Genomic DNA, 66948 nt, shown 5'->3' with positions numbered 1-66948 from the left:
TGAATCTAGTAATCGAACTCCAAGATTAGCTAGATGATGGATCTCATGGGCTATCTCACTCTTCTCTGGCTGTAAATATGATAGGCTACCCATAGATCTACGGTTAAGGGCGTCGGCTACTACATTCGCCTTCCCTGGATGGTATAAAATATCAACATCATAGTCTTTCAGTAGCTCCAACCATCGCCTCTGATGTAAATTCAATTCATTTTGCTTGAAGACATACTGAAGGCTCTAATGATCCGTATAGATATCAACATGAATACCATACAAATAGTGCCTCCACATCTTTAGTGCATGAATCACCGCGGTTAACTCTAAATCGCGGGTCAGATAATTCTTCTCGTGCTTTCTTCGCTGTCTAGAAGCATAAGCTACAACCTTACCATATTGCATCAGTACACAACCCAATCCAATGCCCGAAGTGTCACAATAGATAGCATAACTATTGGTCCCCTCTGGGAGTGTCAGAACCGGTGCTGAAGTCAATCTATCCTACAATGCCTGGAAACTCTGCTCAGTAGCATCATTCCATTGAAACTTAGTTGCATTTTGAGTCAACTTTGTCAACGGTGCTGAAAGAGAAGAAAAGCCTCTACAAATCTCCTATAATAACCTGCCAAACCCAAGAAGCTACGAACCTCCGTCGGTGTCATGGGTCTAGGCCAAGTCTACATTGCCTCAATCTTCTGTGTGTCAACACGGATACCCTCATTTGAAATAATATGTCCAAGGAAATCTACAGAATTCAACCAGAATTCACATTTAGAGAATTTTACGTACAACCGCCTTTCTTGTAGAACTCTGAGCACAGTACGCAAATGATCTGCATGCTCAGCCTCTGAACGAGAATAAACCAAAATATTATCTATAAATACAATCATGAACAGATCTAGAAAGGGTCTGAACACACGGTTCATCAAGTCCATGAATACCGCTGGGGCATTGGTCAAAGCGAATGACATAACACAATACTCAAAGTGCCTGTATCGAGTCTTGAATGCTGTCTTCGGAATATCCTTCTCTCTAACCCTTACCTGATGGTACCCCAACCTCAAGTCTATTTTCGAGAAATACCTAGAACCCTGCAACTGATCAAATAAATTATCAATCCTCAGGAACGGGTACTTATTCTTGATCATCACCTTATTCAACTGTATGTAATCAATATACAACCGCAAGGAACCATCTTTCTTTCTCATAAATAACACAGTGCTCCCTACGGTGATGTACTGGGTCTGATAAAGCCTTTTTTAAGAAAATCCCTAAGTTGTTCTTTTGACTCTCTCAGCTCTGCAGGTGCCATTCTATAAGGAGGAATAGATATCGACTGAGTATCTGGTAATGTGTCAATAGCAAACTCAATCTCCCACTCTGGCAGAAAGCCTGAAAGCTCATCGGTAAAAACATCGGGAAACTCATTAACCATCGGGATAGATTGAAGGGTCGGTGACTCTGCTTTCACATCCGGTACCCGAACTAAGTGATAAATATAGCCCTTTCTTATTATCTTTCTTGCCTTGAGATAGGAAATAAACCTACCTCTGGATGATGCAGTATTACCTTTCCACTCTAGAACTAGCTCCCCTGGAAATTGGAACCGAACCATCTTTGATCTACAATCAACGTTAGCATAACAAGAAGCCAACCAATCCATACCCATTATAACATCAAATTCTACCATATCTAGCTCAATCAGGTCTGCTACTGTAGAACGACTAAGAACTACTACTATACAATCTCTATATACCCTTCTAGCTATCACTGGATCCCCAATAGGTGTAGATACCTCAAAAGGTTTAATCAACTCAGGTTCTATCCCAAACATGCTAGCAACTAACGGAGTGACATACGATAAAGTGGAACCTGGATTAATCAATGCATATACATCATATAAGGAGACTGATAATATACCTGTAACAACATCAGGTGATAATTCCTGACCCTGTCGACCCGCTAATGCATAAACGCGGTTCTGAGGACCGCTCGAGCTAGATGCTCCACTTCTACATCTACCACAACTGGCTGGTGCCTGTTAACCTTGCCCGGGGGGCGTACTGATGATGACAAACTAGCTACAGATCCCGCTGGCTGAACTATACCTGCACCACCTCTCGTCGGATAATCTCTCATAACGTGGCCTGGATAACCACAAGTATAACAAACACCCAACCCCACGAGGCACTGCCCGACATGCTACTTACCACACTGAGCACACCATGGCAAAGATGGCCTCATCTGACTTGACTTACCCCTATACTGAGAACTAGAGGCCCTGGAACTCTGACTGGGCTCTAGATAGGTGGAACAATCAAATCTCCTACCGGCAAATTGAGGGGGTGCACTAGCCGATGGCTGGGCTGGATACCTTGGGTACTGCTGTCTCTGACCACCTCGAAACTCACCAGAAGGACCTGAAGATCTCGCTCTTTTACTTTGGCCCCTATCATGCTCACGATTGGCCCTATGCTTCTGCTTACGCTTCTCTACACCCTGAGCATATGCCTGAATAGGAGAAATTTCAATGCCTGGATGAAGTGAGACCGACATACTGTCATTAAGCAGGTGCGGCTCCAACCCCATCACGAACCGGTGAACCCTATCCTCTATCTTAGCTACAATAGTGGGAGCATACCTAGCCAAAGAATCAAACTAAAGGTTGTACTCCCGAACGCTCATATTACCTTGCCGAAGGGTCAAGAACCTATCAACTCCGGCCTGTCTATGCTCTGGTGGCATATAATGATGAAGAAAAGCCTCTGTAAACTCCTGCCATACTGCTGGAAGGGAATCGTCGGCTCTGTACAACTCCCAAGACTCGTACCAATTAATTGCAACATCCCGAAGTCTATAGGAAGCTTGCTCAACTGACTCAGTCGCAGTGGCCTTCATTACCCTCAAAGTCCTCTGCATCCTATCGATAAATACCTGAGGGTCCTCGTTTGGATTTGCTCCAGTGAATATCGGAGGGTCCAACTTAATGAAATTACGAACCCTCGCACTAATGGCCCTATCTGCATGACCAATACCTACCTCCTGGCACCGAGCCTGTGCAGCCATTAATCGAGTCAATAGCTGAATAGCATCTCTCATCTCCTGACCTGGTGCATCCGGCTGAGGAGCTGGGGGTACTGGAGCGGGTGCTGGAGCTAGTGCCCCTCGGATCTCCTCTGGAGAGGACATGGTATGTGAAGTCTGAGATGGAGTCTATGCGACTCTCCCCGAGCCCCGGTAACTCGTGGTGCTCGACTTGTAGTCTCATCAGCCACGGACTTGCCCTTCTAAGCGGCTGTAGACTTCTTGGGCATCGCTGAAAACATAACATATCATTAGGAAAATGAATCCTCATATCACACGATCTAAGATAAGAAGGGAGGATAACATCCTATATGTCCTGCAGCCTCCTGTTTATAAGTGTGGTGCACAACACACTCATAAACAAGACTCTACTAGACACGGTCTGTAGACAACACTAGCATAGAACTGCTCTGATACCATTTTTGTCACGACCCAAATCGATGGGTCGTGACGAGTGCCCGAGTTCTACCTATCGAACACCCCTAAGCATTCGTCTAAGATATAAACATGAAATAAGTGTAGGTCATACATAACGTCTGAAAATAAACTACTGATTCATATGAACAACATACGTGGGAAAACATGCCCAAAAGACACACACACACACACACATACACACATACACACACACACACACACACATATATATATATATATATATATATATATATATACACGGAATATGGTAGGGTGAGGTGACAAGACCACATACTATCCAACTATACATGACTGTCTACAGACTGCTAACAGAGTGTACAACTATATAAAGGATGGGACTGGGGCCCGTCATACCCATATTTATACAAAATTATCGTACCAAAACTCAATAGCAGCTCCGGATCAAATGGAGCACACCAACTCTCACTGAGCAGGGATCCTAAGATGGGGGACCGTCAGCCTGTCTACTTGCACCTGCGGGCATGAAACGCAGGCCCCCAGGCAATAGGGGCATCAGTACGAATAATGTACCGAGTATGTAAGGCATAAAAATTAATATATAACAGACAAGAAAGAAACATGGAGTAAAGGACTCAACCTGTAAGTCTGAATAGCTCTGTGAATCATGAAACATTTATAATGTCGTGCATATGCATAAAAATGTCATATCATGCATATGTATATGCGTACATAACATCATCAAGCCTCTGAGGGAATCCCATCATATCATCTCAGCCTCTGTGGGCAAAGTCATAAACGTATACTAGGTGATCAGGTGGTGGTGCGTATATAACGCCATAACCTTTCCCCATAACCCATGTACATATACTATACGCGTATATAACTCCATCTGGTCATGTGTCAATATACATGTATAAATGGATGCAATGCATAATGAAGTAAGTCAATAAGATCTCTCAGAATGTCATGAGACCCATGAACAGACAATATCATAGTAGGACATATGGGGAATCCAGAACCTAGGCAACCCTAGTACTTATAAGAATAGAATCATTTATGAAAGTTGTGTGCTTACTCGTTTTGTTGTATTATATGGATCATGCCAAAAGGAAAGAAAGGATAGACTTAACATACCTCAAGTCGTCAATGCAACTCAACAACAAGTTTATGATAACTAGCGTACCAACCCTATAACAAAGAAATACATGTATGACTTAGATGGTGCTAGTATATTACGTATCTCAAACGATAACTCGATTATAAAATAAAACGGGCAGCATTTCCCCTGATTTTACTGCTCCCTCAAGCCTACTATAGGCGAGATATAAACACAATACAATCAGCAACTAAAAAAGCAACCTAATTACAATTCAAAACCTTCAATACAACAAAAACCCCAAATATATCATAACACACCCAATCAACAAGTTATCAATTAGCCTGAAACTGCAACGACGAGCGACCAACCTACTACCCTACCACATGTGGCATTTATCCACGCCCTTTTATCCTTCCAAACTCCATAAATCAGCTGCCCAGTAGGCCAACCCGAGTGGACTACAAAACAGTCCACTAAAAATGAAAAAAATTCAAACTCACGGCTTCCGATCACCGTCCCGTGAGTTCTAACTATTAGAAAACTAATTTATCAAGCTTCCTTGATATTTAAACACTTAAATACAGAAATTAGGCATTTCTTAACTATGAATTACCTTACAAAACTCGAACTACAAAGAAAAAAGAGAGGCGGTATAATGATACTTACGTCGTAGGGATCATTCTGATGTTATCGCTTCTCAATTTCGTACCCGGGATGTTAGTATTCTTTGAAACCTTATTAGAGAGCTCAAGGATAGATTTTATGGTGTTCTCTGGTCGGGTTCTATGTAAAAATGAAGAGAGAGACGAGTTAAGACCTATATATCAACTTTTGAAAAGTCAAAGAGGTGCTAGCTTGGCACCCTCGCATTAGCCCATCTTCCGACGCTTATATCTGTTTATCCGGATGTCGTATGAATGAACGGTTAAGTGCGTTAGAAACTATAGAAGACCTTAAATTTGGAATATAATATGTCCCAAAAATACCTCATATAGAACACGAAATTTATTTCTCAAAAAGCTTCATTACAAGGCAAATCCTTAGTCGGTTTTTCCGCAACTTAAATCCTATTTTTTCCAAACTTTATATTTTTTATCCAAAAATCATATATAGTCATATTATGACTTTAAACTCATTTAAATCATGATTAACAAGTCTCATATTCACTATACATCACTTTGGGATGCACAGGGTGTAACAATCTCCCCCCTTTAGAAACATTCGTCCTCGAATGTTAAACTCCCATAGATTTATAAAAATTTTGGCAGAGTCCCCTCTGTAATGGTACCACTACCAACCTGTCAGACAGAAAACCCAACAATACAAAGCCACACAGGGCCACAATCATCAATAACATTAATGGCCTCACACGACCAATGACAATAACTAACACAAGAATCAAGTACCATATATGTACCTAAGGTTGTGATGTCTCAGTCCGACCCTCCTCCGAAAGCAGAAACAAGTGAGGATACCTAGACTTCATGTCTTCTTCAGCTTCCCAAGTCATCTCCTCCACATTATTGTTCCTCTAAAGTACTTTAACCAAAGATACGTCTTTAGTTCTCAATCTCCGAACTTGTCTATCTAGTATAGCAATGGGAGCAGAGGACCATTTGAAATATTTGCAAGAAACCTTCAATATATTGAAGAAATACAACATGAAGCTAAACCCGGATAAATGCGCATTCTGGTCCGGGAAATTCCTCGGATTCATGGTGTCCAACCGGGGAATCAAGATTAATCCCGATAAAATCAAGGCCATCGAGGACATCACCGCTGTGGATAATATCAAGGTCGTTCAAAGGTTAAACGGGAACATAGCCGCATTGGGTCGATTCATCTCGAGGTCCTTCGACAAGAGCCATCACTTTTTCTCACTATTCAAGAAGAAGAATAACTTCTCATGAACCCCGCAGTGCCAACAAGCCTTGGAGGGACTCAAGTGGTACCCCTCGAGCCCACCTTTGCTTTATACTCTAAAGGAAGACGAACAGTTGTACATGTACTTAGCGGTATCCGAGGTAACGGTACGTGGAGTCCTGGTCTGGGAAGAGGAAGGTATGCAATTTCCTATCTATTATGTTAGCAGAACTCTAGGCGAGGCTGAAACTAGGTATCCTCACCTAGAAAAATTGGCGCTCGCTTTGCTAAGCACCTCTAGGAAGCTAAAATCATATTTTCAACGCCATCCCATATGTGTTGTGACTAATTACCCATTAAGAAACATAATGCATAAACCCAAACTCTAAGGACGATTGGCCAAATGGGCCGTGGAGATTAGCGGGTACAATATCGAATATAGACCCCGAACCACCATCAAATCTCAAATTTTGGCAGACTTCATGGCGGACTTCACCCCGACCCTAATTCCTGAGGTCGAGAAGGAGTTGTTGTTGAACTCGGGGACCTCTTCCGAAATCTGGACCCTCTTTACGGAAGGCGCCTCGAACTAAAAGGGGTCTGGGCTTGGCATCGTGTTCAAGACACCAACGGGTAATGTAGTTAGGCAATCTATTAGAATTGTAAAATTGACTAACAATGAGGCCGAGTATGAGGCCATGATTGCAGGTCTTGAACTGGCTAAAAGCCTGGGGGCTGAGGTGATCGAAGCTATGTGCAATTCCCTCCTCGTAGTGAACCAAGTCAATGGGACGTTCAAAGTCAAAGAGGAACATATGCGAAGATACCTGGATAAGCTACAGGTGGCGTTACATCGGTTCAGGGAATGGACTTTACAACATGTGCATCGGGATCAAAACAGCGAGGCCGATGCTCTTGCTAACTTGGGATCGTCAGTCGACGATGATGAATTCAACTCAGAGACGGTCGCACAACTCATGAAGTCGGTAGTGGAGGAAGGTCATACCAAGATAAACTCGACAAGCTTAACCTGGGACTGGAGAAACAAATACATAGATTACCTGAAGACCAGAAAAATTCCCTCGGATCCTAAAGAATCGAGAGATCTGCATATGAAGGAGGCCCGGTTCAGCTTGTCCAAAGACGGCACCCTACTTAGAAGAGCATTCGATGGCCCACTCACCATATGTCTTGGACAAGGGGACACCGAGTATGTTTTGAGGGAAGTCCATGAGGGCACTTGCAGTAATCATTCGGGCGTCGAGTCGTTGGTTCAGAAGATAATCAGAGTCGGCTACTACTGGATCGACATGGAAAAAGATACCAAGGAGTTCGTGCGAAAATGTGACGAATGTTAGAGGCATGTTCCGATGATCCATCAGCCTGGGGAACTGCTGCATTTGTTCTTGTCACCCTGGCCGTTCATAAAATGGGGAATGGACATCGTTGGTCCCCTGCCCTAGGCGCCCGGTAAGGCTCAATTTATCTTATTTAAGACTGATCATTTTTCCAAGTGGGTGGAAGCCCAGGAATTTGAGAAAGAAAGGGAGAAGGAAGTTATTGATTTCATAAAGGATCACATAATATACTGAATCGGAATGTCGGCTGAGATCGTGTGCGACAATGGGAAGCAGTTCATCGGCAACAAAGTGAGCAAGTTTTTCGAGGACCATAAGATCAAAAGGATCCTATCAATGCCCTATCACCCTAGTGGAAATGGGCAAGCAGAGTCCACGAACAAAACCATACTCCAAAACCTCAAAAAGAGGTTGACCGGCACCAAAGGGAAATGGAAGGAAATCTTGCCCGAAGTCCTATGGGCATATCGTACGACCTCAAAATCCTGTATCGGGCCCACCCTGTTCTCGTTAGTCTATGGTGACAAAGCTCATATACCAGTCAAAGTATGAGAACCGAGTCACAGGTTTCGATATGTGACCAAAGAGTCAAAAGACGAGGCCATGAGTATGAACCTGGAACTGTTAGACGAAAGGCGTGAGGCAGCCCTCGTCCGATTGGCCGCCCAAAAGCAACGAATCGAAAGATATTACAATCGGAGAGCCAACCTTTGACACTTCAATGTCGGGACTTGGTGTTAAGAAAGGTGACACTTAGCACCTGGAACCCGAATGAAGGGAAGATAGGACCGAATTGGGAAGGTCCATATCGAATTATCGAGATCACCGACAAAGGATCGTACAAACTCGAAATGGTGAACGATGAGCGGCTACAGAACAACTGGAATATAACCCACTTAAAATGATACTATTGCTAAGGTACGGCCCCATTCATTACTTTTTATTAAATATATTATGAATTGGACTAACGCTTACAGGTAACGGCCAAGGAATGATGCAACTATTAGGCCTAAAAGCACGCGTTGCACTCTTTTTCCCTTGAATTGATTTTGTCCCAAATGGATTTTCTAGCAAGGTTTTTAATGAGGCAACAGTGGATTGTGCTAACTTAGAATAGAAGACTGGCTATAAACTAGAGTCAAGGTTCACATCAACAGTATCTGAGCCCTCACTAAGATCGCCCTCGAATACTGGGGGTCGTCACCCTCGGGTAATCATTTTGGCAAGGAAGGAAACTTCGTACTCAAACGAGTCTGGACTTGGTGGATAGGATTTGCTGTAAGGGCCAAATGGTCAAATGAATCGTGCCCACATAGACCACCTAAACCATAACATGAAGCTTGTACACATTTTCAATCTTGTATGTTGCACAGAAATAAAAGAAAGTAGAAACCTTGGAGATGCATATTTTGTCTCTTAAAAAATTACTGTATTTTGTTCCTTAAAGACATCGGGCCCAAGGGCCATGTAGCACCCCAAATAATTTCAAAGTACTTAAGCACTATTAAGAAAGTTGATGTATGCTAATTATATTATTTTGTGCGTAGACGAGAACTATTAATAGGATGGATATCAATTGGATATGATAATAAGTGTACGAGGCATATTATAGGTGATGTGGGGTCTAAGGAGAGCCCTAAGTCTAAGTCAAGTTGGAAATTTCGTGATAGACTAAAGTTCCAAATGAGTACGCACAAGACCAAATTTTGGACGAGCATATCTACATATATATAAGGATTTATGTGATGTAAAAACCTATCAAATGAAAGATCTTGGTGTCTAGTTTCTAACTCTTCAAATCGTTCGTCATTTGGACACTCCTACCAGAAGTTATGACCAAATTACCAAAGGCTAGAAGAATGTGATTCTGCGGCCAATTCTGCGACTGCAGAATCATTCTGCGGAGCACAAAAGTGGTCTGTGGACCGCAGAATGGTCGCAGACCTGACTAGTGCAGCCCAGTTCTGGGCATCAGTTTTGCAGTCCATTTTGCGGACCGTATACCTATTCTGCGGTCAGTTCTGTGACCGCAGACTTGAGTTCGGAGGGTCCATTTTCCTATTTTTATAACCCTACCCCATTTTGATAAATAGCCTTTAGGGCTCATTTTAAAGGCAAAAAACTGATATTTTTAGAGAGAAGTGAGAGTGTTCTAGAGAGAGGAAGTAACTCAAGTGCTTTGTTCATTAATATCTTGTCCAAACTTTGAAATCCAACAAGGAAATCTTACAAGATCTTCACTCAAGAGGTAAGGATCTAACCCTAGTCTTCAATTTCGAGTTTGAGGTAAAAGATGAGTGATTGGGAGTATGATTCTTGGGTGTAAGAGTATTATTTATACATGCATGTACCAATAAGGTTTGTGGGAAAATTGTTGAGCTCAAATAAGCAAATATTGGGTTGTGGAATGAAGGAAATCTTGTAGAAGAAACTTGTAGTCAAATTTGCACACTTAGTGTTTGATAAAATGCTCAAATGAGCTGAAACCATGATTATCTTCACGAATAACAACTCAACTCATTCCATGATTTCCATATAACCATAAAGTGTAACATAACTCGTATCTAGAAATTCCTTTACTCGAGTCATCATCGCTCTCTACTTCTGCTAGTCATATCTGATTCACAAGTATGCCTCAAATCGAAACCAGTACAACACATAACCACGCAATTAAATTGGTGATAGCAGACTCCCCCACTTGGCTCAATGCCATAGAATAGAAAATTTGATACCTCGCCATACCCATACTCTATTATTGCCATAATACTGCAGGGAGATTCAACGAAATCATTTTGTTATGTCTCAAAATAAATTGGGATTGCTAGGATTTTCGAAACATTGTAGTAATTTAAGGAAAGCTCAAAGCGAGGTATGTTGGCTAAACTACTCTTTTATAATTGAATTCAAAGTCCCCGTAAGTTGCAAGCTTGGTTGGCTCAAGTTCCTAATTCCTATGTTCCGGGTTATCCCTTATGAACTTGACTATTCCGAATGAGCCTTATGTCGAAATATATATGTTCAAAGTGTTGATGGCGTATTAAAATGTTTTGGCTTTGAGTCGTGTTTCAAATAAAAGCTAATATGCCAAATTGTGTGAGAAAAACTCGATATGCCTAAGACTCTTAATTGCTCATATGGGTACTTAAAGTCTTGATTGGAAATGTCTTATTGTTGATAATCTATAAATATGCTTGAAAATGAAATAAGTGAATTGGGGATATAGAGTATGGCTATTGATGCTAATGAAATAAGATGATGTGAGAAAGATTATGAAATGAGCTTTGATTCAACTGTTCCAAAATTATTTCAAAAATAGAATTGCCTAAAAGCTTATGTACTCAAGTCATGCCCATATGTGGCTGTTTTAACTAATGCTATTCTTTGTGAGTATTTTCAATGTGTTTTGTGTTCTTACATATTCTTGAGTGGAAAATGTATATTTCCCTTTTTGCGGAAAAAGTATTTCAAGAATAAATGGCGTGCTACTTGTTTATGATTTTAACTTGTGCTTCGATTGCCAATCATTTTACTCAATTTCTTGGAAAGAAATCTATTGTGTTTAAAGCCTCGGTTTCTAATGAACTTAAAGTTGTGATTTTCGGAATATTATAATTGTTGATATTTGTGTTGATGATCCATGGGAGGAAAGATATGAAAGTGTGAAACTGAAATATGGCCATCGTGCCTTGAATAAAGAATCTTGTGAATGGCCAAAAGAGCCAAGGAAATATTATTGTTATAATTGGTTGAAAATACTAGTGAAGATTTATACAATGTGAAAGATGATGACGTAAATACATTTGTACCTATATTACCTTTATGTACAAAAACAAAAATAATATTTTTGGGAAGTATCATTAGCAAACCGAGGAAGGGTGGGTTGTAACAACCCACACCCAAAACTACACGTGCCGGTGTAGGAGTGGATTGTGATTTTTCCCTTATTTGGGATGAGATTGATGGGTTGATATTATTCCCCTTAATTGGGATGAAACTGGTAATAATTGTGGATTGAAAAATTCAACCCATACGGCATATGTGGGGAGGCGGCCTAGTTGATAGGGTGGAGATCGGATGCCATGTTGCGCACATGGTGGTACTACTTTTGGTAACACTTTTCTTTCGCATCACATGTCGAACCACTTTGTTCGTGGGGAGATGGCCTAGCCGATCGGGCGTGATCGGACTCCGTGCTACAAACATGGTGGTATATCGGTGCTAATGATCTCCCAACCAATAATATATATTAATTTTGTATTTTGAAAATTGTTTTGTTTTAACTGGACATTTGGATATTTGTTGATTGTGACTTGTTGTTTATATGGTTTTCCCTTTCTTATATTGGCATTCTATTTTGAAAGAGGACATTTAGCTTTACATACTAGTACTATTCCATATGTACTAACGTCCCTTTTGCCGGGGGCGCTGCATCTTCAATAGATGCAGGTGGTTCATCAGCGGGCAACTTTGGTCCTCGTTAGCAGTTACCCCCTATTCAGCAGGTTTTGGTGAGCCCTACTCTATTCTGGGCCTAATATCATTTGATGTTGTACTTTGTATTTTGAGGTATAGCCGGAACCTTGGTGCCAGCATTTCCATATTACTCTTCTGTTGTACTTAAAGGCTCCGTAGACAGGTTGTAGGTGGTGTTTGATGTGGGGTATTAAACTAGAAATGTTGGTATTTGGCAAACATGTTTTTCATTATACCTATAAACTTGTAATATTTTGGAAATTATGAATGAAGCTACTAATGGAAATGAAATGGTAGTTGTTAATGAAATCTTTTCAGTGTTTGATTAATGGAGTACATCTCCTCTTTATTCATGGATGAGTTTAGATAGAAGGAAATCTAACAGGCTTGCTCGGCCGGGTTCACTCGGTTGAGCGTCGATCATGCTCCCCGGGTTTGGGGCGTGACAGGCAACCCTTGTACGAATGCAATAGATCACCCCCGCTCGGGGACTGCCGTCATGGACAAGCCCGGATGTCTCGGGCTACGAAGCCTAGGAGCACAAAACCTATTAGGCAGTGCCCGAACTTCAAAGGCTACGGCCATCTCCATTTGGGGACTGTTGTCCCGGGCAAGCCCGGATGACTTGGGGTAATAAGCCCATTGGGCAACACCCGAATTTAAGAGGCTACGGCTATCCTAGAATGGCTCGGAGACATCTGATATACGTAACTAAAACATAAGGCCTTCAAAATTTCTAAACCGGTTCAAAGGCTATCCTCGACAAAATTATAATCTAAAAAATTATAAGTAAACACTTCAGGGAAAGCTTCCGGTCATACCGAGCCCCCACGAGTCTTAAGCAAAATAATATCATGAACGAGCATTGTTCGAACCCCCGAACAAGATCTAATTATTACGTGTTAAGGAATTCAAAATATTTGCGATCATAAAGAAAGAAGCAAAAAGAAACAAGCTTGAAATTTGTGGAAGGGAAAAAGCCTTGTATATACGCATAAATGTTTACAAAAGCCTGACGGCCTCAACAAAATACAAAAGTAAAAAAGAAGAGGAAAATCAACAAGGCATCTAAGAAGCCCGATCTTCGCCGGAGACCGCCTCATCACCGGAACCGTCGGGGTCTTTCCCGTCCTCGGAGCCGCCCGAACCCTCGAAATCTTCTTCTTCCTTAGGGTACGCCAACTTCTTGGCCTCAGCCTCGAGCCTCTTAACATTTTCAATCTCGGCCGATAAATTGAACCCACGGGCATGAACTTCCTCGAGAATCTCCCTCCGGGACTGCCACCTCACATATTTGACGATGGTCTTCAAGCGTTCCTGAGCTGCCTCAGCATCAGCTTTATACTGGGTCACCATCTCTTCAGCATCGGCCCTGGTTATTTCCGTCACTGACTTGGCTGATTCAAGCTTCTTGGCAAGGGTATCCCATGCGGCAACGGTCGAGCCCAGCTAAGACTGGAGGTCTTCGATTTTTTGGGACTGGGTTTCAGCTTTCTCCTTTATCGATCGAAGTTGGGCCTCCGCCGAGGCCGGCTGCTCCCAAGCGGTCTCTTTTTTTGAAGCCAATCGGTCCATCTTGCCCTTCCACTTCTCGGCCATGGCCTTGGCTTCATCCATCTCGGCCTGGAGATGGTCGACCCGATCAACCTTCTGCTGGACCTATGGATTCTAACCGTTAGACACCGTATCTAGCTCATCGTTACTAACTTCAAAGATATTTACCTGTTCCAACAGCTCGGCATGTTCCTTCTGAGCCGCGTCCAACTTGGCTCGCAGGCTCTTGACTTCTCCTTCATGTTGCTCACTGAGAAGCTTATACATGCCTTTTTTCTCAGCAAGCTCTTTGACTTCAGCCTCGAGTTGGCTCAGCTCATCCCCGTACCGGAGGAAGGTCTCGTGGTGGAGCACTGAGGCCTGCAAATACGAGAAACAACATTAGAATTATCAAAAAATTAGTTCAAATATTAGAAGACATATTATAATCATCGAGAATTATCAAGAATTACTCGGTTCAGAGCCTGTTGTGCTTTGTTGAACAGGCATGGCGCGTCTACCTCGTTCATTCTGGCCCGGTCTTCTTCGATTACCTGACACCGGAGGTAACTGGCTATCCCTACAGGGGCGAAAAGGATCCTTGCTCGGAGCGGGGAACCGATTGGTTAATTTCGGGCTCGAGCCCGACTCGCCTGCCCCCGAAGGTGGACTTTTCTTCGGCACCTCTAAGTCACCCAACCCGGTAAACTCCTCCGGGGCGGATGAGTATATACCGTCAAAAAAGCCTCGAAGGGGATCATCCGCTCCATGGACCTCCTCATAGGACCGCTCATTCGTCGTCCGGGCTTCATCGAACATTGATTCTTTGAACGAAGGCGATCCCGAAATATCTGTAACGCCGGGCGGGGCAGGACTGGCATCTCACGAGTCCTTGTCCCTTACCTCGGCATCAGCCTCGCGAACTTAAGAAGGATTAGCTTCAGTCATTTCCCCCTCGGCTGCCACCCATTCCTCGGGGACAGATGGCTCATGGGCCATGAAGATGTCATCCTCCTCGGGCTCGTCTCTGAGCCGGAGGAGTAATTTCGAGCCAAGCACTCGGGAGTTGGAGGTTTCCTTTCGCTTACGAACCAGGCTCCTTCTCGTTTTCTCTTTCTCCGAGCTCGTTAAACTCGGGGCCCTTTTTCTTTTCTTCTCCCATGTTATGGTTCCGGGCTGTCCCGAAGCGAAAGAACCTGCCCGAGGGCCTAAGCTCGACGGTCTTAGGCAAACCTACAAAAGGGAAATAAAGGAAAAATAATAAGAACGTAATGTTGAGAGGAGAAGCCTAACACAACCTGTTCGGGAAAAAGAATCTTACCATGGGAACGGGCCTCCCAACGGCCCTTCGAGAGTTTGCGCCATGAGCGCTTGGAGTAGGACATCTGTGAGACAATACCTTTGACCCACTCCTTGAGTCGAAGGACATCATTTTGGACTCGAACGACAGCTACACCATTACGAATACCAATGAGAAAATAAGAGATGAACACGAAATGAACATTCAAGGGAAAGTTTTACTTACGTGATGAGGTCCTCTTCGGTGATAGAGCAAATGTATCTCGAGGCATCCTCACACCGACCTTGTACCGAAGAAGGCTTCTCGACCTTGAAGTCGTCAGTGATCGAACAACCTCCTGGAATGAACATCTTCAATGGAGGTTCAGGAGCCGGTTCATCGATAGCCACATTAGCAGTAGGTCTCCCAAGGTCGACCACATCGAAAGTAGTTTCGGCAGTCGTTTGGAAAGTAGAAGCGACCTTTTGGGGAACGGATTTTGAGGTTTTTGCCATTGTTATAGGGGAAAGCTTGAAAGAGATAGAGAAAGGTTGAAAGTTGGAAGCTCAGATGTGTTGGCTAGAGTAGATGATGAGTAAAAATTTCAAAGGAATCTTGAACAACGGAGGTAAAAATGCTAGAACGTGAAAAAGAATAGTGAAATCCCGAGAGTACGAGGGTAGACGGTTTAATGTAAAGCAAAAAATGAACGAAAGAGGGGTTATTTATAGTGGTTCAGTGATGTTTTGCCTCCAGGAACAGCCGGTCGGCGTCTGACGTGCATTTAATGCCCCTATGACATGACTGACGAGACATTTCGAGCTTTTTGTCGTTTACGACACGATGTATTGGAGAAGGAATTAGGATGCTCATGTCGTTTCTCGTCAGCTTGCTTTTCGAGAAACGAGAAGACTATCTGTATACGGGTAAAAATCGGGCTAATGATACACTCCGGCCTCCATTAGGGTAAAATGGGCTCGAAGATGATTGCGAAAGATCGTGATCGAAGTAAAGGTCTCATCGAGTAAGAATCCGGGGGCAGGTTGTCTGCCTTCGAAAATATCAGGGTCATGAGTCGAGATCAATCCAAATCCTAGAAGACTTTGGGTAATCGAATACGACCAACAGAAGGCCATGATATCTGTGACCGGCCGAATATCACGGAGTGGATCACGACACGTGTCGATGAAGAACCGGCAATCAGTTAAACAGAAGATTTTTTACCTTTTACAGAGTTGTACTTAGAGTAGGATTCCCCTACTATATAAACGGGAGCCTGATAATTCATTAGACGGGATAACACGCATTCCAAAGTAATATATTATTATTTCCACTATTATTTTAAGCTTTTTCTCTCGTTCATCAAAATTATCCACTGTGAGCCTGGATCGAGGGTGAATGCTTCACCAAGGCTGGAATCATCCCCCTCGCGTGGTTTGAAATTATTGTATCTTTACTTGTCCATTCTAACTCGATTTATCATTTTGTATCAAATTAATCAATATATCCTTAAAATCATATACAAATTTAATTGTTATCCGATTTTGAGGGTAAACAAACGTCATATAAATTGGGAGGGAAGGAGTATTACTTTTTATTTTGTTTTACGCAGCAATTAAGAATCTGGAGTAATGCACTTAGCAGGAAGGCACCATCAAAAAGGAAGTTTTTTCTTCTTCACTTTGGCCAATTAGGTGCTATAACAAAGACTCTTAACTTGATAAACTGAAGGAAGCAACCTTTGGATTTTGAAAACATTGGACCACTCTCTTGTTTTTCAGGCTGTCGTACATCTTTAGTTTGAAATTTCACTTTCTTCCCCTTTCACCAACCAGTCCTGTAAATTCAACATTTTTAGCTAACTCTGTCCCCTTACGAATATACACCTAACTTGCTGTTGCCAGTAAATAACAATCACCAATGTTACCAACCGATTTGAAATATGGCATGGAATGTCTCTTTAATTTGGACTCTACAATTACAAAATCCTTTGCACCGGAAACTGGGCCATTCTTAGAATTCCTGCTTCACTGCGTCTTTAAATCCTTTTTTGGTTTCATTCATGATACAGTGTTATTACTATGCTTAAAGTTAAAGGAAAATCTGCATCGAGTTTACAGAACCATTATTGAGCATAATAAGTGGAATCTGAAAATAACGAAGCCTTTTCTAGGTTCTAAAGAAGGGACAGTTGATCTTGCAAAGATCATGTTCTTATTCTTATGCTCCCCAAGATAGATTATTGTCAATAAAAGCACGTGTAAGTACGTATGTGCTTTTTCCCTTCCCTCTTTCTCATAATTTAGTTTTTAATATATGATCCTTTTCCTTTTGCAGTCAATGGCCTCTTTTCGTTTTTCCTTTTCCCCCTTTTAGCAAGAGGTCTTCTGAAGCTAACAGTACAAAATGAAAAATAATGTACTTCAAGGGGAACAAATTTAAATTCAAAACTAAATTTTTCACTAGGTCTTGGATTGAGTACATAGTAAAACATGCCAACTCTCTCCAAATTTGTATTTTTCACTTTGACATGCCAGTTTTCCCTCTTCTTTTTTCCCCCATCCTTTTCCCCTTTTTGGGCGTCTCTTGTTTCGTCGATGTATATATAGTGAGATAATGTCTAAGAAAGGCGAAATTTGAGCCAAAAACAACCTACTACTTTTGAACTGGTTAATTATTTCGAATTAGTACTAAGGGAAAAAAGAAAAGTCTAATCTAATGTCATGTATTTTCTTCTAATCAAAGTGGTAAAACTATTGCAGCTGCTACTATCTTCATGCTCATCTGATTCATTAGTAGACAGCTCAGTGATCCCACTGGAGCCAGACACTGATGAAGAACACGGTACCCTATGCAAGTCCCTCCTCATAAAATCGTAAAAAACTAGCTTACTATTTGCACCTGCTCTACAACTAGTTGTATTCAACATATGTGTCATGTTCTCGTCTTCATTCTTACTGCCTCCTCTCTTCAAGAATATTCGGCAGAGAACCCAATTTTCCTGCAGTAAATGAATTCACATGTTAATACCCATGTCCAAGAACTATATATCAATCAATCAACAAGTTTGAGTTCACCTGGGTAGGAATCTTTTTGGGTTCAAGATTGGCGAGGCGATATTCGTGCATAATCCAATCAGTTCTGCAACCATGGAGAGGCTTTCCTTTGTAGAAGACAAGAGTTTTCTTCATGCCAACAAGTTGTTGTTGTTTGCCTCTGGAACTCACAATTTGCTTGTCAAGTCCAGTTGCCTTCCAATACCCTGAGTTGGTTGCTCTGTTGGACCTGTTCCCCTTTGGATGCTTCACCTCCCTTGTGCTAAAGAAGTACCTTTCTTGCTCCAAATCACCTGAATATATTCAATTTCACAAAAATCACAAACTTTACGTAATCTTTTAATTCTTTTGCTGCTTCTTAGCCAGTGGAGTAGTATACTTAAAATATCAAATTGTTAGTAAAGTTAATTCGTTTTAAGGTTGATGGGAGGAATTTGCAAATGGACAATGCGAACCAACCTGGTAAATCCCAAGGATCAGATTTGTGAACGTCCATGTCAGGGATGATAGAGGCTGGCAAAGGGAAAGAGAAGACCTTGCGCTTTAAATACTGAAACACAAGTTCTTCATCAGTTGGATGAAACCTGAATCCAGGGGGCAATCTCAGCGCTCCAATTTTCACAAAATGAAGCTTTTCCATACCCATAACAGAATTAACTCAAAGTGTGTCCTTTGCAAGTTATACAAAAAGGGAACACAGACAAAGAGCAAGAACAAGAGGGAACAATAAAAACGATAAGAACAGAGAGAGAGAGACGCAGCTAGTGGGGGTGGATTATTGAGAGGGAAAGTGGATTATTGAGAGGGAAAGTGGCTTCTTTATAGTAAAATAATGGGGATGTTGAACAAGGCAGAGTGGGACTTTGTAATTTTATTAAAAAGACAAGGGAATAGAATAAGGACGAGCTAATTTGCTTAAAATAGACTGCAATCTCCTTTGCTTTGACGCATCTCTTTCCAATTTTAAAACAACCCCCACAAAAAGAAAAAAAGGGAAAAAGAAATTAGAACTTGTGAGACGGTAAAGAAGAGAGGGTGGGTGGTTGTACAAGTGCATGCCTTGTTTCTCTTCGAAAAGGTTAAAACTTTTTTGCCAGAAAAAATAGAAAAAGGCTGTGTCTTTACAGTTTGACATAACGAAAACAGCTAAAACTAAGCTTAGTTGTCAACGGAAAAACCGTAGCTGTTAAGACCAAACCTCAACCTATTCTTCCCCTGCAAAATTTGCACTTTTATGTTGGGTTATTTAAATGTCTGGAGTTTTGTTTGCCTCCCTATTTTACACTCTTTTGGACTGATATTTTCAAAGTAGTTTTTAATCCGTTAGAGTAGCAGACGTCGCATTACTCTTATATTGGATTATCTATTTAGCTCAGATGGTGAGTCGTCACTTGGCATATAATCTCGGTGTGCCAAGTCATCATTTAAAAGCAATTTTTCCTTAAAATACATATTTGACTCTAAACCAGTTTGCACCAGAGATTCCGAGTAAGGGGTTCATTTAACTCGGGGAGAAGGTGTTAGGCATTCCCCGAGTCCCGTGAAAGTCACGGTTGCGTACTTGATCCAGTTGGCTTTAAAGAATACTCAAATTGAGGCAAAACAAACGAAAGAAAAATAAACACATAAGAGACTCGAGGTCGTCCCCACCAAAATAAAAAAAATATGAGGAAAATACCAAAAGTCTATACTATGCTCACTCCACGATGTCCGTCACATCCTCCAATTACATTCACTACAGGGCATACCCCGGATAAAAATATATATAAAATTCACGAGGCATTTTGCCAAGTATAAACTAAAGGGAACGATCTCTCACCTCAAATAAAAACTGAAATAAATGACCTAATATTTGCCTACCCAAGTGTGGTCGGCCTAAACATGCTACTAGCGAATAATATAACAAAATAAATAAATAAAAGGGAACTTCTAAATCATGCTCAAATTCTCTTGACCTTTTATTTTTATGAATTTGGCCAAGCTCAATTCCTAAGGAATGTAAACAATTTAATCACTAATGAGCTCGGCCTGTCCCCAATACCAGCAAATCAAGAATATTATACTTCTAAAAGATCATCACTCAATGGTCCTAACAAACAAGGACTTCCAAAAAAAATGAACCAAAAGAAAAGACGAGAAAGAGAGGTAAAAGAGTGATAGAAAAGTTTTGCACTTATAATATGAATATTAGCGTAATACTAGCAAACCTACTGAAGCCAAAATGACGTAACTAGTCCACACAGCCAGCAAAACATCAAGAAATTGACCAAACAATTTAATAAAGTTTTGAAAAATTAGGAGAAAAAAAAAGATTTTAAACAACCTGTTATACGAACTTCCTAATCACTCATGCACAAATATGTAAGCACCATATTTCTCTAATATAAAGGACACACTAAATCTATGAGAATACCAAAATTTAGACGGTTTTACATGATTTAAGAACTTTCAATTTTTACGTCATAGAATAAAACTGACACTCAATTTCTATTTTAATTTATTGAGCAAATTTTAAAATCCTAAACCCATTTCACTCGGCCATTATCATAAATTAATTTCAAGCATTAAAGGAACATATGAGAAAGGATGAAGATATGGAACTTAAATAGAAGATTCCTTTAAAATTACTCTATTTGGGCGAAATGTTTTGGATGACAGAAATCAACAACCAAACAGAGCACTCACAAAATTAATTAACAAAGCAGTATCAACAAGAAATCGCACACATAAAGTTAAAGAGGGTAAACAAATAGAGAAGAGATAATAATGGACCTCAAGTGAGCAAACTACTTTTAATATATGAATTTGATTACATCTAACTCCGGCAAACCAAATCTGAACTGTAAAGATGAAATAGAAATGGATTGACGGGAACTCGAATGAACCAAACTCGAACAGCGCCTCAACTCATTCGACTTCCATATTTGGAATCCATGATCGAAGGAAGGGACTGGAATTTTGTTGTCTTATTTTTTTTCGAAAATTGGAATCAAAACAGAAATATTTCATATGCAATTTTTCTAGATTCAAGAGGAAAATTAAGAAAACTAAACTGAATTTTTTTTTTTGTTTTTCTGGAATTCAAGAGGAAAATCGACAAGTAAACTGAATTTTTTTTTTTTTTTTTTGTTTTGAAACTCCAAGAAGAGAAACCTTAAAACTTTTCTTTTTCTCTTTTCTCCAAAATTCTGTCTCTCTCCCTCTAAAAAATCTGTGTGCAGGTGAATATATCCGTGCCCTTGTACTTGAAGAGGAAGAAAGAAATCTGCTAGCAAAAAGCCCCTATGAAAGAAAAATAAATGCTAGAACTAAAATTGGTACCCCTTTTCAATCGTGAGTATGCACTATATGGTGAAAAATTTTTGTGGGTGGTGAGGGCACTAATTGAAATGGAAAGACCACCTAAAATTTGGTATACAAAAAGACAAAATTCAAAAAGTTGTTTATAAAAAAATTAAAAGTTAAAATAAATTCCCAAAAGGGTCTTACATTGGATTGTTGAAGAACTCATTTCTTTCTTTCCAATATTTGTCTTTGTGTTTGTTTTATTTTCTATTATTGATAAAATACAACTAGCTATACAAAATACTATTTATATATAGTAACTAACATTAAAAAGAGAAATAAAATAATTATACTAGAAAAATCTAAATACTACTCGATATTTACTAAATACTTATAACTTAAAATCACACTAAATCAAGTAAAATATTTTTTGAAACTTTTCTTTTTATCTTTTTGTAAAAATAAAATAAAACTAATTAGACAAAATATCAATAAGATAAAACATTTGTAGTTTTTAATTTTTAACATAAAATAAAGCAAAAATAAATTAAAAGTTAAAATAGCAAATCAGACATAAAACCGACATCTAAGCACTAAAAAGGTATAAAATCTCAGGGAGAGTCAAAAATTACATGTCTACAGCTACTCCTCTTTGATTGGAAACACGAAGTGGTTTTAGAGAAAGAAAAGACAAGATGAGTTCTTGACCCGACCTTTATTTAAAAGAGAATAAAACTAAAAGAAAGGAGAATGTGACCGAGCCCTGGTATCTGAGCTGCCTACATATCCTTGTCTATAAAGGAATCAGGTCACGTGTAGTTCAGAAGTAGAAAAGTAAATAAAAAAGATTATCGAGGTGGAGAGTTGAGTGAAGTGCCGTCGAGGTTCCGGTTCGCGGTTCCTGCCATCACATCAGAAAATAAAAAATCAAATAAAATAAAAATTACAAGAAAAACTATAAAATCTTATCTACTGTTTTGTCTTGAATCTTCTATAGTCTTGTTGTGCATCTCGAACTATTGACTCGCATTCTCGAGGCGAGCTTCTGCTACTTCTAACTTGAATTGACCCTATTCTTCAAGCGGGCTCCTGTTGTTGATTTGAAGTTAACTCTGAAATGAATTCCCTCGTTCTCCACGTGGACGCCTGCTACTGACTTGAAACTTGAAATGAATTCCCTCATTCTCCAGGTGGGCGCCTGCTGCTGACTTGAAACTTGAAATAACTCTGAAATGAATTCCCTCGTTCTCTAGGTGGGCGCCTGCTACTAATGCCGAAACTTGAAATAAACTCTAAAATAAATTCACTCGTTCTCCAGGTGGGCGCCTGCTACTGACTTGAAATTTGAAATGAATTCCCTCGTTCTCTAGGTGGGCGCCTGCTACTAACTTGAAACTTGAAATAAATTCCCTCATTCTCCAGGTGGGTGCCTGTAATCACAACAAAACAGACAAAACAAAGAAAATTTTCTACCCCCAGTTTGTACCAGGAACATTTGTGAGTGTTAGTTGAATCCCATTATCCAGGAAGGTCCTGAAAGCTTAAAACTAAATCTCATTATCCAGGAGGGTCCTGAAAACTTGAAACTAAATCCCATTATCCAGGATGGTCCTGAAAACTAAAAACTAAATTCCATTATCTAGGAGGGTCCTGAAAACTTAAAAACTAAATCCCATTATCCAGGAGGGTCCTGAAAACTTAAAACAAAATCCCATTATCCAGGAGGGACCTGAAAGCTTAAAACTAAATTCCATTATCCAACAGGGTCCTGAAAACTTAAAACTAAATCCCATTATCCATGAGGGTCCTAAAAACTCAAAAATAACTAAATCCCATTATCCAGGAAGGTCCTGAAAACATAAAACTAAATCCCATTATTCATGAGGGTCCTGAAAACATTAAAAAAAAAAAAAAAAAACTAAATTCCATTATCCGGGAGGGTCCTGAAAACTTAAAACTAAATTCCATTATCCAGGAGGGTCCTGAAAACTTTTAAAAAAAAACTAAATCCCACTATCCAAGAGCGTCCTCAATACTTAAAACTAAATTCCATTATCCAGGAGGGTCCTGAAAACTTAAAACTAAATCCTATTATCCAGGAGGGTCCTGAAAATTTAAAAGCTAAATCCCATTATCCAGGAGGGTCTTGAAGACTAAAATTAAATCTCATTATCCAGAAGGGTCCTGAAAACTTAAAACTAAATCCCATTATCCAGGAGGGCCCTGAAAACGTAAAATCAAATCTCATTATCCAGGAGGGTCCTGAAAATTTAAAAGCTAAATCCCATTATCCATGAGGGTCCTGAAGACTAAAATTAAATCCCATTATCCAGAAGGATCCTGAAAATATAAAATTAGATTTTATTATCCAGGAGGGTCCTGAAAACATAAAACTAGATTCCATTATCCAGGAGGGTTCCTAAAGAATCAAAAATGAACTTACATGAAACATGTTTTCCTCATGGAGGATCTCTGCAGAACGAACAAAATTTTTTGCTCCTATTTTAAACAAAGAAAATCTTGTTAGTTTGAAAAGATGGTGTTTAATTTGTGGCATCGTTGCTGAAGGTGTCCACTTGTGCCACTGTCATGCTTTATTTGATTGGCTGCTTCGAGCTGACAAGGACTCGTTTGACCTTCTAATCGAACCTCGACCACCAAAACTCTGAATGACCCGAGTTGCTTACACTCACTTGTTGCATTGTATTTTCATTCTGACAATTGTTGAGCCTTTGTATTTTCCAAAATTCAAGAATTACTTGATTGCCTAAACTTCAGTTATCACTACATTGCTCCTTCTGTATCATGTCATTTGTGATGTGCTTGGCCGAACTTCACATTGTGCAATCAAAAAGCTGGTAGTAGGATTTGAAATCTTTTCTTGCTTGTGTAACAAAGACTAACTTGAAAGAGGCTCGGAAAAATAGAACCAAAACAACAAAGCGAAGTGACTTTGAGAATTAGGAATAAAAAGGAAAATTTCAAACAAAGATGACTATTTGAAGAAGAGTGGAAAAGAGAATTATCTGAGTAAAGCAACTGGATCCAATGATCATGACATGCATTTTGGATTGATCAGCCTAATCCGTCCAACCAATCACACTTTCAGTTCATGTCATGTCTTCATACTTCAAAACCGGGCCTTCATGATCTAACTTCTCTGTAAAGTCATAAACCTCATTTGACTTGTAGTGCCCCAAAGGGTTTTTACCAACAAGCCTCTCCCATTTGTTCATCTCATAACTCACTGTCGCCTTACAATGCCCGCGAGGATTTTCACCAATAAGACTCTCTTATTTTATTTATTTTTGTTCCCATGAACAAAGTGCCACCCATGATGTAAGAAAATCATACCTCTATCTCATGCTTTATTTGGCATCCTCAAAGATTGATCGGAAGGTCTTTCTTTGGACCGTAATGTAGGCTTTTGGTCAAGGTTAGGAAGAAAGGATGGCATGAAGGCTCAAAATAATTTAAAATGAAAGGGTTTAGAATTACAACTTTTGGAATAAGATCTTTTGCCAAAACTAAAACTTTTTATCCCAGTTTCTTTGAGTCTCGGGAATTTAAGATTTTTATTTTGATGGGACCGAACCTCAGAGTAAGGCTGCCTACGTATCCTTAAAAGGAATCAGGTCAAACATAGTTCCAACCTCAATTCATTTTTTTTTCTTTTTTTTCTTTCTCTTTCTTTTAGTTTCTTTTCTCTTTTTTCTATTTTCTAACTCTATTTTCTGATTCCAAAACAGGGGTATGAAAGAAAATCAATTAAGGCTCAAAAGGGGTAGCAAAGGATAAAAGTGTGTGGGTAGCTGAATAAAACGCCTTCGTCATACCAAACTTTGGAAATGCCAAGTATAAGACATGTAATTAAAGATGAGCTAAGAAATCATACATAGTATCTTTTGACTGCATCAGAATTGATAGCCATATCCACAACTTCTATGTCTGTTAAATACAAAGCGCAATTGGGCAGCACTCTTGTCACAGTGAACGGCCCCTGCCAGTTTGGGGTGAATTTGCCTTTAGCTTGAGCTTAATGTGGAAGGATGCGTTTCAATACTAGCTGGCCCACTTCAAATTTTTGGGGACGCACCTTCTTGTTGTATGCTCTTGCCATTCTCTTCTGATACAATTGACCATGACATAGTGATGCCAATCTTTTCTCATCAATTAAATTCAACTGCTCCAAACGGGCTTTGACCAAACGGGTTTTGACCCACTCATCATCATCAATTTTAGCTTCCACAACAATCCGAAGGGATGGAATCTCAACCTCCGCAGGTATAACTACCTCAGTTCCATGTACCAACAAATAAGGAGTTGCACCTACTGAAGTGCCAACAGTAGTGCGATAGCCCAACAAAGCAAAATGCAACTTTTCATGCCACTGCCTAGAACCTTGCACCACCTTACGAAGTATCTTCTTTATGTTTTTGTTAGCAGCTTCAACAGCTCCATTTGCCTTGTCTGTGATGATTACCTTGGGAATTCCAAACCAGCAAATGATAGTTGAATGAACAAAATCTACCACTGCTTTCTTGGTCACGGACTTGAAAGTTACAGCTTCGACCCACTTAGTAAAGTAATCAATGGCCACCAGAATAAACCTATGTCCATTTGACGCCACCGGCTCATTTGGTCTGATAACATCCATGCCCCAGGCAATGAAAGGCTAAGGTGCAGACATTGTGTGCAACTCCGATGGCGGAGAATGAATCAAATCACCATGCACCTGACATTGATGACACTTGTGAACAAAGCTGATACAATCTCATTCCATGGTGAGCCAATAATAACCTGGTCGAAGTATCTTTTTTGCCAAGACATACCCGTTCATATGAGGCCCACAAACTCCAGAATGTACTTCTGTCATGACAGTTGAAGCTTCCTTAGCATCTACGCACCTCAGTAATCCTAGGTCTGGAATCCTCTTGTACAAGATTCCTCCACTTAAGAAACAACCACTAGCCAGACGTCGAATAGTTCTCTTTTGATCACATGTGGCATGTATCGGATATATCCCGGACTTGATGTATTCCTTGATATCTTGGAACTAAGGTTTACCATCAAATTCCTCTTCAACCATATTACAATAGGCATGTTGATCACGGACTTGGATATGCACGGGGTCAACATAAGCCTTATCCGGATGATGTAGCATTGAAGCGAGAGTAGCCAGGGCATCGGCAATCTCATTATGAATTCTGGGAATATGCCTAAATTCTACTAACTTGAATCGTTGACAAAGATCATGCAGACAGTGTCGATATGGTATGAGCTTTAGGTCCCGAGTTTCCCATTCTCCCCGAATCTGGTGAACCAACAAATCTGAATCTCCCAAAACCAGTATCTTCTGGACTCCCATGTCTACAGCTAACCTCAAACCCAGAATGCATGCTTCGTACTCAGCCATGTTGTTGGTGCAATAAAATCGAAGTTGGGCTGTTACAGGGTAGTGTTGCCCTGTTTCGGAAATGAGTACAACCCCTATTCCGACACCATTCATGTTAGCAGCTCCATCAAAGAAGAGTTTCCAACCTCGATTTTCATTATGATCAACTTCGTCAACATATAGCACTTCTTCATCAGGAAAATAAGTCCTCAATGGCACATATTCTCCATCCACCGGATTCTCGGCTAAGTGGTCGGACAACGCTTGAGCTTTCATCGCGGTCCGAGTCACATAGATAATGTCAAACTATATGAGTAAAATCTGCCACTTTGCAAGTCTGCCTGTGGGCATAGGCTTCTGAAAGATATACTTTAGAGGATCCATGCGAGAGATGAGGTAAGTAGTGTAGGACGAAAGATAATGCTTCAACTTTTGTGCTACCCAAGTCAGGGCACAACATGTCCTTTTAAGAAGAGTATACATAACCTCATAAGGAGTGAACTTCTTGCTAAGATAATAGACTGCCTGCTCTTTCTTACCCGTGATGTCATGTTTACCCAGTACACAACCAAAATAATTATCCAAGACTGTCAAATACAAGATTAAAGGTCTCACAGGCTCTGGTGGGACCAACACAGGTGGGTTTGACAGGTACCTCTTGATCTTATCAAATGCTTCTTGACACTCGTCAGTCAACTTGATCGCGACATTCTTCTTCAACAACTTAAAGATGGGCTCACAGGTCGTCGTGAGTTGAGCAATAAACCTGCTGATGTAATTTAACCTTCCGAGCAAGCTCATCACATCAGTTTTATTTTTGGGAGGTAGTAACTCTTGGATGGCCTTGATCTTTGACGGATCCAACTCAATACCGCGTCGACTGACCATGAATCCTAACAGTTTCCAGGATGGGACACCAAATGCACATTTTGCTGGATTGAGCTTGAGATTATACATACGTAGCCATCGAAAAAACTTCCTCAAATCCTTGACATGGTCGTACTGCTTCTTTGACTTTATGATCACATCATCTATATAAACCTCAATCTCCTTGTGTATCATGTCATAAAATATAGTAGTTATCGCCCTCATGTAAGTTGCTCCCGCATTCTTCAAACCAAATGGCATTACCCGGTAGCAATATGTTCCCTATGATGTGATGAACGCTGTCTTTTCTGCATCTTCCTCATCCATTAGGATCTGGTGATATCCTGCGTAGCAATCCACAAAAGACCCAATCTCATGCTTGGCACAATTATCAATCAGAATGTGGATGTTCGGCAATGAAAAATCATCCTTTGGGCTTGCTTTGTTAAGATCATGATAATCAACACAAACCCTGGTCTTACCATCCTTCTTTAGTACCGGCACAACATTAGCTAACCAAGTGGGATATCGAGTGACCCGAATAACTTTTGCACCAAGCTGCTTTGTGATTTCTTCTTTGATCTTCACACTTATGTCAGTCTTGAACTTTCTTAACTTTTGCTTGACAGGAGGGAGTGCAGGATCAATTGGCAATTTATGAACAACCAAGTCAGTGCTCAAGCCCGGTATATCGTCATACGACCATGCAAAGACATCTTTATACTCAAACAGTACTTTGATTATTTCTTCCTTGACTTGCGGTTCGAGATGCACACTTATCTTGGTTTCCTTAACATTATCCTAATCTCCTAAATTAATTGCTTCGATTTCATTCAAATTAGGCTTTGGGTTTTCTTCAAAGTGTTTTAGTTCAATACTGATTTCCTTAAATGCTGCTTCTTTATCATATTTTGTTTCATAATCATATTCTACTTCTTGGATCATTATTTCAGGATTAGCCTGGCTTTTAAGACTTGACTAAAAATTCCCCATGTATGTCATGTCATTAGAGCCAGCATAAAAAGAAATGTATAAAAGAAAAACAAAAATGAAACACTATTAGGAATAATGGAAAACGGGAAATTGCATTTCATTGAAAATAAAAGGATAGAAGGATTTGAACATCAAAACAAGTGAAAAATAAAAATCTGGATTACAACCCTGGAATAACCGAGATAACAGAAAGGAAAACAAAGCAAACTACCAAAACTCCTTCCGGGTGGGGAGAGGAGTAGCTTCCCAATTGCTGAGCTTCACATTTGGCCCAACGAGCTGCACATCTGCGTTACTAGAACCTTCCCCAATTTCTACCATATTAACCTCATCAAACAGACTCTGGAACCTTTTGATCAGCTCTTCATCAACATCAACTACAGCTTTCGGGATTGATGATATTGGACGTTTTGCGGCCTCTGGATTGATAAAGGACTTGGAGATGTGTGGAACAGGCCTGGGTAGCGACCATGCCTTCTGCTTCTGATTTTTAGCTTTTTTCACGTCCCTCTCTGTGGGCGTGAATCCCAAACAAAATGTGCCAAGATTTTCATGTGGGCATAGTGGATGCACAATACCCTGTAGAGATGAATCCAGACCTTTACCCGGCACAAAACCATTCTTCAACATTTCATTTGCTACCATGACGGACGCGGAGGATAGCTTCGGTCCTGGAATGCATTTTCCCTCGGGAATCTTCTCAATAGACACTGTTTCGAATGTTTGGTAGACCCAAAGCCCTTTATCATCTTCAGCTTCAATAAATGGAACATACGTGTCATTATAAGCAGATACGTCCTCATCACCGTGCACAACTATTTCCTGCCTGTCCCATTCGAATTTTACCATTTGATGCAGAGAAGACGGGACTACCTTAGCCACGTGTATCCAAGGCCTGCCCAACAACAGATTGTAGGAGACAACCACATCTAACACTTGAAATTCCATAGTGAACTTGACTGGACCTATCGACAATTAAAGCATTATATCACCGACAGAATCTTTCCCTCCCCCATCTAAGACTCGAACACATACACTATTCATATGGATTCTTTCAGCACTGATTTTCAACTTTTGTAAAGTAGACAAAGGGCAAATATTTGCATTAGAGCCGTTATCAACCAGTACCCTCGAGACAACAGACTCCTCGCACTTAACAGTGAGATAAAGAGCTCGGTTGTGTTTTGTGCCCTCCATAGGAAGTTCATCATCTGAGAAGGTGATCCTATTTGCTTCGAAGATCTTGTTAGCAATCTTTTCCAAGTGATTCACTGTGATCTTATCAGGAATATATGCCTCATTCAAAATCTTTATCAGGTCTTTGCAGTGGTCATCTGAATGTATTAGTAAAGATAAAAGAGAGATCTAAGTCGGTGTTTTCCTTAATTGCTCCACAATGGAATAATCTTGCACTTTTATCTTTTCCAGGAACTCTTCAACCTCTTCTTCGGTGACCGGCTTCTTTACTGGCATTTGACTATCCTTGAAATGCTTGGCCTTCCTCAATTCTTCCATGGTAAAACACCTCCCAGAACGAGTCAGTCCTCCAGTTTCATTGAATTCTTCCTCCATTTCTTTCCCTTTATATGTCATTATCACTTGTTTGTAATTCCATGGAACAACCTTTGTATCGACCACTGCAATTGGGTCACTGGCTTAATAACAACAAGGGTAATAGGAGCCCCTTTCACGACTACGACAGGCTTGCTTGGGTTCCCTGGCACGACCACTTTCGGCTTATCCCGACTTGCCCCAATATCCTTCGAAGGCCCTTTCACGACCAACATAGGTGGCTTCATGTTGAGCATGCTTAGTTTCTCCGCCATCCCTTCAACTGCCAAGGGAATTGCTTTTGTAGAGTCTAGAACCTTAACTAAATTACCTTCACTAGAACAAATCATCATGATGGATTCGGAAGAATTCCCGGACTCCCCATCCTTACGAACTATCTCAATCATGTGTGTCTTTGTGTGGGTTGGCAAAGGATTTTGGTTGATGTTTGGTGCATCTGGGATCTGTACTACAATTTGATTTGCATCACTAAGCCCTTGTATTGCTCTTTTCAAATGCCAACACTTCTCTATATCATGCCCTGGTGCATCAGAATAATATGCACACCTCAGAGAATAATCAAGATTCTTTGGCTGTGGATTTTGTATCTTTGCCTCAATCGGCCTCAACCTTTGAAATAAACTAGCATAGGACTCTCCTAGAGGGGTGAAGGTCTCTTTCCATTGTTGCCTTTCTTTTTTATACTCTGACCCGGGTCGAAAGTTTGGACCATTAGGGTTTCGATTGTGTTGTGGGTATGGATAAGAGATTTATGGAGCTGGTACACGCCATTACGGGTAAAGAGGGGGTGAGCATATGATTGTGTGTGGTGAACATGGTATTGGGGTGGCCTGACTGTGTATTGAGGATCTTGTGGTAGGAAATATTATTTCGGTGTATTATATGGAGTGTGTGTGTAGGCTTAAGATTTGGGGTCGAGGTTGAGTGTACTGGTGAGGCGGACCCCTTGGGCCACGCCATGGCCCAGAGACAACCATAGAAACATCATCCTTTTTCTTCTTGCCTAACAAATTTCATGTGCCGTTCTGGATTGCCTGCATGGTTGCTCTTATAGCGGAGTAGCTCATGATCTTGCTCGGCTTGAGTCCCTCTTCTACCATCTCTCCCATCTTTACCACATCATTAAAAGGCTTGCCCATGGCTGAGATCAAGTGGCCAAAGTAAGTAGGCTCTTGGGCTTGAAGAAAGTACTTGACCATCTCGTCTTCTTCCATCGGACGATTGACCCGGGAAGCTTATTCTCTCCATCTGAGCCCGTATTTCCTAAAGCTTTCATTAGGCTTCTTTTCTATCTTGGTCAAGGACAGGCGTTCTGGGACAATATCTATATTATACTGAAAGTGCCGGACAAAGGACTGAGCCATATCGTCCCATGTATACCACCTGCTAGCATCTTGACGTGTGTACCATTCCAGGGCTGCCCCACTCAAAATCTGACTGAAATAGGCCATCAAAGGCTCTTCCTTTCCACCAACGCCTCTCATCTTACTACAATAACCTCTCAAATGGGCCACAGGATCTCCATGTCGGTCATACAGATCAAACTTTGGCATCTTGAACCCGGCGGGCAGTTGGACGTCAGGGAATAGGCACAAGTCCTTGTAAGACACACTTACTTGGTTTCCTTTTCCTTGCATGTTCCTTAAAGATTGCTCTAAACTCTTCACCTTCCTGAATATCTCCTCTTGCTCTACATTCTTAGCGGGCTTCTCAATTTCAATGGGAGGCTCAAAGTGAGGGGTATAACAATAGGGATCTGGGACTTTGAAAGTTGGTTCTGGAGCATAGTATTGGGCATCGGGAGCTTTGAACGCGGGTTCACTAGAAGATCGATAGATAGTAGCTTGTGAAGGGGCTACAAGAACAGGAGTGGATGTTGGAGCGGGATATGAGGTTGTTTTGGATGGTGGAGCATGGAAAGGCTGGGAAGAGGTGCCAGGGTAGTTGTGATAAGGGGTAAAGCTCGGAGCATGCTGTGGGGAAAAATCAACAGTGGTGGGAATCTGTCCTTGTGATAGTGGTAGGATGGTGGCTAAGTTTTCAGTGTAGTTAGTGGGAAATGAGGGAGGAGGATGCCCACTAATCCAAGCTTGATACATATTTGACATCTGTTGTTTCAACCTTTGAACGTCTTAATTCAACTCAGATTTTGACTCCATAATCTCTTTTGATGTATCAACAACACTTGTGTCTAATTCTTTGCTAGTCATGACTGCCTTGATCTTTGACCTAGTGTTGTATGGATGACTCGCCAGAGTGCTACAAACCAACCACCTTCCTACTGATTAATGAAAATAACAAAGAGGAGCAAAACAAAGCCAACATGTTAGCGTTAGGGCATTTATCAGATAATAATATCACATTACATGCGATGCACTTAGCAGCAATTAACGGTTCTAGAATGACTTTGAGGGTCACAATGTCATATGGCATCATCCCGATTTGCTGGTTCCAACCTTCCTTTTTTTATTTTATTTTAACGCTCCCTGGCTTATATCATCTTATTTCCTCTTTTTCTTTATGCTTATAAATCTTTTCTTTTCTCTTATTTCTTACATCCCAAAACTTCATCTATTTTCTCTTATTTTTTAAATAATTCGATCGAACCTGATGTAGGTTGCCTACGTATCATGTTTCACATGAATCAGACCAAGCGTAGTTCTAAAAAAAAATAATGGACAAAATAAACTAACTACAAAAAACCTTTTCATTTATATATATATTTTGTTTTTTGGTTTTCAAATACAAAATAGGAAGCACGATAACAAAGGACTCGACAAACTAGACTAGACTACGATAGACTCTGACACTACCTAAAAGACTCAATACTACTAGGAAAGACAAGAATTAAAAGACACAAAAAATTGGACTCAAAACATAAAAAGTCTCCTCAATCAGCTCCTGAATGCAACGGTCTTAGCTGGGATGGTCCTGAGACATCTGTCATGCTCAAGCTCTATAACATGCCTCATAAAGATGCACTAATACTGGGAACAAAGGTCCTGGCGTGTGCCCCCACCTCCTGAAGGCCGACCCTAAACAAATACTGACCATGCTGCTCCACATTGGCTAACAAACCTGCTAATTGAGACCATAGCAACTCAAACCTACCCCAAGGATCTGGATCTGAAGCCTCCTGGGAATCATCTGTCTGAACTGCTCGCCCCTTAAGTTGTGCTGGTAATGGGGTACTGACCCCAAGTGGAATAGACTATAACCAAATCAAATACTCATGAGTACATTCGGGCCTGCCAATGTCCTCTACTAATGTGTTTTTTTTCATCATCTTTGCATTGTTCCAATATTGCACGTACTTGATCTCATCAGCCGCCTTTTTGCTAAAATTCATGATGTGCCTCCGAAGATTCAGAGTTGGTGGCTCCCCTTGTCTTCTGCCCAACTGTCGCATCGCCCTAATTGGCGTGTACGGCCTGATACACCTAAGTCCTATCAACATCAAGAAAGGTTGCATGCGACATCCTACCAAGATCTCATCTAAAGGAAGCCAAAGGTAGGTCCACAAAATATTCCCACTTGTCCTCAACCCAAAAAACTCAATCCAAGCCATGACAACTACTGGATATGTAAACTTAGGAGACTTCATTCGACTCTCAATGCATACCACTCGATCATGCAAAGCACGGTCAATGGGACAAAGTAAGTAAGCAGTGTGTAAGTGCTCTATCATCCATAATTGCAGCAAAAGGTTACTCCCCTCAAAAAACCTAACACCTCCCCTAACCTCACTGAGAGCTCGATACAACTGTGCCAAGTTCATTGGCACAACGGTAACAGTTTTGCGTTATTTTTCATGAAATAAGGCAATTACTACTGATTGTAGCCGAGTGCTAATATGCCTCTCGTCCAAAGGAAACATCATCATACCCAACAAAGCAAGGCTAAAAGCTTCAAGGCGACGTCTTTGCCATTTTGCCTTGGTTGTGCAAAACTTATCCCAAAAGACATCAAAGCCATCGTGAGGCCCAAATCTAGCAAACAAATAATCTAAAGATATCCAAGACTGCTCGATGCATCCCAAATGCTTGTTGTCTTTAAGTCCCAAGTCGCTAAGGAATCTTGTTCTAGAGTGATCTCGGGGAAGTATCATGTTTTTGCCTGTGTAACTTAGACGAGCGAGACCAGATATTTCTGACAGGGTAGGAGTCATTTCACACTCTCTAAATCTAAAAATCATATTATGCGGGTCCCAATAGGTCAACATCGCCTCCACTAAATCCGGGCGAGGTGTGATATTAAGAAGTGAAGTGAGGGTGCCCAACTTATTCATTAGCTCGTGTTGTTCTAACAGTGAAAATATTTTCCACCACCTGACCAACTTCCTTGGAATTTTCACTACCATCAACACTTTTGATCGAATTAGTGGGTCCATACCTGAATGAAGAGAACACAGTTAGTGACTCAAGACACTATGTGACACCACATCACTTCCTATTAGACACATGCAAGACATAATTGGGCTTTATATGAAAGATTTAATTGGGCTTTATATATATATATATATATATATATAAGAGACATGAGTTAACAAGTAACTTTAGCAAAAATATCCCTATTTTGCAAAGACGACCGGTGTGGCCAAATATGGCTAAACATGCAAGATTTGACTATGACCCGCGAAGACAAGAACTTAAGACTCACTAGGAAGACCGGACCCTATGTGGGCTGCCTACGTATCTGTAACACCCCAAAAAATTTTGAAGTACTTAAGTGTAAAGCCCAGTAAAATTTGCAAAGAAAATAATATTTCATAGAGCCAGACTAGGCTTATGTGTTTGAGGATTGTAGAAATTCCATCATTTCTAATCGGGGGGCACAATTCACTGCTAATTTTTGGAAGAAATTTCAGCAAGGTTTGGGTACTCAGGTGAATCTTAGTACAGCCTTTCACCCGCAGACTGACGGCCAGACAGAGCGGACTATTCAGACACTTGAGGATATGTTGTGCGCTTGTGTTATAGACTTCAAAGGTAGCTGGGATGATCATTTACCACTCATAGAATTTGCATATAACAATATCTATCATGCTAGCATTCAAATGGCACCGTTCGAGACTTTATATAGTAGGACATGTAGATCTCCTATTGGGTGTTCGAAATTGGGGAAGCAGATTTGATAGGGCCAGACCTTGTGCGTCAAGCTATGGAAAAAGTTAAAATCATTAAGAAGCAGTTGAAGACTGCTCAGAGTCGTCATAAATCCTATTCGGATGTTCATCGTAGGGATTTGGAGTTCAAAGAAGATGATTGGGTATTCTTGAAAGTTTTCCCCATGAAGGGTGTAATGAGACTTGGTAAGAAAGGGAAATTGGGTCCGAGGTATGTCAGACCGTACAAAATCATTCAGAGGATCGGTGAGGTGGCGTACAAGCTTGAGCTACCACCTGAGATGTCATTAGTACACCCGATGTTTCATATGTCTATGTTGAAGAAAGTAGTTGGAGATCCGACACTCATTGTTCCGGTTGAGACCATTGAGGTAAATGAGAAATTGACTTACGAAGAGATTCTGGTTTCTATTATTGATCGGCAAGTCCGAAAATTGAGAAATAAAGAAATTGCCTCCGTAAAAGTATTGTGGCGAAACCAACAGGTTGAAGAGACTACTTGGGAGACCGAGGAAGAAATGAAGAAAAAGTATCCTTATTTGTTTGAATGACCATGTATTTAAAATTGTGATCTAGGAAAAAAATTATAAGACTTACTTTTTATGAATTTTATATCATGTGAACAATTGGCATTAAGGGTGTTCCTTTCTGGATATATATTGCTTATGAGACCACATTTGGTGTTGTTTTGTATTATGTTACGTCGTTGGAATACGTATATGTTGTTAGGATGTGTTTTTGGGGCTCTCTAACAGGTGGATAGGCCTAGTTACAAGGGAAACTCTGGCGAAATATTTGGAGATTTTGGGAGTTAGTCAAATTTGGGGTTGCTAGAAAGTGGTATGAAACAAACTGAGTTGCATAAGATGCTAATGAAGGATTTTTACCCTCATTCGAGGACGAATGATCCTAAGCAGGGGAGAATGTAACACCCCGAAAAATTTTGAAATATTTAAGTGTAAAGCCCGGTAAAATTTGCAAAGAAAATAATGTTTCATGGAGCCGGACTAGGCTTACGTATTTGAAGATTGTAGAAATTCTTCGCGGCGAGCTTGCTCGCCGCGGCTCGGACATTTTGGGTTGAACAATGCAATAGAAAGTAAAGGAAAATTTTGGCGGAAAAGTGCATTTTTGCGGTCCATTATGCGACCGCAGAACCACTCTGCGGACCACAAAATGGCCGTAGAGTGAGGCAGTTAATTGGGTCAGTTAGAAGCAACTATGCGGATGACCATGCGACCGCATAGCTATTATGCGGTGCATTATGCGACCGCATAGCTGTTATGCGGTGCATTATGCGACCGCATAATAGTTATGCGGATCGCATAGTGACCGTATACACAGACAGTTCTTTTGGCTATTTTGTAACCAATTATGCGACCGATATGCGGTCCGCATATCGGTTATGCGATCGCATACCTTGTTCCGGAGCTCCATTTTTGGATTTTTAAAAACCGACCCTATTTCGTTAAATACACTCTTTGGGCCATTTTTGAGTCATAATCTGATATTTTAGAGTGAGAGAGAGTGCCCTAGAGTGAGAAGGTGTTCTTCAATAATTTTTCTTCAATTCTTGCAAGTTTTGGAAGATTAAGAAGGGAAGCTCACTAGGTCTTCATCCTAAAGGTAAGATTCTACACCCTAAACCCTAATTTCGAAATTTTCTGAAAATGGATAACTAGCAAGATAATTTTTGGGCATGAGAGTTGTTTATTTTATATGCATGTATTATCAAAGGGTGTAGGAAGATTGTTGAGCTAAAAATGGTAAAGATTGGGTTGTGGGATGATGGAATTCTCCATAAAAGGGACCTTGGAACCTTAATGCACACTTAGTATTTGATAAAATGCTCAAATGAGCTCGAACCATGATCACCTTCCTAATTTTGATTTAATTTATTATATTTCTACAATAGATTAAAGTTGCTAAGAATTTCGGAATATTTAGAGTGTAAGGAAGCTCAAGTAAGATATATTGGCTAAAGTCTTCTCTTAGAATTGAATCCCACGATATTCATGTAAATTATGTAAGTCCCGAGTGATTCATTATGAAATTGGCTATTCCGAGTAAGATTGGGTTGAAAGATATATGTTCAACAAGCATCCCAAATGCTCTATTCATGTTATGTTACCAATTGAGGATGTGTTAAAATATGGGCTGTGCATTAATAATGTTTTGACTTTAAGTCAAGTTCAAATGAAGGCTATTATGCCAAATTTTGTGAAATATCTCTATGCGCATTAGACTCTAAATTGTCACATGTGTACTACACACTTTGATTTAAATTGTGTTTGTTGTGGATGATGAGGATGATATTTGAAATTGATAATGTGAGCATGAAATACTGAATATGAACAACGTGCCAAGAATGATCTTATAATTATGGCCACTAGTGCCAATAAAATGAAAAGATGTGAAAGTATTATAAAATGCGATGATTGATATAAAAAGGTTGATGTCACAAATAAGACAGCCTAGCCGGTCGGGTCGTGATCGGACACCATGCCGCACACATGGTGGTGATTGTGCTGGAAACTGTAATTGAAATTGTGATTGTGGTTGATGTCCCTAATAGATAGCCTAGCCGATCGGGTCGTGATCGGACTCCGTGTTAAAGACGGTGGTATTGATATTGAGAGAAATTATGGTTGATGTCTTTACTGAGATAGCCTAGTCGATCGGATTGTGATCGGACTCCGTGCTAAGAGTGCGGTGGTACTGATTTTGTGAATAATAGTATTGTGAATAGTGGCATTAGTATGGTGAATAATGGTACTGGTATTGTGGACAATGGTATATCGATACTAAAAATCTCCCAATGTGAGATATGAAAATTAATTTGAACACTGTCTTGATCCTAAATTGAGGTTTGATGTTAATTAAGGCTTTCATTGATATTATGATAATCTTATTTGTATTATTTGTCATTCTATTGAGAGGGTGTTTAGTTATACATACTAGTGATATTCGACAGTACTAACGTCCCTTTTATCAGGGGCGCTGCATCTTTAAATGGATGCAGGTGGTTCCACAGCAGGAGATATTGGTTAGTGATAGCAGTGCACCTTCTTTCCAGCTGACTTGGTGAGCCCCACTTCATTCCGGGGTCATGAATCTTTTGTACTTTGTGTATTCTGTTTGAGGTATAATCGGAGCCTTGTTGCTGGCATTATCATTGTACTCTTCTTTATCTATAGAGGCTCCGTAGACATAGTGTGGGTTGTGTATTGGTGCTGGAAAAAGATAAACTATGTTATGTTGTAGATGTGTTACTTGTCCATTTGAGACTTTAAAAATGATGAAACTATTGGAAATAAATTGGTATTGTAGACATGAACACATTTTTGTCTAATTAATGATAATATGTATTATCTCTATTCATGGATGAATTTCGGTAGAATGAAATCTAACAGGCTTGCTCGGTCGGGTTCACTCTGTTGAGCGCCGGTCGCGCTTATCGGTTTTGGGACGTGACAGTATCTTGCTCCGAAAAACAAAAATCAAGTATGCGTAGTTCGGGAGGATTGGATATAAGAAAAAGCTTTGAAAAATGCAACTAATTGGAAAAAACTATACTATTTATTTTTGTCTTTTTTATTTTGAAAAATAATAAGAAAGTGTAAAATCTTTTTTTTTTGTAATTATTTTTTCTTTTTAGAAAATGGGGCAATAAAACTACAGGTGATAAACCCCTCAATATTCTTTCTTACTACATTTTTCATTCTTCTTTCCCAAACATCAGTCCGCCAAATAATCTTTCTACCATCAAAGATGCGACATTTAGCACATAGGATGATTGAATGTCCTTTTGGGCCATCGGACCCATTTGACACAATTTGGACAAGATTCCTACAAAGGAATACGGTACTTAGGACCAGGCCCTGCTACGTCATAATAATATGATGCACATAATCGTGACCTAAAGGCTGACCTATGTTTGGGTTCACTAACAAGGCAATTCGGGAGAACGTATGGTCGATGGTGGCTTCTCAAGCTTTCCACCCACTCCATACGTCTGACGGCGCCCCCTCCTAAAATAAGGGTGACATAACAAAGAGTTCATGTACGCGACGTGCACTACGAGACTTGTTGCAGAAAGAATTGACCTAGGGTTATACAAATGATGACAATTATAAAGCAGTTACACATAAAAGGAAAAACTGTAAACACATAAACAACTAGCAAAAAATAAAATAAAACAAACAAAATGCAAATCAAACCAAGCAAATAAAGAGCATGAAAACATCTACCGAATATTCTAAAAAGCCAACAAGATTAAGTATCAGCTCGAATATGCAAATCCCCAACAGAGTCGCCAAATCTGTCACACCCCTTTTTTTACCACCTTAACTACCTCTTTTAAAATAGATAAAAGTGACTTTAAGATCAAAAGGGTTTTCAATCATAAAAGTGACAAAACATTTGTTTAAAAGGGATTTTCTCATAGTCGCCACTTGACATATAATCCCGGTGTGCCAAGTCACCATTTAAAAGCAATATTCTCTTAAAAAATATATTTGACTCTAAACCAATTTGCACCAGAGATTCCGAGTAAGGGGGTTCATTTAACTCGGGGAGAAGGTGTTATGCATTCCCCGAATCCCGTGAAAGTCATGGTTGCGTACTTGATCCAGTTGGCTTTAAAGAATACTCAAATTAAGGCAAAACAAACGAAAGAAAAATAAACACACAAGAGACTCGAGGTCGTCCTCACCTAAATAAAAGAAAATAAAATATGAGAAAAATACCAAAAGTCTATACTATGCTCACTCCACGATGTCCGTCACATCCTCCAATTACATTCACTACAGGGCATACCCCGGATAAAAATATATACAAAATTCACGGGGCATTTTGCCAAGTATAAACTAAAGGGAACGACCTCTCACCTCAAATAAAAAATGAAATAAAAGACCTAATATTTGCCTACCCAAGTGTGGTCGGCCTAAACATGCTACTAGCGAATAATATAACAAAACAAATAAATAAAAGGGAACTTCTAAATCATGCTCAAATTCTCTTGACCTTTTATTTTTATGTATTTGGCCAAGCTCAATTCCTAAGGCATGTAAACAATTTAATCACTAATGAGCTCGCCCTTTCCCCAATACCCGCAAATCAAGAATATTATACTTCTAAAAGATCATCACTCAAAGAATGATAGAAAAGTTTTGCACTTATAATATGAATATTAGCTTAATACTAGCAAACCTACTGAAGCCAAAATGACGTAACTAGTCCACACAGCCAGCAAAACATCAAGAAATTGGCCAAACAATTTAATAAAGTTTTGAAAAATTAGGAAAAAAAAAAGATTTTAAACAACCTGTTATACGAACTTCTTAATCACTCATGCACAAATATGTAAGCACCATATTTCTCTAATATAAAGGACACACTAAATCTATGAGAATACCAAAATTTAGACGGTTTTACATGATTTAAGAACTTTCAATTTTTACGTTTTAGAATAAAACTGACACTCAATTTCTATTTTAATTTATTAAGTAGATTTTAAGATCCTAAACCCATTTCACTCGACCATTATCATAAATTAATTTCAAGCATTAAACGAACACATGAGAAAGGATGAAGATATGGAACTTAAATAGAAGATTCTTTTAAAATAACTCTGCTGAACTTACCAAATCAGGCTCGAGGAGACTACTTTAGACCATAAAGTGATCGACGCAGGCGACATACAAGGTTACGAGACTCCCCCTAAGCAACAAAACCAGGTGGTTGCTCCATATAAACCTCATCCTCAAGATCACCGTGAAGAAAGGCATTCTTAATGTCCAACTGATAGAGAGGACAATGACGAACCGCAGCCATGGATAGAAAAATGCAGACTGATGCGACTTTAGCCACCGGAGAGAACGTATCACTGTAATCGAGCCCAAATATCTGAGAATAGCCTTTGGCAATAAGACGGGCCTTAAGTCGATCAACCTGGCCATCGGGACCAACTTTGACTGCATAAACCCAACGACAACCAACAGTAGATTTACCTGAAGGAAGAGGAACAAGCTCCCAAGTACCACTTGTATGTAAAGCAGACATACTGAGCATCGATCTTTGCCCAAAGTGCTATTGCCTTTTCATCTCCTTCGCTAGACTTTTTGATTAGATGATCTTGAACACCTTGGCCTCTACACCACAACTCAACAGATGAATCCCAAGCTAAGTAGTTTGAACCTCCCATTAAAGGTTCTGAGGTAATAATAGCACTAGAGCTTCCAGAACTCATGTTTCTAGACCCAAAAGCATCAAATCCCAAAGACATCGTTGCAAATTATTACCAAATAAGAGAAAGAATTAACTGTAATCCACTGAAACAGAGTAATGAAACACAGAAATAGAATAAGGAAATATTGTAGCTGTCGGAATCCTACTGTAGTTGTCGGAATAGTACTGTAGCTACCGGAAAAAACTCAAAGTGGTCGGAATGAAATGAAAACAGTAGGGGTAGGATCGGAATTACTAGGCGACCCAACTGTTCTGAAGGAAGTTTTTCAAAAAATGGCCGGAAGTGGTCGTATGCGCCGGTGCGTGAGCTCACGCGCGTGAGCTTCTGGTGGTGCGTGAGGAAGCTGCTGCCGGAGATTTTCATTGGGGTTTGGTCGCCGAACAATGACGACTCTTGTGGTAGTGTTGGATTTTGCACAACACTGACGGAGACGAAGTAAACGCAAAACAGCCTTAAAAGAGTAGCCGGAAAAAGACTTTCGCTGACTGATTTCTCTTCCCGGAATCACTGGAATTTATGCACAGCGATAAATATCTCATAATTGCTCTGATACCATGTGAGAAAGAAATATATTATTGATATTAGATCATGAATACAGTACAAGAGGTCCTTATTTATAGCTATACACTACAAGGACATATTACTTATCTTCCAATGTGGGACAAGACTACACTATACATATTTGTAAACTAACAATATGAAAGACTTATAAGTTTGAATCAGACAAAGGATAACTCTACGGGCAATTATGATTTGTATATATCAATTGAATCTTTTGATGTCAGTAACTAATAAGTATCTATTACTTTTATTCGACAACAGCTTCTTGAAATGTATGCCACTGTAAAAAGGCGAAGGTTACAATTCCTTAAAGACATGGCACAAACTTTAAGACATGAAGCATTTGCAACCATAGCCGACGCTGCTCATATTCAAATTTAAACCATGGGTTGCTAAATATCACAAACAAGAAAACTGTTATGTTGAATATTTGATATTCAGTTTGAGCTTGCACTTTCTACTTTCTAATTTTGTGTAACTCAGCGCACACTTATTTTAATATTATTTATATCATTTTAAGAAATTTATACTTATAGCATGGAATACACGTGCAATACATGTGTTGGAAAACCAATCTGTATATAGTCTTGGAAACCTGCAAGACTGAGAGCTGACTTTTGAAGGTAAATTTTTCTAAACATTTCTTAGCGAACCTCCAGAGCCACTTCCCAATAAGGCTTTCTTGAACATCCTCAAATCTTGCACTCCACACCCTTCATACCTTATAGGGCTTGTAGCCACATTCTAGTTCATTAAATGACATTTTATCCCCTTTTCTGTGCCCCACAAGAAATTCCATTGAAGCCTCTTCAACTTCCCAGTAACGCTTGCCATTGCGAGCATAAAGGACATTTAATTGTTTGGGGTGTTTGAAGGACATTTAATCGTTTACTTTTGGGTAGACGGGAAGCAATCTTTCTTTATCTCTCAGTTTGGATTCCTAGAGTACCGAGAAAGGTGTGCTTCTTCACATGTCTAGCTACGAGGGGGTGATTCTAATGGCTGAGAATTTGAAGAAGAGGAGAGTTACAAGTGTCAGTTGGTTTCATGTGCAAGTGCTCGGGCGAAGATGTAGATTGCCATCTTTTATATTGTCAGATTGCATTTTGTTTGTGGTGTGAAGTGTTGGGTTGGTTTGGACTTCAATGGGTGATGCCAGGCACAGTAAAGAAGTAATATCCAACTGGACATTCAGAAGGAGGAGGAGAAGACGCAAACCTTGGGATGTCGCTCCACTTGCAATCATGTGGATCATTTGGAGAGAGAAATAGGAGAGCTTTTGATGGAATAGAGAAGGACTTTATACATTTGAGGAGTAGCATGTGTTTTCTTATTATGTTGTGGTGTACCCATGAGATTTCTTTAAGCATAGAAGATTGAGTGTCCTTCATACATACGAACTAAGCATGATATTTCAGAAGAGAAGGGTAGAGGGGCGGGCCCATCACCGCCGAGTTCCGAAGGCTATTGGTGGCAATCACGGTTTTATATTATTTTCACTAACAATAATCAGGGATGACAAATTTTTTTGATAAAGTAAGAATTAGGGATGACAATTTATTGAACTAATCACCAAATTGCTCATTTAGTATCAACATTATAAAGTATAAACGCTTTACATGTTGTTCATGGGATAACAAATATCTTAGACTTCATCTAAACAACTGCTGGAAAAGTAAACCCATTGTTGACCATTCATGACAAACTTTAACCTTACAAGTTATTTGCATCATCGATAGACAAACGAAAACAAAAAAACAAAAACATGTGGGACTTGAAATCAGAAATCGAAACTGATAATTTAAGATCCTAGTTTTCTTGGGAGAGGATCCTCGCTTAGGGAAAGAGAGCAAGCCCATTCCGACATGGATGCCTCTTTTAGCACGTCCAAAAAATTTCGGGTTGTGATCCACTCAAATACCTAGTTGGACATCTTCTGCCCAACTATTGAAAATAAAAATGGAATGACAATTACTGTCAATGATCGTTGACACCCATGGGCAATCACGGTGAAAAACTGGACCTTTGACGACAAAGATAAGTGAAACTTTGTATAACGGCTTTGAGGTGGAAATAGTGCTTAATATTTATCCATAAATCAGTAATATTTAGAGAAAAGAAGTGTGGCTAGCAAGTCCAAAAAGAGCAATGGAATTAGAAATGTAATAAAGTGAAGTTTTGGGCAAGTCAAATGTTATGTGATGGTTTAATATCTCTTTGAATTAGAATTCAAAACTGAATTGTTTGGGAAAGAATAGTCATGTCACATGTGAGGTGTCTCAAAAGAGGGAATTGATACAAGCTTTGCACATGAAATCCAATAGACCAAGTTCCCTCCTTTGCTGGAACATTGACAAAGGGAGAAAGAGCGTTTGGGGCAATTTTTCAGATCTGAAAGGTATTCTTTATTTAGCAGCATATAAGTACTTCACAGGTACATATATAATGATATAATAATAAGAGGCCAGCCAAATGTTATGGTGTATAGCTGATGGCAACAGGAAAGGTTGAACTTGGGGTTGCAAATACAAGCATTCTGCTTGGTCTTCTTTGAGACAGCGAAAGAGAATGGGGGAAAATAAGTGCTACAGCTTCTCCATTGCAGCAGCTACAGAAGTTTTGGGGGAAAAGAGGAGAGCCTAAATCTAAGTAAAGTTATACAAATCAAGCCGTACTCAACAAACCCCAAAAAACAGCCAGTAATCTCCATTCATAGTAACTAGTAATCCATGTGCTATCTTTGAGATGGGTATCAAATCAATATTTAAGATTTAAGTGAAATACTTCAGCTTAGATGATGATATTATACCAAGGGTTAGATTTGATTTGAAGGATTTGAACATGGAAATTCATGGGTTTGAGCCCTAAACTACCAAATTAATAAATTGAGGAATCGATCCACCTTTAAGACTCCAATGAGGAAACTAATTGCACGCCCAAGCTAAATTTTCTAACAGTTCATGCAGAAAAAGAATGATTTTTTTCAGGCATATTGCTCTTGTTAGTCTGGTGTTTCACAACAAAGCAGTATCAACAAAAAATCGCACACATAAAGTTAAAGAGGGTAAACAAATAGAGAAGAGATAAGAATGGACCTCAAGTGAGCAAACTTCTTTTAATATATGAATTTGATTACATCTAACTCCGGCAAACCAAATCTGAACTGTAAAGATGAAAATGGAAATGGATTGACGGGAACTCGAACGAACCAAACTCGAACAGCGCCTCAACTCATTCGACTTCCATATTTGGAATCCATGATCGAAGAAAGGGACTGGAATTTTGTTGTCCTATTTTTTTTTTTGAAAATTGGAATCAAAATAGAAATATTTCATATGCAATTTTTCTAGATTCAAGAGTAAAATTAAGAAAACTAAATTGAATTTCTTTTTGTTTTTCTGGAATTCAAGAGAAAAATCGACAAGTAAACTGATTTTTTTTTTTTGAAACTCCAAGAAGAGAAACCCTAAAACTTTTCTTTTTCTCTTTTCTCCGAAATTTTGTCTCTCTTCCTCTAAAAAATCTGTGTGCAGGTGAATATATCTGTGCCCTTGTGCTTGAAGAGGAAGAAAGAAATCTGCTAGCAAAAATCGTGTGGGGTCCTATGAAAGAAAAAAAATGCTAGAACCAAAATTGGTGCCCCTTTTCAATCGTGAGTGTGCATTGTATGGTGGGAAATCTTTGTGCAAAAATAAATGAATAGAAAATCCAACACATCAAAACGAGATATCAATATGGTACAAGAAAATCTATGTCCATAGATACAAGAAAATCAATAAGAGACATATTGAAAAGGGACATAATCAATTTGGGCAAAAATAAGTAAAGAGAAAAAGAGAAAAAAATAAAAAATAAGAAGAAAACGAGAAAAAAGAAAAGGAGAAAAGAAAGAAAAAAAGAAAAAAAAGGAAAAGAAGCATAGAAATAAAAAAGAATATGAGAAAAAAGAGAAAATTCCCCACAAAAACTACTATGGGTAGGAAATGTAATTAGTTTGATGGGTAAAAAAATAAATGGGTAGGTAAGGGTAAATCGTTTTATTTTTGTGGGTAACTATGTCATTCACCCTTAAGGCTTTGTAGACATGTAATTTTTTACCATCCCTGAGATTTTATACCTTTTTAGTGCTTAGATCTCGGTTTTATGTTTGATTTGCTATTTTAACTTTTAATTCATTTTTGCTTTATTTTATGTTAAAAATTAAAAACTACAAAAATATTTTCATTTGTTTTATCTTATTGATATTTTGTCTAATTAGTTTTATTTTATTTTTACAAAAAGATAAAAAGAAAAGTTTCAAAAAATATTTTACTTGATTTAGTGTGATTTTAAGTTATAAGTATTTAGTAAATATCGAGTAGTATTTAGATTTTTCTAATATAATTATTTTATTTCTCTTTTTAATGTTAGTTACTATAGATAAATAGTATTTTGTATAGCTAGTTGTATTTTATCATTAATAGAAAGCAAAACAAATATAAAGACAAATATTGGAAAGAAAGAAATGAGTTCTTCAACAATCCAATGTAGGATCCTTTTGGGAATTTATTTTAACTTTTATTTTTTTATAAATAACTTTTTGAATTTCGTCTTCTTGTATACCAAATGTTAGGTAGTTTTCCCATTTCAATTAGTGCCCTCACCACCCACAAAGATTTTCTACCACACAGTGCACACTCACGATTGAAAAGGGGCACCAATTTTGGTTCTAGCATTTTTTTTTCTTTCATAGGGGCCCACACGATTTTTGCTAGCAGATTTCTTTCTTCCTTTTCAAGCACAAGGGCACAAATATATTCACCTGCACAGATATATTCAAAACGAGATATCAATAAGTGCACACTCACGATTGAAAAGGGACATAATCAATTTGGGCAAAAATAAATGAATAGAAAAAGAGAAAAAAGAAAAAAATAGAAGAAAACGAGAAAAAAGAAAAGGAGAAAAGAAAGAAAAAAAGAAAAAATATTGGTATATAAATCACCAAAATCTATGTCCATAGGTACAAGAAAATCCAACACATCAAAACATGATTATATAAATCATTTGAACAAAATTCACTTAAAAATACAGCTAAAAAATTAAAAAAATATTCAAACTACCATATGATATCAATATGGTATATAACTATACCAACATGGTATGCAGTTCTTTACTTGTTAATTCCCGGCAACTATATGACTATACTACTATTACATAACACACATGCATAAAGAGAAAAAAAAAATAGTGTACCACATATTAATATAATAAAGTATTTCAAGATACTGTACTGTATTACTATTATTAAAAGAAAATCAAATAGTGTACCAATTAAATACAGCTAATACAACCAAAAAAATGATTCAACTAGCATATGATACTAATATAGTATATAGTTATATTAATAGGGTATATAGTTATACGGGATCGTTCCAACAACTGCATATAACTATAAAAACTATTACATAATACACAAAATCTATGTCCATAGGTACAAGAAAATCCAACACAGCAAAGCATGATTATATAAATCATTTGAATAAAATTCACTTAAAAATATAGCTAAACAACGAAAAAAATGTTCAAACTACCATATGATACCAATATGGCATATAACTATACCAACATGGTATACAGTTTTTTACTTGATAATTCCCCGCAACTATATGACTATACTACTATTACATAACACACATGCATAAAGAGAAAAATAAACAAATAGTGTACCACATATTAATATAATAAAGTATTTCAAGATATTGTACTATATTACTATTATTAAAAGAAAATCAAATAGTGTACCAATTAAATGCAGCTAATACAACCAAAAAATGATTCAACTAGCATATGATACCAATATAGTATATAGCTATACTAATAGGGTATATAGTTGTACGGGGTCGTTCCAACAACTGTATATAACTATAAAAACTATTACATAATACACAAAATCTATGTCCATAGATACAAGAAAATCCAACACAACAAAACATGATCATATAAATCATTTCATAATAGAATTCACTTAAAAATGCAGCTAAAACAATCAAAAGAATGTTCAAACTACCATATGATACAAATACGGCATATTACTATACCAACATGGTATACATTTTTACTTGTTAATTTCCGATAACTATATGACTATACTACTATTACATAATACACATGCATAAAGAGAAAACAAAAACTAGTGTACCACATATTAATATAATAAAGTATTTCAAGATATTGTACTATATCACTATTATTAAAAAAAATCAAATAGTATACCAATTAAATGCAGCTAATACAACCATAACATGATTCAACTAGCATATGATACCAATATAGTATATAACTATACTAATAGGGTATATAGTTGTAAGGGTCGTTCCAACAACTGCATATAACTATAAAAACTATTACATAATATATAAAATCTATGTCCATAGGTACAAGAAAATCCAACACAGCAAAACATGATCATATAAATCATTTCATAATAGAATTCACTTAATTTTTTTTTTAATAATAGTAATGATTCAACTAGCATATGATACCAATATAGTATATAGCTATACTAATAGGGTATATAGTTGTATGGAGTCGTTCCAACAGTTGTATATAACTATAAAAACTATTACATAATACACAAAATCTATGTCCATAGATACAAGAAAATCCAACACAACAAAACATGATCATATAAATCATTTCATAATAGAATTCACTTAAAAATGTAGCTAAAACAACCAAAAAAATATATTCAAACTATCATATGATACCAATACGGCATATTACTATACCAACATGGTATACAATTTTACTTGTTAATTTCCGGCAACTATATGACTATACTACTATTACATAATACACATGCATAAAGAGGAAAAAAAACTAGTGTACCACATATTAATATAATAAAGTATTTCAAGATATTGTACTATATCACTATTATTAAAAAAAAATCAAATAGTATACCAATTAAATGCAGCTAATACAACCATAACATGATTCAACTAGCATATGATACCAATATAGTATATAACTATACTAATAGGGTATATAGTTGTAAGGGTCATTCCAACAACTGCATATAACTATAAAAACTATTACATAATATATAAAATCTATGTCCATAGGTACAAGAAAATCCAACACAGCAAAACATAATCATATAAATCATTTCATAATAGAATTCACTTAATTTTCTTTTAATAATAGTAATGATTCAACTAGCATATGATACCAATATAGTATATAGCTATACTAATAGGGTATATAGTTGTACGGAGTCGTTCCAACAACTGTATATAACTATAAAAGCTATTACATAATACATAAAATCTATGTCCATAGATACAAGAAATCCAACACAGCAAAACATGATCATATAAATCATTTCATAATAGAATTCACTTAAAAATGCAGCTAAAACAACCAAAAGAAATATTCAAACTACCATATGATACCAATACGGCATATTACTATACCAACATGGTATACAATTTTACTTGTTAATTCCTGGCAACTATATGACTATACTACTATTACATAATACACATGCATAAAGAGAGAAAAAAAACTAGTGTACCACATATTAATATAATAAAGTATTTCAAGATATTGTACTATATCACTATTATTAAAAATAAATCAAATAGTATACCAATTAAATGCAGCTAATACAACCATAACATGATTCAACTAGCATATGAATACAATATAGTATATAACTATACTAATAGGGTATATAGTTGTAAGGGTCGTTCCAACAACTGCATATAACTATAAAAACTATTACATAATATATAAAATCTATGTTCATAGGTACAAGAAAATCCAACACAGCAAAACATGATCATATAAATCATTTCATAATAGATTTCACTTAAAAATACAGCTAAAACAGCTAAAAAATATTCCAACTACCATATGCTACCAATATGACATATAATTATACCAATAGGGTATATAGTTCTACAATATAATAAAATAATATCTTGTGTTCTTCACTCAACATTATACTATTATATTATACTATATACTATAACATTATATTATAGTATAATATTATAAATAAACCCAGGCAAATTGGATCAAAACAACTACAAAATCAACAAACCTAATTTATGAGTTTCAACCTTCAAGGTCCTTCAATTGTGAATTTGACCCTTTCAATAACAAATATGTGAAAACCAGTATAAACACTATAATCCAAATGTCAAAGAACAACACCAAATGAATTTCAATAATAAAACATTTCAAACATACCCCAAAAATTCAGATCTAAATATTTGAACTCATACACATAAAGTTCTAATTTTTTTCTTCAGATCTGAAATTGGATACACTACTTTGTAGTATTGCTCTATTGAATACTGAAAAGAGACTCGCCTAAAACTTTTTCCTACTTAATTTTCGTGCCAATGATATATGAAAGAGAGAATTTAATAATAAAAGGAATTTCTATTATTGGAAGAATATGAAGAGAAAATAAATTGATGTCGTAGAAGGAAGAAAGAGAAAATGGGGAGAAAATCAGGGGAACATATGAGTCAGCTTTAATTATAAAATTATAGAGGAAAAATGATAGGTAGGTTGGGTAATTAATATGAGTGGGGTAGGTGGATATTGTAACTATTTTCAAAATAGGTAAAAGCGGGTAAATATTTTGTTTTTTCGTTGGTATATAGTGTAGATTCCTCCTTAATAAACGAAAGATTTACATTCGATTGTCTTTTCATAGTTTTTCTTGTTTGTGATTATATGTAATAACCGATCAAGTTCTCTCGTTCTATCCTTCTGTACAATGTTATAACTCTGGAATTTGCACTTTCAATTTAGAAATTAGTCAATAAGGGGCCGACATAGTGATCAACAAGTTACAATTTGAATCGCTTATTCATTCTAGTTGTTCTTCGTTGTAACTGTCCCTATTCAAATCAGTCAGTAGCCTCATAGCGAACACTTTCCGTTTAAACCTTTACTCTTAGGGGTCGTTTGGTACTGTTTATAAGAATAGTGCAGAACATAGTGTATTAGTAATGCAGGGATTAGTAATGAATGTGTCAGTAATGCAAACATTAGTTATGCAGATATAATTTCTTATAAACTGTTTGGTGTGGTGTATTAAAAATTATAATGCATTGCATATTTTTAAGAAAAATAATTATTTACAAAAATGCCCTCCATATTCTCTAGTTTTAAGGGACTTTAAAAGGATAATTTTGTCTTTAACCATACTAATGCATGTATTAATAGCCTTGGTATTACTAATGTCATGGTTTTCTATGCATTACTTATGCATAAGCTAATACCAAGTATGATGTATAACTAATGCAAGTATTAGTTATACATAAGTTGAAAAAATATACCAAATAAAGTATTAGTAATGCACAAAATTAATGCTTGCATTATTTTTTCTAATACCTCCTACCAAAATCAAAAGACCCCTTAGAGTTCCTATTAACTATGGTCTATGGAGAAGAATTCCGGAAATTTGTGGGGAGATAATAAGTGTGGTTAATGTGAGTGAAATAAATTAGGCCAACCAAAAGTGAAATACATTGTACTTGGTAAAAAAGGAGTTGCGGCCTCGTAAGGGTGAAGTCACCTTATGTCACGCCTCAACAGCTGGAGCTCACCACACGCGTACCTTTTACCTTAATTACACAAAGCCTTATTAAAAGTGCACTCCTACCCTCTCATCTTTCGAGCTTTTACTTTAAACACCATATTTTACATTTGACTTGCTCTATGTAAGTAAATTTTTCGAATTTTCTTATTCAGACTCAAAACAATTAGTACAGTCAAGTGGAGGTGTACGTCTAATTCTTGACATCGATTTCATTTGTTTCAACTAGTTTTTTTCTGATGAATAAGAAAGATGGGAGGACACAATGAATTGCCTACTAAAAGGGAAATAAATCTACATAGTTGATTTGAGACGTTGTTTTTATGGCAATGAACATGTGAAGCATTGATGATTATATCTGAAACCTAAGAGGAAGCATTACTTACCCAGGAAGACTCTGCGTATCAGACTAGTTTAATTACTTGGAAGAAATGGGCAAAGTTAGATAGTTGGAAAGAGTCTATCATCAGCTCATTAATGACAAATCCTTGTATGAATAAGTAGAAGCTAAATGATGGCGGTAACTGAAAAACTAGGTGAAAAGGCAGAAAGACAAAACGTTCACGAAATAGGTATTTACCAGAGGTAGCAAAATCGTGTCCAGCGCTAAGAAACAGCTTTGGCAACAAAAAGTAGGAGAAGCAACGCAAACTAGTGAACCAACTTGCTCGTTCATTCTAACATATTATAAGAATCTTATGGTTTTATTAGGTATCCATCTTTTCATGTCATCTCCATCTCCATCCTTTTCTATATTTATACAGTTTTGGAGGAAATTAAACAAGTTTACTTAGAAAACTAGAAAACAGAATTAGAAATTATATATATAGGTGAATAGAGGTCATCAGTGTCCTACCCAAGAGACCAAAAACTCGTACTCCATCTGTTTAAAAAAGATTGTCTTAGGGTCCGTTTGGATTAGCGGAAAAAAGTAGTTTTTAAGAACAAGTACTTAAAAGTACTTCATCCGGTTCATAATAAGTGATTTTTTTGCCTTTTTATTGTGGTCCAAAATATGTGATTTTTCCAGATTTCAATAATGAATTAATTATTTTTTTTCTACATTGCCCTTGGAGTAAATAATGTTGGAGTATATGTTAGGGGTGTTTATGTGAAGAGATAGTAAAGGTTAATATGGTCAATTTCATTACTAATTAATGTTAAAAGGTGAATTTCTTCTGTGTGAAAATATCCAAAAAATCACTTATTGTGGACCGAAGGGAGTAACTTTTAAGTGCTGGAGGTTGATTTATAAATAAGCAGTTACCTATTAGGATAAAAGTGATGAAACTTAAAAAAAGCTGTTGAAGTGTTTCGTAAACAAGTGCTGGTAAACATTTTTTAAAGTTGTTAACATTAAAATGAGCTGATTACTACAATATATTTAATTTTGAATTAATGCAAATAAAAAATAATTTATTTTTTAATTTAATTTCAACTTAATTGATTACTTTAGATCATTATTATAAATATAATTCTTGAATCATTTTTCACCACTTTCGATTAAATAAACTTCCATAAAAATGAAACGCGTTCATTTTCCTTCATAAATAAGAAAAAGAAACAACAAAAATGATGCAATTATTCTAACTTCTTGACAAACTTTTCTCATTCATCTTGTTTCGGCCAAAACTCAATCTGATCCGTAGACACGTGAATTTTATATTTGCTTGATGTAAAGACGTTTTGAACTGCAAGGGAGAGAAATGAAAGAAACAGCAGATGGGGCATCTTCTTCGGCATCACAGAAAACTTCAAATAACAGGAATTCTTTCCTTTTGTTTCCACTAACTTTTGAACGTAAAGAAACTTAAGCTCTTGTTAATTAACGTATACCTTCCCTTTATCCCTCCATTCCAGATTCATCAAACTCGTGATAATTCTTCCACTTTCTTCAGTCTCGCTTTCTTTCAATAAACATTTAAGAAAACATCATGTCGCTTTAGACCTCTGAAGCATCTCATACGTTAAAGCTAAAATATAAAGCTAACACTTCAAATTTATTTTTAAATTGGTTCAAATACAATATTCATATAATTACAAGTATTAAACTTCACAAATTTCATTACCAATCAAATCACGAAGACCCATCCAAAGGAGATCACTTTATTCTTTTATATTTCTCGTATTTATATTGTTATTAGCTTTTGAAGATGTACCAATACATTTATATTGTTATTAGCTCTTGAAGATGTACCAATATCAGGATCAATAGATGGAACATATCTCTCATTCTCTGAAGCATCTCATACGTTAAAGCTAAAACATAAAGCTAACACTTCAAATATATTTTTAAATTGATTCAAATACAATATTCATATAATTACAAGCATCAAGCTTCATAAATTTCATTACCAATCAAATCACGAAGACCCATCCAAAGGAGATCACTTTGTTCTTTTATATTTTCCGCATTTATATTGTTATTAGCTCTTGAAGATGTACTAATATTAGGATCAATAGATGGAACATATCTCTCATTCTCAGCTGCTCATAGTGCATCATCCACATTGTATTTTTTTCTAATATAGTTTTGAATGGTCATAGTAGCAAGTATGGTGTCTCTTTGAATGTCAATATGATAGAAAGGCATGTCTCACAAAATAGACCACCTTGCTTTCCAAACCCTAAATGTGCGCTCTATAATATTTCTACAAAACGAATGCAAATAGTTAAATTTTTTAATTTGTCCTCTTGGTTCTCGCAATTGTCATGTAGCACCGCGCCGAAATTCTGCTAGGTGGTATCTCACATTATCTCCTTTGTATGGAGCCATATATCCCTTTATGTGAGGATATCCTGCATCATCAACTAGATAATTCTTGTTTCCAGATAGACGCAAAAATTTGAACTCTGGTCTATGAATGGCCTCACCAAATATACGACTATCAGGAGTTGCTCCTTCCCACCCAGCCCATGCAAATATGAAAGATATTTAAATTTACAACAACAATAATATTTTGAGTTGGATAACTCTTACGTCCAATATATGATATCTTTTGACCTTGCGGTAATCTCGCTTTAACATGTGTGCCATCAAGTGCTCCAATACAATCTTACATATATATATATATGTATGTATAAATTTAAGTTAAGTTAGTAATAGTGAGAGATATTAAGTTATAAGTTTAATAAAGCATAATTGTGTAAAGATTATTCCTTTCTCTAAAGAAAGGAAGGATATCGTCTATTACATGGCTTGTGAGCTCCTGCACTATTATTATAATTTAAATGTCGCCTAATAATATCTCTTGCAAACTCACAAATGGCTTTCAAAACACTATGAAAGTGTCTATAAATAGTTTCTCCTGAGGGTTGAAAGACCTCTTGTATCAATCGGTTTCCAACTCTATTTGCACAAGTCATCAAGAACATGCCTAACATATCATGTATAGACAATTCACGCGTGGGTTTATGTCACGCCTTGACCTTGGGGAGTGCGACCGGCGCTCGACCGAGATACTCCGGTCAAGCAAGCCTACTCGATGCCTTCTACCCATCTTTACCCAAGAACAAATTAAGAATAAGTCGCAAGCAATATACATGAGAAGAATCAAGTTCTCAACATTCTTTTCCATTACTCAAAAGATATTCATTTTAAAATTTTCAAAATATTACTAGTTCATAGTTGCGAGATAAAAATATGTTTGCCAAATACCAATACTTCTAGTCCATTACCCAGCATCGAACACCACTCACAACATGTCTACGGAGCCTCTAAGTACACAAAAGAGTAGTATGAAAGTGCCGGCGATAAGGCCACGGCTATACCTCAAAACACAAAGTAAAACATCAAGTGGCATCATGCCCGGAATAGAGTAGGGTTCACCAAAACTTGCTAAATAGAGAGTAACTGCTAATGAGAACCAAAACTGCCCACTCACAAATCACCTGCATCCATTGAAGATGCAGCGCCCCCGGCAAAAGGGACGTTAGTATATATGAAATAGTACTAGTATGTGAAGCTAAATATCCTCTTTAGAAATAGAATGCCAATTAAAGAAGGGAAAAAGCATAGAGGAAACAAGTAACAATCAATGATATCCAAGTGCCAAGTTAATACATAATAATTTTCAAAATATGAACATAATATTATTTTTGGTTGGGAGATTATTAGTACCGATATACCACCGTATTTTTAGCACGGAGTCCGATAATGCCCGATCGGCTAGGCCATCTCTCCACGAACAATGTGGATTGATATGGTGATGCGAAAGAAAGGTGTTACCAAGAGTTGGAACCACCATACGCACGACATGGCGTCCGATCTCCACACGATCGGCTAGGCCGCCTTTTCACATATGGCGTTTGGGTCGACTTCATCACTTTCAATTCACAGCTATCATCAATCTCATCCCAATTAAGGGGAATAATCTCATCACATCAATATTTCAATCTCATCCCAAATAAGGGAAATAATCACAATCCACTCCTACACCAGCACGTGTAGTTTCGGGTGTGGGCCTTTCGACCCACTCTTCCTCGGTTCGCTAATGATACTCCCAAAAATATTTTGTTTGCACACAAGGGAAACAGGAGTACAAATACATTCACCTCATAACCTTTCACACCATATATAGCTTCATTAGTACTTTCAACCATTCACAACATAATTATTTCCTTGGCTCTCTTGGCCATACGTATGATTCTTCATTCATGGCACGTTGGCCGTATTTCATATTCCACACTTTCATTTCTTTACTTTCGAGGATCATCATCATAAACATCAATACATAGAATATTCCGGAAGTCATAACTTAAAATGCCTTAGTATTGAAAGCTTTAAACACAATGAATTTCTTTCAAAAGAGATGGAAAAAATAATTGGCAGTCGAAACCCAAGTTAAAAATCATAAACGAGTAACACAACATTTATTCTCGAAATACTTTTCCCCAAAAGATAATGCATAATTTCAACTCATGAGTATGTAGTAACTTGAAACACATTGGATATACTTACAATGCATAGCATGGTGATTTACGATTGAAACATGGGTTCAAATCATATGCATTAGTTACAACAACCATGGTCACATTTTATATCTCATCCTCAATTCTTTCACTTCCAAACATCGTCATAGTTTATTAATAAGAAGGGCAATTGGAAATAGAGATTTGATATGTATATGAGCTACATGAGACCTAAGCACATTGGGTTATCCTTCCAAGTTAAGCATAATGAACTTTCGTTTGAAACATGAATTGAAGTTATAATACTTTAACACATAAACCATACTTGAACACATTCCCGATGGAGATCATGATGAGATAGGAGTAGTTGCAACACGTTTGAGCATATACATTATTCGGCACTTTGCTTACTCAGGACAATCGAATTTACTAGGATTAACTCGGAACATGGGAATTAGGAACCTGGGCCAACCATACTTGAAACTTACGGGAACATCATGGGATTTGATTTCTAAGAGATGAGTTTAGCCAACATACCTTGCTTGAGCTTTCCTTAAGTTACTACAACATCCAAACACCTCTAGCAATATCAATCTATAGGAAGATAGCGAAAATCGGATAATAATTAGAAGGATTCTCATGGTGTAACTCTCTTAGGAATTTTGTCAAACACCTATTATGCAAAATTGACTACAAAGCTCTACAATGGTAATCGCTTCCTCCCTCGACCAATTTCAACAAGAAACTACCCCAAATAGTTCAAAAACCCTACATACTTCCTCCTATTGGCACACGCATGGCCTATCTTCAACCCCACAACATACTTAAACCCATAACCTCTTGCATGAAAGCTTATGAGAAGGACTTACCCGGATAGATAATGGTCTAGTGAGTGGCTTCCATGATTCTTGAAGATTGGGGCAAGAATGGATGATTAGAATGGCTAGGTCTTCTCTCTCTCTCTCTCTCTCTCTCTCTCTAAAGTACTCTCACTTCTCTCTAAACTCGTCAGATATTTGCTCCAAATGAGCCCCATAGGCTTTTAATCAAAATAGGGTCGAGTTGTAAAAATAGAAAATGGACCCTCCGAATTCAACTTTGCGGTCATAGAATGGACCGCAGGATAGATATGCGGCTCAAAAAATGGACCTCAAAAGTGATGCCAAAAACTGGGTAGGTCTGGACAGGTTTGCGATCCGCAGAGGACCGTAGATACCCCTCCAAAATTCTTCATGCCAAATCTGTGATGGAAGTGCGGACCGAGAAATGGATATGCAATCGCATAATGGATTGCAAAACAACCTTCAAAATTCAATAATTTTTCTTCTCAACTCTACGACGATTATGCGGCCCGCAGAGTGGTTCTGCGGTCATAACTTGACCGCAGAATCGCCTTTTTCTGCCAATAATTTCCACAAACTCTTCAATGCATTCTACAACCCAAAAAAGTTTGTACTGACTCGCCCCACTGACCTGAATTTTACCTTTTTTACATACATCATAAGCATTCCCCCCATTCTTCCTCCAGGCCCCCATGACGGGATTAACAATCTTTGTACCGTCTTGCTGTGTGGGCCTTTGGAATTTTCCAAGCCTACCACCCCTAACACGCACCTGAGCATACTCACAATACGACACCAAATATTCTCCCCCGCATAACGAGCAGACCGGGCTGGGCGTACCCAACCTAGGGCATTTGTTCTTTTTGTGCCCCCTCTTTCCATAACCATAACATATTTCAAGAGTCATCCAACATAAACCCAAGTGGCGCTTCTTACATATCAAACATTCCGGCTTATTGGTGCCAACAATCCTCTTTCGTTTCTTAGGTGCTCTCACCACATGATCCGGTGGCGTGGTAATATTGATAGGAACAAGGGCACTTCCCTCAGAAACTAGTTCTTCCAAATCCTCCACGGCTCGACCCATTATCCCAACAAACTCTCGTGCAATCTCCCCCAGATTCAATGTCGGGGTCACTCCCTCCTTGCTGCTTCAAACTCATGGATTACTCATCTGGAAAATGAGACATGCCGAGGAAATTAGCTTCCTATCTTGAGCTATATTGCACGATCTTAGAGTATCAAAGAAGGGTGACATTCCTAAATTTCCAAGTAGCCTCCTAATTATGGATGTGGTCGACAACACACTGATAAGAAGGACTAATAGACACACCTCCGAGACATCCTAAGACACTTTAAAACCTTTGGCTCTGATACTAAGTTTGTCACGCCCCGACCTCTGGGAGCGCGACCGGTGCTTGACCGAGATATCCCGGTCAAGCAAGCCCACTTGATGCCCTCTACCCATCTTTACCCAAGAACAAATTAAGAATAAGTCGCAAGAAATATACATGAGAAGAATCAAGTGCTCCACATTCTTTTCCATTAGTTAAAAGATATTCATTTTACAATTTCCAAAATATTATAAGTTCATAGTTGCGAGATAAAAACATGTTTGCAAAATACCAATACTTCTAGTCCATTACCCAGCATCGAATACCACCCACAACATGTGTACGGAGCCTCTAAGTACAACAAAAGAGTAGTATGGAAGTGCCAGCGATAAGCCCCGGCTAGACCTCAAAACATAAAGTACAACATCAACTGACATCAGGCCCGGAATAGTGTAGGGCTTACCAAAACCTGCTGAATAGAGAGTAACTGCTAACGAGGACTAAAGTTTCCCCCCTGACGAACCACCTGCATCCATTGATGATGTAGCGCCCCCGGCAAAAGGGACGTTAGTACATATGGAACAGTATTAGTATGTGAAGCTAAATGTCCTCTTTAGAAATAGAATGCCAATTTAAGAAGGGGAAAACCATAGAGGAAACAAGTAACAATCAATGATATCCAAGTGCCAAGTTAATACATAATAATTTTCAAAATATGAACATAATATTATTTTTGGCTGGGAGATCGTTAGTACCGATATACCACCATGTTTTTAGCACGGAGTCCGATAATGCCCGATCAGTTAGGCCATCTCTCTACGAACAATGTGGATTGACATGGTGATGCAAAATAAAGTTGTTACCAAGAGTTGGAACCACCATGCGCGCGACATGGCATCCGATCTCCACACGATCGGCTAGGCCCCCTTCCCACATATGCCGTTTGGGTCGACTTCATCACATCCAATTCACAGCTATCATCAATCTCATCCCAATTTAGGGGAATAATCTCATCCCAAATAAGGGGAATAATCACAATCCACTCCTACACCAGCACGTGTAGTTTCGGGTGTGGGCCGTTTCGACCCACCCTTCCTCGGTTCGCTAATGATACAACCAAAAATATTTTGATTGCACACAAGGGAAACAGGAGTACAAATACATTCACCTCATAACCTTTCACACCATATATAGCTTCATTAGTACTTTCAACCATTCACAACATAATTATTTCCTTGGCCCTCTTGGCCATACGTATGATTCTTCATTCATGGCACGTTGGCCGTATTTCATATTCCACACTTTCATTTCTTTACTTTCGAGGATCATCATCATAAACATCAATACATAGAATATTTCCGAAAGTCATAACTTAAAATGCCTTAGTATTGAAAGCAAACACAATGGATTTCTTTCAAAAGAGATGGAGCAAATAATTGTCAGTTGAAGCCCAAGTTAAAATCATAAATAAGTAACACACCATTTATTCTCAAAATACTTTTCCCCAAAAGGCAATACATAATTTCAACTCATGAGTATGTAGTAACTCAAAACACATTGGATGTACTTACAATGCATAGCATGGGGATCTATGATTGAAACATGGGTTCAAATCATATGCATTAGTTATAACAACCATGGCCACATTTTATATCTCACCCTCGCTTCTTTCACTTCCAAACATCGTCATAGTTTGTCAACAATAAGGGCAATTGGAAATAGAGATTTGATATGTATATGAGCTACATGAGACCTAAGCACATTGGGTTATTCTTCCAAGTTAAGCATAATGAACTTTCGTTTGAAACATGAATTGATGTTATAACACTTTAACACATAAACCATACTTGAACACATTCCCAAAGGAAATCAAGATGAGATAGGAGTAGTTGGAACATGTTTTGAGTAAATACATCTTTCGACACTTTGCTTACTCGGGACAATTGAATTTATTAGGACCAACTCGGAAAATGGGAATTAAGAACCTGGGCCAACCATACTTGAAACTTACGGTAACTAGCTTCTGCCCAGCATTTCCGCATATGCGGTCAAATTGTCGCATATGCGACCTCTGCTTCTGCGGAAAACTCTCGCTTCTGCGAAGCCCTATGAATACCCGGGCTTCCACACCTACGAAGTTTTCCCGCTTCTGCACACACGCAGGTGTGCCAACCAACTCACGCTTCTGCGCCACACGCTGCTTCTGCGGCTAGACTTACGCTTCTGGGGACACGCAGATGCGCCCTTAATTTTGCTTCTGTGATCTTCCTTGCCCAGGTCCCACCTCGCTTCTGTGATGACACTGTCGCTTATGCGACTCCGCACCTGCGCCCAAAGATCCGCAGGTGCATTCACACCAGAACCTCTACCAATCCAGCCTTAGCCCAAAATTTCCAAAATGATCTGAACCTCGTCTAAAACTCACTTGAGCCCCTCGGGACCCCATCTGAATATACCAACAAGTCCCATAACATAATAAGGACCTACTTGAGGCCTCAAATCACACATAACAACATCGAAATGACGAATCGTACCTCAATTCGAACTAGAATGAACTTACAACTTTCAACTTCCAAAACTCGCGCCGAAACATATCAAATCAACCCTGAATGAACCCAAATTTTGCACACAAGTACCAAATGACATAACAAAATTGTTCAAATTCCCGAAACCACAATCCGAAGCCGATATAATTAAAGTCAACTTCCGGTCACACTTATGAACTTTTCCAGACCTTTAAATTTTAATTTTCGTCAATTAGTGCAGAATCCTTCTAAAAATACCCAAATTCAAATTCGGGCATACGCCCAAGTCCAAAATCATCATCCGGACCTAATGGAACCATCAAAACTCCGATCCGGGGTCAAATTAACAAAAGTCAAACTTGGTCAATTCTTCCAACTTAAAGCTTAAATCATGAAATTGATTCTTCCAAATCAATTCTGATTAACCTGAAAACCAAAACCGACGATTCACACAAGTCATAATACATCATACGGAACTACTCATGCCCTTAAACTATCGAGCGAAGTGCAAATTCTCAAAACGACCGATCGGGTCGTTACATCCTCCCCCACTTAAACATATGTTCATCCTCGAATGTGCCAAGAGTCGTTCTAAAGCCATCAATCCGCCGTGTAACCTTACCCTGCACATACTCGGGGGTTATACCATGTCACCCTATTTCATATAGGCCCGACAACACAACTTAACTGAAGATCATTACTTCGACCTTAGCCCGTAAACCTTAGAATCCAATTTCCAACATTCGAAATTTTTTATAAGACCAGAATCTTGCATATACACAATGTATAAGTCTGAACCAGCTACATCAAGTCATAACCATAACCCAAGACAAATTCACATAATATACCACATAACTCAAATACTCATAGCAATAACTTCCGATCACAGTAGCTGCTCAAAATAACCCATTACCGGTAATAACCCTATTTCAAACAAAACCTCATTCAAAAACCTTTATACACTGCCGATGATAAAATAAGCACACAAACTCATAATCACTCATCAGATCAATAAGCCATGGAGCTCCCTCTCCTTCGACAAGAACTATAGCCAATATCTAAGTTGACTTTCGATATTATTCTTCCAAACATACCATAATAAAGTTTGATAGTACCCATTCTAGGTCCAATGACCCGATCTCATCAAACACAATCATCCTAGTGACAGGCCACACCATTACAACCTAAATCCACAAACCGTGCAATCCATGTACCAATAAGCAACAATTCAAATGTACCCAAAAATGGAAAATGACTCAAACGAGAGAACCACCCCGCAAGTTCAACAAGTACCACCACAACTGTAATGCTACAAAGCCATCTTACATAGTAGAACAAAGACACACGAATCTAACACAAAGGATCGTATCCCAACATAACCCAGCTGCAATGCGTGACACAATCCAACCACTGGTCCACATGAAATACCTAAAGCCACAATGCTCAAAATTAACAACCACGCACAATTTGACGCCTAGTAACAAAAGTGCATGACCATAACCACTGAGAAGCAAACAACACCATACATCATAACCGGACAAATGCCATAACCAAGGTGCAATCAACCATTCCACACCTCAATAACCATTATGCTCGAATTCCACTATAAGGCCCAAATAGAACAACACCATATGTATATATAACCAACAAATAACAACCCCTCGTAGCATAGAGGAGCAACACATAGATCATATTAGAACACGAATAAGCTCCACTCTAACATAATGGCACATCCATTAACAATAGCAGTACGGAGTCAACCAATCCGACCCGGTGTAGAATACACATCCTCATTAGGCCTACCAATGGACCCCAAATCAACACTGGTCACCCACAAATAGATAAATAACCCTCCGAAAGTCCACAATGACAGAATCATAACAAATACTATTCTCTGGCTAGCCTTGGCCATATTTTTACAGTCTACAACCACGAAACAATCTGCTCCTGAGAACTCTCAGTATCCAAATCCATAGAGCACACGAATCACTCTTTCTGATCCCAACTCCATCGCCCGAATGTCTAACACATCTCTCATACACGATCATCCCACGAGGAATACTTTGATAATTCTCCCGTGCCAAATAGCAAAATCTGAATATCAGCAGTCAATCAACCAGGCGAGTACATCAATATTAAATAAGCATTCATAAGTCAACACATAGTGCGCCTTCTGAAATGCGCACCCTTATCGGGAGTTACCATGTAATTATATCATCCATCTAAACATCGAAAACCGTCCATGCCGTGACCGTGACCTTGCACATGCCAACCTCAATCCCACACAACACACCACAGCTATCATGCCATTATACGAAAAGTACGAGAATCTCATAATCAACTCTGAGTCACAAGCAAACTACATACTCAATTAGCTATGAACCTTTCATTTGATCTCTTCCAGGAGAAAATCACAGCACACAACACGCTCCTCACGCCAGCAGGAAATATACACCTCGAACCGTGGTAGAAACCATTGAGAACACTTTGAAATCCATTTGCACATAACCCAAATGTTAGAACCGAATCCCTCTAACTCAACCAAGTCACGCAGGTCAATAAAACTCAAGAGCATTGAAACAAAACACCTGTAGATACTCACCACATCATAAGTACCCCAAGGAACCTATCGTATTTGTTGCTTTGATGATCTAATCTACTACCAAGCTATCACATTTCTCCGAGTTCTTTCTGAATTACCCTCAAGTTGACACTCCTCTTCACCATAATACCATGATCCTTAACCAAAACTCACCCCACCAGATCCTAGAATAATATCACACTGCCCTAAGGCCCATAAGCCGTTGTATTCCCTCTTAAGCACCCCAAAAGTACCACAATCGAGACACCCACGCCAAAGAGTCCTTATGTGAACCGGAAACTATTTCATTTACCTTCCTAATACTGAAATGTTGAATTCATAGTGATATAGCAATATTGCAAGTCCCGACACCATCCGACGCAAATCTCGAAGTTTAGCTATATACAAATCTGAATAAATTCTCAATTGCCACATATAAATCTTGAATCCATTAGAACCTTCTCGAGAGTCATCCATTATGTTCAAATTTCAATTGCGTCGCCCAAACGAGCCAAATGACCTGTGCCCCATTAGCACAACAACACCCAAAGAAGTAATCCACACCTTTAAGCAACCGAGAAATTTCCTACTCCACGCTCACTACATCCTTCACGAATAACAACTCAACTCATTCCATGATTTCCATATAACCATAAAGTGTAACATAACTCGTATCTAGAAATTCCTTTACTCGAGTCATCATCGCTCTCTACTTCTGCTAGTCATATCTGATTCACAAGTATGCCTCAAATCGAAACCAGTACAACACATAACCACGCAATTAAATCGGTGATAGCAGACTCCCCCACTTGGCTCAATGCCATAGAATAGAAAATTTGATACCTCGCCATACCCATACTCTATTATTGCCATAATACTGCAGGGAGATTCAACGAAATCCTTCATAAGCTCACATAACACAAACCATATAGTACCTCAAATTATCTTTTAAGCTCGCATACATCCACATGACGATCAGGTCAACTTGCTCAACCAAGTTCAAATTCAAATCTCAACACCTATACCCCGCTGGTAGAAAAGAAACTCTCCACACAACATTATAAGGATCACACCTCCGTAGATTACTCCACAGGAGATAACCCACCTGCTTAGCCTCAATTTGGCATCTTGCTATGCCTTTTCGCAGCCACGATTACTACGCCATCACTTAATCTTCCTGAGTCTGAACTCACAACAAGACATGAAATCTACTTTCTTGCACAATTTAACAACATGAAAAATCTTTCAACATACTCATAACTCGAGACTATATGTAACATCAAGACAGTAATCTAGCACCCAATAGTTATTTTTACATCTCAAGCAAACTATTCTCGTCATAATCAAACCATCTGAACACATCCCGCAGTCACATCATACTCATCATAGAGCCATCCAACTACTCATCGAGCCACAATTTCCACTAACAGGGACACTTTCGGACATATAAGTCCAAAAGAACGTGCTCACACAACTGGAACCCCCGTGCTCAAGCTACTATCATAACCCAGCCTCATGTCCTCCAGACTTGCCCATCATTAGCACCTCATACATGGAATCACAATTTGGTGATGCACGGCTGATACTGAGCGCTCACATGCGTATACGAATACGTGGAAGGAATTCAAAGAGTTACGCTTTAAGCTGAATCAATGTCGCACGATAAGGAAAGAAAGATGGGAAGTTTATCCTAAATGCCCTGTAGCCTCTCGAAGATAGGTATGGACATCATCATACCAATCTGCAAGACTCTACTAGACACTTGCTCATGACTTATAGAACCAATGAACCTAGAGCTCTGATACCAACTTGTCACGACCCAAAAATCCAACTAGTCATGATGGCACCTAACCCAACCCGTCAGGTAAGCCAATTAACAACTATCCAATTTAATGAGATCTATTAAGAAAAGAAATGACAAGAGTGGGTTGCTCTAGTGGTGAGCACCCTCCACTTCCAACCAAGAGGTTGTGAGTTCGAGTCACCCCAAGAGTAAAGTGGGGAGTTCTTGGAGGGATGGAGACGAGGGTCTATCGAAAATAGCCTCTCTACCCTAGGATAGGGGTAAGGTCTGCATACACACTACCCTCCCCAGACCCCACTAGTAGGATTATACTAGGTTGTTGTTGTATTAAGAAAAGAAATGATAAAACACCGCTTTTATACAAGAATTTCTCAAGGACTGGTAGTACAAATCATGAGCTTCTATGATTTAGAATTTACAAAGTTGGTATGGAATAAAGTACATCATTTGTTTGAACTATACATGAACAGATTAAAATTCTAAAGCTACCAAGATCAAGAGGTAGCTATGACCGGAATGCAGGTACATCTTCAAATCCAGCTCCCGTCGTGCACAACAACATCAACATCCAATATCTGCACGTAAGGTGCAGAAGTGTAGTATGAGTATAACTGACCACATGTACTCAAGAAATAACAAACCTAACCTTAGGTTGAAAGTAGTGACGAGCTGGGATAAGGGTCCGAGTCCAACTCCAATAACCAGCAACAGTTCATAATAATATAATAAAATAATGCAAGAAAAATAACCCAGAGGTATGATGCTCAACTCATTCACAATTCCGAAAAATAGGCATGCTTTTCAAGTATATCAGTGAAAATCTAATCTTTTACCGAAATCACCAAAATATGAGTACGTTTGTAAAACTGTGATTTTTCCCAAAAACTTTCAATAGGTAATTGTTTCATTTTCAAATGGCATGAGGAAAAATACATCTCTATGCCGACATGTCAATGAGTATGTGAAGTCATGAATGATGCAATATCGTACAGCATGAGGAAAATACATCTCTATGCCTGTATGTCAAGCGTGCATGTCGAATGCAATACAACTCAGTGATAAAACCATATGGATACTCTTAGAGTATCAATTCACTTAGTCCTCCCACTCATTCAGTCTTCCCAATCACTCGGCACTCGCACTCACACTCAATAGGTAATTGCG

At 38.5% G+C, this 66948-nt stretch overlaps 5 protein-coding genes across 5 annotated transcripts; 1 reads left to right on the top strand and 4 right to left on the bottom strand.

The window, feature by feature from the left end:
- Positions 1-7137: 7137 nt before the first annotated feature.
- LOC138902775 (uncharacterized) lies at positions 7138-7797 on the top strand. Its single transcript, XM_070190673.1, has one exon. The coding sequence runs from the start codon at positions 7138-7140 to the stop codon at positions 7795-7797; it is 660 nt and encodes a 219-aa protein (XP_070046774.1).
- Positions 7798-17519: 9722 nt separating this feature from the next.
- LOC104095587 (NAC domain-containing protein 83-like) lies at positions 17520-21449 on the bottom strand. Its single transcript, XM_009601742.4, has 3 exons — positions 18598-21449; positions 18160-18431; positions 17520-18083 (listed from the first exon to the last, which is right to left on the bottom strand). The coding sequence occupies exons 1-3, from the start codon at positions 18782-18784 to the stop codon at positions 17793-17795; spliced, it is 750 nt and encodes a 249-aa protein (XP_009600037.1). The 5' UTR covers positions 18785-21449; the 3' UTR covers positions 17520-17792.
- Positions 21450-23297: 1848 nt separating this feature from the next.
- LOC138902774 (uncharacterized) lies at positions 23298-26080 on the bottom strand. Its single transcript, XM_070190672.1, has 3 exons — positions 25520-26080; positions 25319-25423; positions 23298-23312 (listed from the first exon to the last, which is right to left on the bottom strand). The coding sequence occupies exons 1-3, from the start codon at positions 26078-26080 to the stop codon at positions 23298-23300; spliced, it is 681 nt and encodes a 226-aa protein (XP_070046773.1).
- A 399-nt stretch (positions 26081-26479) lies between these two features.
- LOC138902773 (uncharacterized) lies at positions 26480-27094 on the bottom strand. Its single transcript, XM_070190671.1, has one exon. The coding sequence runs from the start codon at positions 27092-27094 to the stop codon at positions 26480-26482; it is 615 nt and encodes a 204-aa protein (XP_070046772.1).
- Positions 27095-27967: 873 nt separating this feature from the next.
- Positions 27968-29626, bottom strand: LOC138902772 (uncharacterized). Its single transcript, XM_070190670.1, has 4 exons — positions 28890-29626; positions 28843-28846; positions 28564-28663; positions 27968-28401 (listed from the first exon to the last, which is right to left on the bottom strand). Exons 1-4 carry the CDS (start codon positions 29624-29626, stop codon positions 27968-27970), a joined length of 1275 nt encoding a protein of 424 aa, XP_070046771.1.
- Between the last annotated feature and the right edge of the window lie 37322 nt (positions 29627-66948).

This window comes from Nicotiana tomentosiformis, chromosome 12, assembly GCF_000390325.3.
Source record: "Nicotiana tomentosiformis chromosome 12, ASM39032v3, whole genome shotgun sequence".
NCBI classification, from domain to species: domain Eukaryota; kingdom Viridiplantae; phylum Streptophyta; class Magnoliopsida; order Solanales; family Solanaceae; genus Nicotiana; species Nicotiana tomentosiformis.
This window is presented reverse-complemented; position numbering and strand designations above follow the sequence as displayed.

What these genes read in the sequence shown, in the direction of transcription:
- LOC138902775 (XM_070190673.1), top strand. Translation starts at nt 7,138, where the DNA reads ATGATTGCAGGTCTTGAACTGGCTAAAAGCCTGGGGGCTGAGGTGATC.
- LOC104095587 (XM_009601742.4), bottom strand. Translation starts at nt 18,784, where the DNA reads ATGGGTATGGAAAAGCTTCATTTTGTGAAAATTGGAGCGCTGAGATTG. An exon ending in TGATCCTTGGGATTTACCAG is followed by an intron (nt 18,432 to 18,597) that starts GTTGGTTCGCAT and finishes GAATATATTCAG; the next exon opens with GTGATTTGGAGCAAGAAAGG. An exon ending in CCAAAAAGATTCCTACCCAG is followed by an intron (nt 18,084 to 18,159) that starts GTGAACTCAAAC and finishes CATTTACTGCAG; the next exon opens with GAAAATTGGGTTCTCTGCCG.
- LOC138902774 (XM_070190672.1), bottom strand. Translation starts at nt 26,080, where the DNA reads ATGGATGTTATCAGACCAAATGAGCCGGTGGCGTCAAATGGACATAGG. An exon ending in CAAGAGCATACAACAAGAAG is followed by an intron (nt 25,424 to 25,519) that starts GTGCGTCCCCAA and finishes CCAAACTGGCAG; the next exon opens with GGGCCGTTCACTGTGACAAG.
- LOC138902773 (XM_070190671.1), bottom strand. Translation starts at nt 27,094, where the DNA reads ATGAAAGCTCAAGCGTTGTCCGACCACTTAGCCGAGAATCCGGTGGAT.
- LOC138902772 (XM_070190670.1), bottom strand. Translation starts at nt 29,626, where the DNA reads ATGGAATTTCAAGTGTTAGATGTGGTTGTCTCCTACAATCTGTTGTTG. An exon ending in AGCAGCATTTAAGGAAATCA is followed by an intron (nt 28,402 to 28,563) that starts GTATTGAACTAA and finishes TTGAGTATAAAG; the next exon opens with ATGTCTTTGCATGGTCGTAT.